Here is a 72,089-nt window from a genome sequence, read left to right on the forward strand (position 1 = left end):
CCCCCTGCTCTCGGATGCTACAGAGGTTTGAGAGCCCTGAGAGGCATAAGGCCTGGGTCTCATCCCTGACTACTGCCAGTGGCCACTGTGACTGGCAGTCTGTCTGTTGGTAAACACCTGTGAGCAAGTTAAGGTTAGATGCTGCACAGGTGGTGTCCACAGGTGAAGAGAAGGATTCCCCAGGGATTAGCTTGGTGGGCCATGAGAGTATGGCCAAAGGAATTAAAATGGGTTCAGATTGGTGTAGAACTGGAATGTGTCCCTGCTGTTGCGGGCCAGGTCCATGTTCTATCACCCAAAGCAGGGAAGCCCATCAAGGTAGTGATTTGTCTACCCTGCGTTTTGGCTGGAAGGGGGTTGTGTTGGACTTGTGTGGAAAAGTAAATTTTGCCATGTTCTGTGTCCCTACGTGTCCTCCATCTTATGTTATGTGTGCATGATTAAATATGCATATGTATCCCCATGTTTGATTAAAGACGCAATTACAGTTGTGTCCATCACTAGTATGCCAGCTTCCAGTTCTCGTGAAAGCTACGAGTATCAGGCCTATGTAAAGTTACGTTGCCACGTTTCTCAGTGTGCACGTTATTTCATTGTAAAGTCCCCGTTTCTAGGCCTCAAAAGGGCCCGGACACCAGATTCAGCTCCTGTCTCCTGAGCCTCGCTGAGGAGCGATACAGCCCCCACCTGTATCCTCGACCCTTCACTTACTTCCTGCCTCACAGTGCCCGGCTCAGCCTGGCTCTGCCTACGAGTCTGCCAAGAGTATGTTATGATCCCAGTTATCAGTCCAGCCCTCCTTCTCTGCATTCCTAAGCTACTGAATCGCATCAATAGTTTCCGTCATTGTCTAGCCTTTACGTCTCCATGTAAGAGAAATACTGCATTTAATGGTCATTTAATATTCTTCATCACGCACTACATGTAGAATAATGCATGCACCATTCTTAGAGTCTGTTAGCCTTTACCCCGATAACTTTTGGATTCTATCAACATGTTCTCTAAACATCAGATACTAGATACTGTTTAGGTACATGTCGCCCTGACTCTCCAGACTTCAGTCTCTGCTCCTAGCACAGAGTTCATAGCCCCCAGCTTCTCCTAGTAACACGTCATTGTCAGTTTGCGCGCACCATTAGGTTAGAGGTTCCGGCTCCTTAGGTAGCCCCCTCCATGTTTCCGCCCCATTTATGACATATTCTGTTACGTTTACATCACATGTCTATGTATACGCCCCTGTTACACCCATTTTCACCCTTATCTTTCGCGACTGCTATTGACCACACCCACTGCTCCGCCTACTGTAATTCATTGTAATGTAACTGTTTTAGTATATATATTTGTGCAATGTTATTAAATGTTATGCCGATTCTGATCCTGCCCCCGGCAGCGCTGCCATCCTGTTCCCGTGCAGGTTGTCCTGTTCCTGTCCTTTATGCTGTATTAAACCTGCAAACTCCTACTACCTCGAATCTTGACTCTTATTTATTGAGCTATCTGTTATTGCTATGTCCAGTAAAACCTAGATCCGGTATTATTTATTTATATACCACATAATGGCGCCCGAACAGGGACTTGCCCTTTCCCCACGCGCCGGTGAAGCCACGCCGGCCCCCTGACCCTCTGCAGCCGTGACGGAACCATACCGTGCACGTGCAGATATTTCTGCTTCAAGTATCCCTCAGGCCCACGGAGGAGACGGAGGTGGCGGTCCAGCATCCAGACGAGGCGGTGGAGGAACGCGGCGAGTCCCGACCAGAGCCCAAGCCGAGAGTCCAAGGTCCGAGGTATCCGGAGGCCCACCCGTAACAGAAGTTCGAAGTTCGTCCGTCCGGCGTCGAAGCAGTCCAGTCCAGTCCGAGGCCTTCCGTTCTTGCTGCCCGGTGAGTACCATTGCTGGGGTAGTATCTAGACAGGGTCAATCTAATTGACTCTGGTCCGTGGGTTGGTGGTACACAGACCCAAAACGAAGTGTCCACTTCGGTGGATGCGGGTCCTGACGTGTCTCTTTATGAGACCGGTAAGTTTCGTACTGTTTCAGCAGTGCATCTAGTTTCTGTTCTAGTCAGTTCTGTTCTCGAGAAAATTCATGTATTCTGTTTTCAGTATTCCAGGTAGTATTCTGTTCGAACTGTTGTTTTAAATATTCTTCATGTATTTCAATGTCGTGGTATGAATGTGAAGTAATTATCGTGTTCATTGTGTATTGTATTGTGTCTAGATTACAGTTCAGTCATGCCCTTATTCTCGAAATTACGTCAGTTAAAAAGCTAGAAAAGGTCTGCTAGAAGCAGCAGTTCCTGTCCCGCCTAGGGACAGTCCAGGTCATTTTATGTATCAGAAGCATGGCATAAGTGCCATATTATATCTAGATTTATGGGTAGAGTATACCAAAGAGTTAGAGGAAAAGTATAGATGGCCCGTATCAGGTACGTGGGATGCCGAGTGCATCATGAGAGTAGAAGAAGCATTATGGAAAAAGAAAGCCAGACAGTCACAGAAAGATGCCATCGAGTTATGGCGCAAAGAATCTCATAAAAGAACCGAAAAAGAAATCAGAAAGTCAGAACTAAGTAGAGAATCCTTGGAACGAGCCCAGGAAAAGGAACTAATCGAGATAGGTGAACGAGTTAAAACAGAACAGTCAGACAGACAGAGGAATGCCCTTATTAAGGGTATGTATCCTCTTCTTGCCAAGGGCTTGCCAAAAGCGACCCCGGAGACATCCAGTAATTTTCCGCCACCATTAGTTCCGACCAAGCTACGTCACAAACCGACCGCAGCTGATATTTTCATCTCGTCCTATTTGGACGACACAGTCCCGGAATATGCAAATCCTGTTCCGCCAGTCCCTGTAAATCAGGCAATTCCTGCTCCCCCAGACACCGGGGCACCTCTTGCAGTACCTGCTACGGTACCCCCGGTCCAGCCTACATTACAATTTCCCGCCGCACTGGTACGAAGAGTATCAGTCGACGATTCCAGTTTAGGGGCCGCAGGAGGAGGTCCTCCTGGTACCCTGCCACCGCACCAACATAGAACGTTGGCCGAGTTACATGAATGTGCGTTACAGCGTACACCCAAATTTAAGTCCGTTGCAGAAATCCGACGAGCTCTCACTGAATGCCGCTATGATCCAGTTGCAGGTGATGATAGTACAGTAATATATTCCATCCGTGTAAGACGGGTGACCGGGTATTTAGACACCCTACCAGATATGAAAGGAGATCTAGACAGAATATATCGTTTCATCCGTACAGGGGATGATCCAGAAAGTATTGGCGAAGCCATGTCTCAAAGGAAAGCTGAGATCCAGCTCATGATATTAAAGTTTCTGATTAATTGTCTAATAAGAGAACAAGATTACCCGACTAAAGATCAGGCCGAAATGAAAATCCTGACAAGGTGGAGTGATAATATAGCCGAGGGTAAACACAAGACTATCAGTAGTATAGAGAGTATGTACAAGAAAATTCGTAAGGAAATACTAAAGTTACACGAACAACGTAAAGCAGCACAAGTAAGCGAGAAAGAAAATGACTCTACTGAAGAGGTAGAGGACGAGAATCCCACTAGAATAGCGTATGTAGGAAAATCTAGATTTCCAGATCGCCATTTGCGCCTAGAACACAAGTCAGTTTTACATCATCCAGCACCAGAACAAGGTTCTCTGGAACAAGTATTTCAAGCTACCGATCACATTCTGAAATCACGAATCGGTTACAGTGAGTTAAGTACTATGCATGAACAAGAACTAGCCCGATCAGCAGTCCGATGGATTATTGATTCTACCACTTTTCCAGACGAAATAGTGGCACAAATGTTTCTGAAACTGCCTCCAGCCGAGCAGCGACTGGTGGGTATGTATATGATCCAGCACCCCATTACTCTGTATGAGGGTCAACATTCTGATCCAGGTCCGTTACACGATGTCCTGAACGAGTTACTCCAGTATAGATGGAAAGGTTTAGGTACCGATTTAATTAGTGTCATTCTAGAACAGCGCCACAAATATAGTATGTTTTTGAACCCGCATTTTGTTCATGTCTCACCTCCAGAAAGTAAACCGTTTTACATAGACAGACAGAATCCGTTACGAGAAGTACACCCAGTTAGGACAACAGATGGTGAAATGCAACGAGTGTTTGTTTACACTCCGATTACAAAGATGGAACTCTTAGAGATGAAAAAATTAATTCCCTGTCATGACAAAGATCCAGCAGGGTTCCACCGAGAATTAAAGGACATGCTCCGTATGGGAGAATACACGCATCCAGATATTATTAAAATGTTAAAGGTCCTGTTGCCCGCAGGGGTATATGAGAAACTCAAGGAAAAAGAATGGGAGGTGGGAGAGAAAAAGATCGATTGGGCAGTTCTCGAAGCTGAAGATAAGATACGAGTACCAGGTACCGGTCTAGGAGAGAAATGTAAAGAATTACCAGAACTGTTAATACAAGTTTTGCCAAGATTATTAGCCACTAAAAAGGAAGACTGGGATGCAATCTCAGCCTGTAAACAGAAACAAGATGAAGACACTAGTGATTTTTATTCTAGATTCGAGAAATGTTTTAGTATAAACAGTGGCCTCAAGACAAGTAGCGAGTCATACCCTCATCTTTTTGTTACTAAATTAGTCGAGAATTCAAGTCCACAAGTTAAGAATCGAGTTTTGAAAGTCGAAAGTACCTGGCAAGCTAATACCCCGTCCCAGATGTTACAGATGCTTCAATACCACCAGAATAGAATCAGAGAAGAGCAAGAACACGAGAGAAAACGTATGAAAGACACGAAAATGAAAGTGCTGGTTGCACAATCTATTCCACAAGACAGTCAGAAGAGGGGTACGAATCAAGCCAGTCATCCTGCAGTTCCCGTTAAAGGGACATGCAATTATTGTAAACAGCCAGGTCATTTTATAAACGAGTGTGCAGTTCTGAAACACAATATAGCTACCGGTAAAACTAAAGAAAGACCACGTCCGCCTAGACAAGAACAAGTTTCACAGACTTCTCAGCCACAGAATGCACAACAGACAGTTCCAGCACCGCAGCCTATTGCTGCAACACAGCATGTTACACAGCAGATGTACCAGTATGCGCAGTCTGAGCATCCAGAGTATCAGCCATATTCATGAAACAGCCTAGAGAGGGAGGTAGGCTTGCCTCTCATCGAGATACCTGTAGATCAAGAGGGTCCCTATGTTCATAGTCAAGTATTAGGGAAAGACAGAAAGTTTTTGATTGATACAGGGGCAAGTAGGACCACCATTAGTCACGCCGAAGTTCCAGGGGCTCCGCTCTCAGGCTCTAGAAATGTTTCCCTTGGATTTTCAGGAAAGCCTATTGTAAACGAGATATCTAAGCCAGTTACTGTAGAAGTAGGTCCATTGTCCCGCACTACTGATCTGTTACTTACGAAGTCATGTCCAGAAAATCTGTTAGGCATTAAGACACTGAAAGAATTAGGTGCAGTCATATGCTGTTCCCCAGAGGGAATACGACTGTTCCTACGTGACTTCAAGGGTCACTATGTATTACGAGATTTTGATCCGAGATTGTCCAATGTTCCGCAGCATCTATGGGCACAAGGTCCAACTGATGTTGGCTATATGCAAATCACACCCCATCGTGTGACTCTCAAGCCAGGTGTAGTGTTACCACGAATCAGACAGTACAGACTGCCACCTGAGGCTGTAACAGGCTTATCCAAAATTATTGACGAGCTCATCGCTCAAGGAGTAGTTGTAGAAACTGACTCCAATGTATGTAATTCTCCGATCATTCCAGTCATGAAACGTACTGATCCAAATTCACCCCCAGTATATCGATTAGTGATTGACCTTCGAGAACTCAACAAATGTATTATTCCCCAGTACCCAGTTGTCCCAGATATCTCTTCCCTATTGACAGCCATTGATTCTGAAGCCTCATTTTTTTCAGTCATAGACCTCAAGAACGCATTTTTTAGTGTCCCCATTCATCCAGACAGCCAGTTCCTTTTCGGATTTTGTTTAAATGGAAGGAGCTATATGTTCACATGCGCTCCTCAAGGTTTCACAGAAAGTCCAAGTATTTACAGTCAAGCACTTAAGAGACAACTAGACAATATTCACATGCCAACTGACACTGCCCTGCTCCAGTATGTCGATGATCTACTGATCACAGCCCGTTCTGAACGTGCTTGCGAGCGAGCATCCCTTACAGTCTTGTATTTCCTTGCCGAGATGGGGCACAAGGTGTCCCCTTCTAAGCTTCAATTCTGTGTCCAGCAAGTGATCTATTTAGGCCACTTACTGTCCAAGAGGGGTAGGCAATTGACACCTGACCGTATCCAGTTAATAGCGAGTCTTCCTCAGCCTAAGACCCAGATGGAGGTACGTGCTTTTATTGGCCTCACTTCTTACTGCAGACAATGGATTCCTCAGTATGCATTTCTAGCTAAACCACTGATACAGTTAACGACACAGGAGGCAGCCGTATCGACTGTCCTCCCTTGGACATCTGAACATACACTTAGTTTTAATGAGTTAAAGAAGGCTCTATGCCAAGCTCCAGTTCTAGCAACACCGAACTACAGTAAGCCTTTTACACTTTTTGTCACTGAACGCGTGCCTCAAGTCAGTTGCAGCCACAGCACTAGCTATCAGACAAAGTGATTCCATAGTATTAGGACATTCCTTGACAGTACAAGTCCCACACTCCGTGGAAGTTCTTTTAAACCGAACACAGACTCAGCACTTGACAATTGCACGTTTAACAGGTTATGGATTGACACTGTTCCAGCCACACATAGAAATCCGACGCTGCAACGTTTTAAATCCTGCTACCCTGTTACCGTCAGTTACTTCAAATCCTGCCACACATGACTGTGTGGAAGTAGTTAACATTATGACTAAGCCAAGACAAGACTTGACAGATATTCCATTACCAGATCCCGACCTGACACTTTATGTGGATGGTTCATGTATGAGAACAAGTACAGGAGAACTAGTAGCCGCGTATGCAGTGACTACTGACACTGAAGTTATTGAAACACATCGTATTGACACCCTGTCTGCTCAAGCAGCAGAGCTAGTTGCTCTGACTCAAGCCTGCATACACGCCAAGAACCTGAAAGTTAATGTTTACACAGATTCACGTTACGCATTTGGAGTCGTACACGACTTTGGAGTGCTCTGGCAGGAGAGAGGTTTCATGACTTCCCATGGAACCAAGATTCAGCATGGTCTCCTTATTCAAGCTCTGTTAGATGCCATACACTTACCGACATCCATTGCTATCATGAAATGCAAAGCACATACGAAAGTTACTGACACTATTTCTCAAGGTAATGATCTAGCAGATCGCACAGCCAAGCTTACAGCACAGACACCAGACGTTCCAGTAAATAAGACACCGACATACACTCCAGATCTGACTACCTGTATGACAGTTAAGGACCCCACTCAAGATGTCATAGATATCCAGTTACATGCCACTCCCGAGGAAATCAAGAAATGGTCCGAACAAGGAGGGGTCCAGACAGATCAGGGATGGGTAACGAAGGGTAAAGCCACATGGTTTCTCCCCGATTCTATGGTTCAAGTCATTATCAATACCGCACATAGTCCAGCACATTTAGGAGAAAAAGCTATGTTAGATAGTATCCAGAACATTTGGTTCAACAAGCATTTACGAGCTGCAGCCAAGCAGAAGGTCCGTACTTGTATGATATGTTGCCAGTTTAATCCAGGTAAAAGTGTCCCGGTGGAACAAGGTGGATTCCAGCCCCCTGACCACCCTTTTGAAGTCCTCCAGATGGATTATATTCAGATGGAGCGATGTCGAGGTTTCAAGTATGTCCTTGTAGTTGTATGCGCTTTGTCCAGGTGGACAGAAGCATATCCAGTACCAGATTACACCGCCGCGACCACTGCCAAGCAGTTGGTTCGTGAATTCTTCCCCCGCTACGGACTCCCTAGAGTCGTATATTCTGATAACGGCCAGCCATTCTCATCTGAGCTCATGAAACATATTTCCCTGTTGTTAGGGTACCAGTGGAAGTTCCATTGTGTACGCCATCCAGAAGCAGCCGGTCTCGTAGAGAGACATAATCAGACCCTGAAAATCCGAATTGCAAAAGTATGTAAAGAGAAAGGTGTGGACTGGCTAGTAGCTCTGCCAGTTGCCTTATTTTATATGCGCATGGTCGCACATTCCAGATCAGGTCTGTCCCCTTATGAGGTCGTATTCGGCCGCCCCCCTAATATGTGGGGTACACCTAGACCTCGAAGTATTACCGATGTTTCAAGTAATATGCTGACAGATTACCTAGCTTCCTTGATGTCTGCCCTCAACTCTTGTCGTTCACAGGTTGCTGCCGCATTTCCAGACAATACCGAGGTGGCACCGCATGAAATCGTTCCCGGATCCATGGTTCTGGTCAGGAACTTTGATCGTTCAAGTCCGCTGGAGCCCCGCTGGAAAGAACCCCGACAGGTCCTCCTGGCCACCCGTACTGACGTCAAGCTGGAAGGCAGGAAGGGCTGGGTCCATTTGTCACATGTGAAAAGATTATTTGGATTGAAACCTGTTTCAAAGAACATTTCCGAGGATCTTAAAGACTGCCAAAGTACTATTCTTAAGGACTGTCCCGCAAAAGACATTGCTACGAACCCTTCCCTGTTAGAGAAAACTCCGCAACAGGAGTATAAGCTTAAACTAAGGTATAGTAAAATAAGTCAGCCAGTTTGATTGTCTAAGTCCTCCCCTAGGTGAAACGGTTAGACCGGTTTCTGACATGTATATAATAGACCCCCACAGAGAGAGAGTTAGTGAGAACTCTAGAAGTTGCACTATTATTTTATGTTTTCTGCTATATTTCAACATTATAATTTCCTGCACCAGTTATGCATTTTATTTGTATTTTTCAGTTTCTCATGTAAATAAGTCTGCTAATGTTACAGTAGAGCACACGTTTAGTGATCTGCCTCCTCATGAACTCTCATATCGTCTTGCTATGCGTAATAACTCCTTTATCCGCATGTTACATTATTCACACCAGACCAGCAATGCCACAAATTGTTGGGTGTGTGGTCGACTCCCCCCTTTCCAGACACCGAAGGGAGTTCTGCCACTCTTTCCTTATCCATTTTCACATAATGGTTCGTGTGGGGCATGGTCCACGTTAACGTCATCCTCAACAGATATGTCTTTTCTGAACAGTACATGTTTCCCAGACAAGCAAGGTCTTCCCCACAGAACAGGGTTAGATCTAGAGAATGAAGTTTATAATCTAGGTAATTATTCTTCGAATTTCATGGTCCTGAATGTTCAGTCTGATTCTACTCCAGACTTACCTGCTATTTCAGTACTACCAGTCAAAGGTGAATTATGTGTCCGAAATAATGGTTCCGTACATGTAGGCCATAGTGATTGTACTACTATTGTCAAGTATAGTGACAGTGGGAAATCTATTTTCAAAGCTTCACGTCATTCTTATTTTGTTTGTGGTCAGACCGCATATGTTCGTCTGCCCCTCGATTGGGAGGGAACATGTTACATTGCCTTCCTACTGCCACCAGTTTTCCTAGCCCCACCTGACTATCATAGGAATTCCCTCCTAGTACATACTAGACACAAGAGAAATTTCCCGATTGTCGATTATACTGAAACTGCTCTAGAACAATACATAGATATCAATAAAGGTGTCTTCCCCTACTTAGGTACTGTCGTGAATAGTAAACTGATACGTAGATTAACCAGAACACTTGAAGCAGTAGTGATTGAGACTACTTCTGCTCTAGGTAACTTAACCGAAGAACAATCCTTTATGAGAATTGTCGTGCTCCAGAATCGTCTCGTCCTTGACGTCATACTGGCCGATAGGGGCGGGGCATGTAGAGTCATCGGATCTAGTTGCTGCATTTTCATTCCTAATAACGCACCGTCTGTTTATTCAGCTATTACCAGACTCCATAAAATTGCCCATATGTTACACCAAGATCCAGGCACCTGGACATGGTCCGGTTGGTTCTGGAATATAATTTCCGCCTGGGGATGGAAAGTATTGTCATTTCTGGGTATTGCAGTAGCGATCATATTCAGTTGCTGCCTCTGTTTACAATGTGGCCCTGCGATTTGCGGCATTTGTGCTACATCATGTGTTCCTAGTCCCAAGTCCCGTCCTAAATCCAGTTCCAAGAAAACTCGAGACGAGCAAATGATACTGTATGAAATGATAGATGGTATCATGAATATTGATGTTTCCTGATGGAAACGTAGTGACAAGGAGGGAATGTGGAAAAGTAAATTTTGCCATGTTCTGTGTCCCTACGTGTCCTCCATCTTATGTTATGTGTGCATGATTAAATATGCATATGTATCCCCATGTTTGATTAAAGACGCAATTACAGTTGTGTCCATCACTAGTATGCCAGCTTCCAGTTCTCGTGAAAGCTACGAGTATCAGGCCTATGTAAAGTTACGTTGCCACGTTTCTCAGTGTGCACGTTATTTCATTGTAAAGTCCCCGTTTCTAGGCCTCAAAAGGGCCCGGACACCAGATTCAGCTCCTGTCTCCTGAGCCTCGCTGAGGAGCGATACAGCCCCCACCTGTATCCTCGACCCTTCACTTACTTCCTGCCTCACAGTGCCCGGCTCTGCCTGGCTCTGCCTACGAGTCTGCCAAGAGTATGTTATGATCCCAGTTATCAGTCCGGGCCCTCCTTCTCTGCATTCCTAAGCTACTGAATCGCATCAATAGTTTCCGTCATTGTCTAGCCTTTACGTCTCCATGTAAGAGAAATACTGCATTTAATGGTCATTTAATATTCTTCATCACGCACTACATGTAGAATAATGCATGCACCATTCTTAGAGTCTGTTAGCCTTTACCCCGATAACTTTTGGATTCTATCAACATGTTCTCTAAACATCAGATACTAGATACTGTTTAGGTACATGTCGCCCTGACTCTCCAGACTTCAGTCTCTGCTCCTAGCACAGAGTTCATAGCCCCCAGCTTCTCCTAGTAACACGTCATTGTCAGTTTGCGCGCACCATTAGGTTAGAGGTTCCGGCTCCTTAGGTAGCCCCCTCCATGTTTCCGCCCCATTTATGACATATTCTGTTACGTTTACATCACATGTCTATGTATACGCCCCTGTTACGCCCATTTTCACCCTTATCTTTCGCGACTGCTATTGACCACACCCACTGCTCCGCCTACTGTAATTCATTGTAATGTAACTGAAATAGTATATATATTTGTGCAATGTTATTAAATGTTATGCCGATTCTGATCCTGCCCCCGGCAGCGCTGCCATCCTGTTCCCGTGCAGGTTGTCCTGTTCCTGTCCTTTATGCTGTATTAAACCTGCAAACTCCTACTACCTCGAATCTTGACTCTTATTTATTGAGCTATCTGTTATTGCTATGTCCAGTAAAACCTAGATCCGGTATTATTTATTTATATACCACACTTGGCCCTTTTTGCAGGGTCATTCCTGAACTTTTTGCCTTCCTCCTATATTTTTTATGACCTGTTGTTGGCTATTTCATGACTCTGGGCACTTTACCACTGCTGACCAGTGCTAAAGTGCATATGCTCTCCCTATTGTAAATGAATATATTAATTGGTGATTCCATGATTGACTATTTGGTTTACTTGTCAGACCCTAGTACAGTGCACTGAGTGTGCCCAGGGCGTGTAATTCCAAATTCTGCTAGTGGGCTTGCAGCACTGGTTTTGCCACCCACAGAAGCGGCCTTGTAAAACGTGCCTAAGGTCTGCCATTGCAGAGACTGCGTGCAGTCTGGTACTGTCATGCTGACTGGGTAAGTGCCCCCACTTGCCAATCCCTAAACCTTCCCTTTTCTTCATATTAGTCATCCCTATGGTAGGCCCAAGGGCCGAGTGTATTGTAAGTATAAGGTAAGACAAGCCCTGATGTGTGTAGCATGTCCTAATAGTGAATTACAGCCATTTTCGTTTTTCACTATTGCAAGGCTACCTGTTCTCCATAGGCCAGAATGGGCTGTTAGATTATTACATGTTTATAATAATAACAGACTCAGAGAACATGGTAGAAATTCGAGTTTAGTATGCCTGGACTCAGAATAATAAAATACATCTTTTAGCGAAGTTTATTTTAATATTCTGTGTTGGCAAATACCACTTTTAGAAAGTAGGTATTTGCTTGCCTAACCTTTCAAGCCTGCAATCTGCGAGGTTGTGTATTCCTTCATCTGGTTTTGTGAGTGACAGGGCTGGGGGATTCCAGGAGACAGGCTGGGGCAGCCTGGTGGTGAATAGAGAGATCTGCATCTAGATGGGTGGGAGGAGTTGCACCTGGGACCTGAATATGTCTGGGCCTTCCCTCTACAATGCCGGCTCCACCCCTGTGGTGCGTCTAATGTCTTTGCCCTGCACACTGAAAGAAGAGAAAGAAGACTGTCAACAAAGTGCTCCAGGACTGTACTTGCCTTCCACAATGCTGGTTCCACCTCCTGTGGGGCGTCTGATGTGCCTGCCCTGCGCTGTGAAAGGAAAGGAGAAGTCTGGTAAACAGAGTGCTTCAGAACTGGCTTGAACTGGGCACAGGCCCCTCTCCCCTCAGAGAACAAAGGATTTTGTGGTTTAAGTATTGGGACCCTGATCCCAAGAAATTAGATCACTTCTGGACTTACAAGACGAAACCTCTGCTGAGGAGAAGTAACCGGAAGAAACTGAGGAGAGACTATTCCCAAGCTGAAGTGCTGGTTGGGGATTGGCCTGCAGTGGTTGCCTGACTGCCAAAGGGAGGAGAAAGAACTTTGTGGACTTTTCTTTCAACTTGTGCAAAGATCTCCAAGGGCTTGGAAGAGAGCTTGCCCCCTGACCGAAGTCCCAGGACCAGTGGCTCCACCAGCCTTTGTGAATTGCTGCTGGAAACAAGCGGCTACAGAGGCAGGGAGCTGTGACCGACTCTCATGACCGGCCCAGTGTCCTGTAGGCACCGCATCAAGCAACGTCCGCCTCAAACAACGCAAGATCTGAGCTCACCGACTCCGTCTTGATGCCGTCACCGAGCCGTTGCATGCACCGCGACTGTTGGACACCGCGACGTGCAACGCCTCGCTACATCGAATCGAACTGGTCTGACCGACGCGGTCACTGGTGCTGACTTCAAGTCCTGTGACCGCACCGGAGTTGGGCACCGCCTCGCATGCTTCGCGATGCACCACCCGACTCGCACCGATGTCCGGACTGATCGACGCCAGCTCCCGAACTCCAGCTCGTTCGCCAAACCGCAAGCTGCAAGCACAGCATTGAAGCACCATCTCGCCCTGTAACGCAAGCCTTGGATCCACCGACTCTGTCAACGGGCCGCTGCATGCACCGCACACCTTGATCTAAGCCTTATTAACAAGAACTCTTGAAAGCTAATAGTACTGTGGATTCTTTTCTCGTTTATTGGTCTTGTGGTAACTCTATATAAAATATACTTATTTATTATATAAAACTTTGTGTGGTGTCCATTTGTAGTGTTGTCACTGGGTTACTGTATGTTGTCACAAATGCTTAACTTACAACGCCTCTGAGATAAAGTCTGACTGCTCGCGCCACGCAACCTAGAGGGTGAGCAGGGATCATTTTAGGAGGGTAATCCCCTTATCCTGACTAGAGGAGAGGGTCCTTATTTGTCACAAGTACCTACCTGTGCCAACTAGAGACCCCCAATTCTAACACTCCCTAGCTGAATCTTTTCAGCACAAAGTTAAAGCCGTCTTTGATACCTTTGTGCTCCAGGAGAAATGCCTGGCGCAGACCCCCACTCAACTGAACAAGATACAATCTGCAGCAGGATTTGTATCTCCAACACTTTCATCCTTCAACGCCTTGACTATCGAACAGATAGCCAAAATAATTGCCAAAATCAAATCAGGAGCACCCTAGAATCCCTGTCCCCCAAAACCTCTGCACTGTCCCCAGTAACCCTAGCAATTCCCCTCACAGCTATTTTTAACTCTATATTCACATCAGGGTGATTTCTAATGGTGTGGAAAAAAGCCCCCATACCACCTTTATTTTTTTTTAAAAACCTGGACGATACAGACAGCTCCAATTATAGACCCATATCAAGACCTCCCTTTCCCTCAAAGGTGACCGAGAAAGCCTTTAACACTGAACTGTCTTCTTTTGTCAGAAAAGGCAATTCTGGACTCTTCCCAATTCGGATTTTGCGTGCACTATAGCACAGAGCTGGCTCTCATTATGGCCAATGAGGAGCTCAGACAGACCTTGGATGGAGGGGGGAGCGCTGCACTGATCCTTTTGGACTTATCAACGGCATTCAATATGGTTAATCATGAGCTGATGATAGATCGTCTAGCTTCCATTGGGATCACGGATAATGCACTCTCCCTGATGGGTTCCTTTCTGTCTGAGCGGTCTCTATTGGTAGCATTGGGTGACTATGACTCACCCTCCTTTTCCCTACCTTGTGGTGTTCCTCAGGGATCTTCCCTGAGTTCAATGTTTTTCAATCTCCATGTCATCCCCCTGCACTGATAAAAAGCTATGACTTTGTGCTAGTATTGTATGCTGACAACACTCAGATAATTGTCTTGGTGAGTAGTTCATCCAGCTCCACAGCCATCAAATTTCATGACTGCATGAGTCATATAGGTAACGGGATGACAGACAATTGTCAAAAGTTAAACTCCTACAGACTGCGGTTCTTTTATCTGGAAACAACCCCTCTATCTGGACAGAAAGTTGGTTGCCTGTCCAACTTGATCCTTTACCTACAACAGCGTGTAAAGCCAAAAACCTAGGAATCATCTTCGATACTAAACTATCATTTGAAGCACAAACTAACTCTATCACCTCTGTCTGTTTCTTTATCCTCAAAATCTTGAGACGATCCTTTGGATCTTCGGAAAACTGTGATATATTTACTTATTTAATATAGACTGGATTACTGCAATGCATTTTTTACCAGTGCCTCTAAATGCAGTATCCTAAAGCTGCAGATTGATCAAAATGCAGCAGCAAATGCACTCCTAGGAATCTCTAAATGCGATTCTGCTTCCAAAGCCCTACCCCATCTGCAGTGGTTGCCGGTAACAGAATGATTCCAATTTAAATCACTCTGCATTGCTTTAAAATCTTTGAACAATCTGGGGCAGCGCAGTTGGGAACAGTCCAGTCCGAACTACAAAAGCCATGTCCTTCCCAGAACGGAAACAAGCATCCGAGGACCGGCCCGGTTTCGAGGTAACACCTCTCATCAGCCCGGCTAGCTTGATTCCAGTGGTGTGGAGTGTCTGGGACTCACGTCTGAGCATCCCCAGTACACTTAGAGCGGTAACTGCAAACACAACAATGATGGACAGAATGTGGATCAATGTCACACATTCACCCCAGTCAAAAGATCTGGGCCCAAATCCATCGTTTTTCCACTCCACACCACCCTGGGTTAGATGCTCAGACGTGAGTCCCAGGCACTCCACACCACTGGAAGCAAGCTAGCCGGGCTGATGAGAGGTGTTACCTCGAAACCGGGCCGGTCCTCGGATGCTTGTTTCCGTTCTGGGAAGGACATGGCTTTTGTAGTTCGGACTGGACTGTTCCCATGGGGCACAGGGTCAGCGCTGATTTGCATATCGCCATTGTCTAACCCAGGGTGGTGTGGAGTGGAAAAACGATGGATTTGGGCCCAGATCTTTTGACTGGGGTGAATGTGTGACATTGATCCACATTCTGTCCATCATTGTTGTGTTTGCAGTAACCGCTCTAAGTGTACTGGGGATGCTCAGACGTGAGTCCCAGGCACTCCACACCACTGGAAGCAAGCTAGCCGGGCTGATGAGAGGTGTTACCTCGAAACCGGGCCGGTCCTCGGATGCTTGTTTCCGTTCTGGGAAGGACATGGCTTTTGTAGTTCGGACTGGACTGTTCCCATGGGGCACAGGGTCAGCGCTGATTTGCATATCGCCATTGTCTAACCCAGGGTGGTGTGGAGTGGAAAAACGATGGATTTGGGCCCAGATCTTTTGACTGGGGTGAATGTGTGACATTGATCCACATTCTGTCCATCATTGTTGTGTTTGCAGTAACCGCTCTAAGTGTACTGGGGATGCTCAGACGTGAGTCCCAGGCACTCCACACCACTGGAAGCAAGCTAGCCGGGCTGATGAGAGGTGTTACCTCGAAACCGGGCCGGTCCTCGGATGCTTGTTTCCGTTCTGGGAAGGACATGGCTTTTGTAGTTCGGACTGGACTGTTCCCATGGGGCACAGGGTCAGCGCTGATTTGCATATCGCCATTGTCTAACCCAGGGTGGTGTGGAGTTGAAAAAAGATGGATTTGGGCCCAGATCTTTTGACTGGGGTGAATGTGTGACATTGATCCACATTCTGTCCATCATTGTTGTGTTTGCAGTAACCGCTCTAAGTGTACTGGGGATGCTCAGACGTGAGTCCCAGGCACTCCACACCACTGGAAGCAAGCTAGCCGGGCTGATGAGAGGTGTTACCTCGAAACCGGGCCGGTCCTCGGATGCTTGTTTCCGTTCTGGGAAGGACATGGCTTTTGTAGTTCGGACTGGACTGTTGCCATGGGGCACAGGGTCAGCGCTGATTTGCATATCGCCATTGTCTAACCCAGGGTGGTGTGGAGTGGAAAAACGATGGATTTGGGCCCAGATCTTTTGACTGGGGTGAATGTGTGACATTGATCCACATTCTGTCCATCATTGTTGTGTTTGCAGTAACCGCTCTAAGTGTACTGGGGATGCTCAGCCGTGAGTCCCAGGCACTCCACACCACTGGAAGCAAGCTAGCCGGGCTGATGAGAGGTGTTACCTCGAAACCGGGCCGGTCCTCGGATGCTTGTTTCCGTTCTGGGAAGGACATGGCTTTTGTAGTTCGGACTGGACTGTTCCCATGGGGCACAGGGTCAGCGCTGATTTGCATATCGCCATTGTCTAACCCAGGGTGGTGTGGAGTGGAAAAACGATGGATTTGGGCCCAGATCTTTTGACTGGGGTGAATGTGTGACATTGATCCACATTCTGTCCATCATTGTTGTGTTTGCAGTAACCGCTCTAAGTGTACTGGGGATGCTCAGACGTGAGTCCCAGGCACTCCACACCACTGGAAGCAAGCTAGCCGGGCTGATGAGAGGTGTTACCTCGAAACCGGGCCGGTCCTCGGATGCTTGTTTCCGTTCTGGGAAGGACATGGCTTTTGTAGTTCGGACTGGACTGTTCCCATGGGGCACAGGGTCAGCGCTGATTTGCATATCGCCATTGTCTAACCCAGGGTGGTGTGGAGTGGAAAAACGATGGATTTGGGCCCAGATCTTTTGACTGGGGTGAATGTGTGACATTGATCCACATTCTGTCCATCATTGTTGTGTTTGCAGTAACCGCTCTAAGTGTACTGGGGATGCTCAGACGTGAGTCCCAGGCACTCCACACCACTGGAAGCAAGCTAGCCGGGCTGATGAGAGGTGTTACCTCGAAACCGGGCCGGTCCTCGGATGCTTGTTTCCGTTCTGGGAAGGACATGGCTTTTTTAGTTCGGACTGGACTGTTCCCATGGGGCACAGGGTCAGCGCTGATTTGCATATCGCCATTGTCTAACCCAGGGTGGTGTGGAGTGGAAAAACGATGGATTTGGGCCCAGATCTTTTGACTGGGGTGAATGTGTGACATTGATCCACATTCTGTCCATCATTGTTGTGTTTGCAGTAACCGCTCTAAGTGTACTGGGGATGCTCAGACGTGAGTCCCAGGCACTCCACACCACTGGAAGCAAGCTAGCCGGGCTGATGAGAGGTGTTACCTCGAAACCGGGCCGGTCCTCGGATGCTTGTTTCCGTTCTGGGAAGGACATGGCTTTTGTAGTTCGGACTGGACTGTTCCCATGGGGCACAGGGTCAGCGCTGATTTGCATATCGCCATTGTCTAACCCAGGGTGGTGTGGAGTGGAAAAACGATGGATTTGGGCCCAGATCTTTTGACTGGGGTGAATGTGTGACATTGATCCACATTCTGTCCATCATTGTTGTGTTTGCAGTAACCGCTATAATGCTCTACAGCGCATGGAAGCTATAGTGCAGCACAATGAGGGAAAACGCTTCAAGTACAAAATTATGAAAAGTATGAGAAACTGGACTAAACTTCTGTAAAACACAAAATTAAAGCATCCTCACATTTTCCGTAGTGATAGGAAATGCAGCTTTGCTCTATTGGAAGGTTTTATTTGTTGCCCTTTTTATTATATGGTTATGCAGACTGTTGATTTGAAAACGTTAGTCTTTATTGCGTAGTTTATGAATGTAAACATCCGTGAGGCCTCGGTAGAGCAATCCCCCGTCTGTGGGTAGTGAGTCCCTCTTCTAAACTGATGACTGGGGGCAAAAAGCAGCCACAAACAGAGGGGTATACGGAGTCCGACAGGTCACAGGCACCACTGAAGGGAACAAATTGCACAAGTTCAAGGCCTGACCTCATCGGGATTCAGGGTCCAACCACAGAAGCTGCATGTACAAATGCGCGCGGCATGCAGGGAGGCAGGTATCAATATGGCACGGGGTTGAACTACAGGTCCTCAGGGGTGAGACTCAGGGACTCGCTCCTTTTGTTTATTGGATTAAATGATCACAGTCTGAGAAACGTTACATTTATATTTCCTAAAATCTCGTCTCCGTTGTTCTTTTCACTTCTGAAAACAAGTGAGGGGATTAAAGGACATTACCTGTGGTGGCAGTGCCAGACACTAAGATTTAATTCTGGCCCAGTTAGAAATAAAGCGAAAAGCATAGAGATGTTGTGAGGGTGTGCATAGTGAATACATCATTTATTTTAAACAACGACTGAGAGCAAATAATTTAAAGCGTCCATAAATTCACAGCAGCGCAGAAGCAGAACCCTGGGAATGGAACGCTTGTGATGTCACAGACCCTGCACGTGATGTCACTGACCCTCGAGGAACCAGAGACATGCAGAGTGGAGGCTTCCACTGCCTCAGAGTGAAAAGGAGACACACACTGCGTGCGAAGAATGTCGAAAGGATGGGATCTCCTTTTCAGGTTCATGGATGGATAATTTTTTTTGTGTGAAATAGATTAATACTTTTCGGATCGCGTTTATGCCTTGCACTGCTGCCTCTGTTCAAATAGGTATACAATGGTATCACCCGCACTGCTGATGTATGAAAGGTCTCCATTGTGATGTGCCATTGGTATAAAAGGCTGGTTACTATGACCAGCGGCATTACACACAAGGACACTGTCGTGTCCAACGACCCAGGAACTCACACAGGACACGGTGTTGATTATCAGGTATTCTCTTATTTCACTGCTCACAGCATTCAAGGATCATGACCTCTTGCCTCGAGGTCTAACAGCAGAATGTCCCTGTCCCCACCCCTTGACCGGATGTGGTGTCCAGTGTTCCCTCGCCTCGGCGCTGCCCCAGGGTACTAGTGCCCTTTTCCTGGGCACGACATCTCCCCCCTTGTTGCAAACAAACATTTTTTTTTTTTAGAGAGAGAGAGAGAGAGAGAGAGAGAGAAAGAGAGAGAGAGAGAGTCGATGATATATGATGGCTCATAGGCCCCTTCATTTACACCTCCTCAGTTAGTCTCTTTGGTTCCATGTGTTTCCTTCTTGATCGCTGCTTTCTGATGTCTGCTTGAGCTTCTTCCTTTTGTGTGTCTTTCTACAGTTCTTGCTTTGACCTTTCGGCTTCTGCCTTGCTGACATGCGAAGGGTGCCCTGTGACGTGACACTGGCCAAACTGCCGACTTTGCCATCCGTTCTTTTGCTTTTGTCATCTTCAACTTGCCTCCGGGGAGCTCATTGCCGTATTTCCTCGCTTGTCCTTGTTTGACCATCGCGGTGCCTCCTTTATTTCTTTTCCATTTTGTCGCATGTCTTCCTTTGTTTTCATGGGCCTTTGTTATTGTGTTTGCTGTTTGATCTCCTGCAGCAGTATCTCCTTGTTCCACTCTTTCTACCCTTCTTGTGTGTGGTAGTCTCATTCTTCTTGATTCCCTCATCACCGTTCCATTGCTGCTTTCTTGTGCCACCACCTGTCTTCGGTGCTTTTTTTGTTGTTGGTGTTGTGTCAACTTTGCTACCAGTTCCATTTCGTTGCCATCTGAATTTGGCTCTCTGTGCGGCCTCCGGTCAGCATGTGCTGGGTCGTCCTCGTCCGTCATAGCAACTCTGATCTCTTTCAATGCTTTGTGGTGCTCTTCGGTCCTTGTGAAACGTTTGCCTTTGTTTGTTAGCTCCCTCAGTGGGGTGCTTGTGGCAGCATCATCTTCTTCCAGTCTTTTAGTTACATTGTTATTTGTCATCAACACGCTCCCTTCCTCTGACGTGCTGTATGTCATGGCCATGAGACCCATCATTTGCGTTGTGATGTTGCTCAACAGGCACGGCGCTGGGACGTCACCCTGCAGCACGTGAATGTCCTCTTTGATCTTTTTATCCTTATATGCTATTTCTTCTGTGAACTTTCCCATGTTAATCACTGGTTTCTTTGACCCCCAAGTGAACACCTTTAATCGGGCGGCCTCAATGCCGGCTTTGTCTTCATTTTTCCATATTCCGATATGCACATAATATTGCGTGTTGTGCCACTGTCCAGGACAAACTTTGTTTTGTGTGATCCTATTCCTATGGTCGCATAATCTGTCTTCTTCATTTTGTTTCTGTCTGCCAGGCATGTTCTTTTTCCATTTTCATTGTCTTCAGTTGATTCTGTGTGAACGCGTTCAGTTGATTCTATGGGGACGTCTGACATGTGATATAGTCGTTCCGTCTTTTCTTCTTCTTCTTCTTCCTCTTCTCCTGATTCTATTGATGAACTTCTCCTTTCCGTTTCGATATGTCTGACTTGTCTGGATGTCGATGCTTGTGGTCTCCCTGTTCTTCCCCTGTCATTCCTGAATTGTGTTCCTTGGCATACGCTGGCGTGGTGATTCCTCCCATTGCATCTTCTGCACGTTTGCCCAAACGCTGGACATGGGCCTCGATGTGGAAATTCCATTCCACACCTGTAGCAAGTTCCTTCAAACTGTTTTCTCACTACCTGTTCATTCCTGTCTTTTTTCCAACCACCCGTGCGATAATTGTTTGTCATGTGATGTGCTTGTTCCACTCCTATGTCCTTTCCCCGCTCCATTTCCCTTGTGTGTGCCGTCGCTCTCGCCTCCGCTCTTGCTAGGGCCAGGATGTTTTCTAGTGATGTTGGTTCTTTTAGTATTCTTGCACGGAACCCCGTGTCACTGCAGCCTTCTATGATTCGCAATCTTATCGCTTGTTCGTTGTCAAATTTGTCAAATTCACAATGTGTTACAAGTTTCCTCAGTCTGGTCGCAAAGTCATCAAGTGTTTCCTCTATTTGTTGAGATGCAATTGTGAAAGTGTATCGTTCGAAATCAACATTTCTTTGCGGGTCAAATTTAGTTGTTAAACATTTCTTTAGTTTCTCATAGTTAGTTGTTTCCTCTGTTGGTAGTGTCGCTAGAAGGTCTTCAATGTCATCGCCTGCAAAATTTAGTAATAGACCCAATTTCTTTGTCTCTGTCACATCAGTCGCTTCCATGTATCTTTCTAGACGTCTGATCCACTTCTCCCACCTGATTCCTACTTGTGGCTCCGACAAGTTAAATGGTAGTGGTCTTCAGTATTGTGCACTTTCCTTTATTTGCACTTGTTCACTATTTTTTTTTATTATTTTCTTCTTTTTCTGCGCGTTGTTGTTTTGTTTGTGTGCTCCTTACGTTTCTATTTTCTTCATTTGTACTTTCTTTGTTTATTGTCACTTTTCTCTTTATATATATAATATTTTTTTTTGCTGTTTATTTGATCCTTCTTCTTCTTTAGTTTGCCCCTTTTGCCTTTATTTCTCTTTTGTTCTCCTTTATTGCTCCTTTTCGATCTATTTCTTCTATATTTCGCTTTTTCCGTCGTGTTTCTGACTTCGCCTGACCTCAAAATGGCCACTGCGTTGTTCTCCGCTCCTATTGGTTCATTTCGCCTGACCTCAAAATGGCCGCCGAGATTCTCGCGAGACTTCTTGTCCAATCCGGGCGCTGCCTGACTTAAAAATGGCCATCCGCCTTTCCTGCCCTGTGATTGGTTCTCGCACCTGATCCTAGGATAGCCGCCGAGACTCTCACGAGAGCTCGCGCCAGTTTCTTTCAATTTCTTTTTTACTTCGCGCTCATTTCACGCCACTTACCGGAGCTCGCAGTCTTCTCTTTTCTGTGATTGGGGTGGGCTCCCGCGTCGTTGCTCTTCGCCTGGGGCACTTTCCTTTTGTTCTTTCCTGCACACGGCGATCCAGGGTGGGCTCTGGTATAAATTGCGATGATCTTCCGAAAGGGCACAGCGTCCAGTCCGTCGAAACTTCGTCGCCAGTTGTCGTGTCCCACGACCCAGGAACTCACACAGGACACGATGTTGATTATCAGGTATTCTTTTATTTCACTGCTCACAGCATGCATGGATCATGACCTCCTGCCTCGAAGTCTAACAGCAGAATGCCCCTGTCCCCACCCCTTGACCGGATGTGGTGTCCGGTGTCCCCTCACCTCGGTGCTGCCCCAGGGTCCTAGTGCCCTTGTCCTGGGCACGACAGACACTTGATAGAGAAAACCACAGTTAGGGACTGGAGATGGGACCAGTGAGAGACCGGACACAGCAGGGGTTGAGCAGGCTCTAAAACGGAAGGGGTGCGGGGCAAGGGAAGCAGGTGAGCGAAGGAGCCAAATGAAATCTAAACGGAAAACGAACTGAACACTGAACTCGAATCCAAATTTAAAACTGACTTGGAACTGACTTAAAATCCCCATTTAACGTAACTCTTAATTTGTTCGTTCCAATTCTTTCAACTCACAGCCTCTCAAATCCAATCCTGCCATTCTCAACTAAACATTTTTCCAACCCAACCATTCAATGCAGTGTCTATCGGCAAACGAGGCCGCTCAGACCAATCCTGGTGCTGCTCTCTTGTGAGAGCAGTGCCTGGATTGGGTGCAGAGCCTGTGCTCTGAGGGCCCATCCCCTTCTGGCAGTCGGCCAATGAGCGGAACAGTGAGGCAGGCATAATCAGGAGTGGACCAGCAGGTAAATCATGTTTTAAATACTTATATTATTTCTCCACCCCTCCCCAACCGGCCTCCCTGTCCATCCGCGGCCGCCCTACAGTTTTAGGTAGACCGTAGATGGCGGCCGCCAATGCATCCCAGCTTTCCAATTCCATTCCTCAGCTTTTATCACAACACCAACTTTTATTACCTTTCTCTCCCATTCCTCTTCTACCACTTCACTCCTTTTATTCAATGTGGATTCCCTTTACTCTCTCCCAACCCCTCCTCCATATTTTCCTCTGTTTTACTTCCAGAACCCTTCAATACCAAACCAGTCCATTCCTCTTTACACCCTGACTAACTTTTCCTAACCTTACATACACTACCCCAGCCATTCTTTACCCATCTCACCCTCCAGTATCATTACCTTCACCACCTCACTCTTCCCTTCACTTCTCTTGCCATTCCTTCCTTTGTGCTCCTTTCCATTCGTTTCCCTGTCTCCTTGCCCTCCTCCCTTTCATACCCTCCCATCTCTTCCCCTCACCTCTCCTTCCCTTTCCCATAACCTGTCCCTTGCTCTTTCCCTATTCCTTTCCCCATCCCCTCTCTTTCCCTTTCTCGTTCCCTATCTTTCCTTCCCTTCTCTCCTTCACTTTTCTAGCTTCCATTTGTCTCGACTTCCCCTTGTCTCTACAGTCCCTTCCCAACTACTTCTTTTTTCTTGCTTTTACATCTTTCCCAAATTCTTCAGCCTGGCCTCCCATCCCTGCTTCGGCTTTTCGCTATTTCAGTCTTTAAGGCTTTAGTTAAGGTTGTCAGTTGACGTCTTCAGTCTATAACAGCATGTCATATAGGCCCCCTTCCTAGCAATTGTTTGTTTCGTTATTCCGAATTCCTGTCGTATCTGCGTTTGGTGGGGCTTGAAGAGATATCTGTCAGTTGTTTTTAAACGATTGCATCTAGAACGACCGCACCCTGGGAACGAAGAATTTCACGGCAACATATCAAAGTTGGGGGAATTTTGCTCAGATGATCTTTAGTAAAGGTGATAAACCGGGTCTTTTTGTTCTGTTGTAACTCCTGTCTTTGAGATCGAAAGGAGCCTTTTACGTCGAATTTCTACTCACTTAGGCATTCTAAGGGCTGACCATGTAGGAACCATCTTTGGTTGCATTTTATACTTTTGTTAAGTACCATGACCTTGGTTTTTACCTGCGATTTGTTAGTGAGAAGCAGTGGCATTTCTCAATAAGGGCTGGAGACGTGCTTTGGTTTTACTGAATAGGATAATGCCATATGAATACAGCAGGTTGGAAATGTGCAAACCCCCTAGTTTTGGTGGGTGTGGCTTTGCAGCATCCAATGCTGGGGTCATGTCAGCTCAGCAAGAAATACGTTAAATAAGTATGGTGCCAGAACGCACCCTTGCTGTCAGGGGCGGCTCTAGGCTCATGGTGGCCCTGGGCAGGGAGAGTAGGTAGGGGGCCCCCGAAGAGGTAGTCCGGGTGGGGAGGAGCCCTCGCAGCTCAGGAAGGTGTTTTAATAAAACGTCCAGAAAAGGCGTTAGATGAGTACCTGGGCATGCTCCTACCCTTCTGAAATTCATCTCAGAACAATACAATTTAGGAGGAGGAGGTTATTGTGACACACGACGTGAGGGACTGGCAAAGGATATTTCCTAAAGAAATTAGGACTCTGATAGGTCACCTATGAAAAAACTGACTGTAGGATATGCAGCCAAATGAAAAACGTGGAAAAAAATTGTAATAAAAAAATGTGACCTGATCTATAAAAATGGAATGGAAAATAAGCCTACTGAAAAGATCCAAAGGTTAGCTTAAAACATAGCAATAGGTTCATTAACCTCTATCTATATAGTCTTTCTGATTTACAGGAGGAGACAACAAATGCAAATATTTTTCAGCTGTCTTAAAAAACAAATTGGCTTTCCACCAGAAACTAAATGCTAATTTTTAAACAGCCCACACTGTTCTTTCAAACCCACATAAAATCCCAAGGCATAATAAAGGAATGCTTAAAATACATGCACACCATTGAGCTCTCAGAGCACCACAGAAGGAAAATATGTCATAGCTGTGAGACCAACCCCAATGGCAGTTGTGGTTTTGGTGCAATAGCTAGGACGCTCTGCACCGAGACCTGCTTAATGTCCTTCTTGTGTTACACTCAGCTGAAGGTCTTGCCAAAAACTATTGCAGAACATTATGAAAAGTTATGTTGCACCCAATAAAGCAAAACATACGTGTTGCAATGAGCTTTAGAAGAATCTCCCACCTAGATAAAGTCAGAAAATCAAGTGAAAACGCACACAGTAAGTGAAAATCAGATAGAGCATGAGTGATGTTACTTGGCCTTAAAAGAAAGTAAGCGGACAACAGTGTACAGTAGACTCCAGGGTTCAGTAAGGTGGATGTTTCAAAAATTGAGAATTTTTACAAATTTGGAACCATTGCATTTGGGCACAATTAAAACATCAGTCCGCTCAAGCAATTCTATCAAGCAAATTTAACCTGTACTTAATAGAATTTCAAGGCCAATGCAGATTAAAAAAATATGTAAAGCAATCTCACACAGTAAGCAAGGGCATACTGAATTAATCAAATATTTCAGTGAGTTCATTTTTTCGCTCTTCTGTCTGCTACTGTAACCCTTCACATGTCAGTCCGTTTTTAGCCCATGATTAATAAATTAACGCAATGGTTTTCCATTATACCAACCCTGAATTTCTTCCTAAGGTGGTCTCTCCATTCCACCTTAGTCAATCTATATACCTATAAGTTTTCTTTCCTCAACCTAACTCAGTTGCAGAACAGACCCTCCACACCTTAGATGTTAAGCGAGCCTTAATGTACTATGTGGATAGGACAAAACTACTTCGAAAGACTCAACAATTGTTACTTTTTCCAAACCGCATAAAGGGAAGGCTTTATCAAAGTCGGGCATAGCCAGATGGATAGTTAAATCTATCCAAACATGTTATGCATAGAGGGCTTTGCCCATTCCTTTTAGAGCCCACTTTACCACGCTACAGGGGGCCTCTATTAACCCTGCGCGTAGTACGCGTAGTCGCGCTACGCGAAGCTACGCGAAGACGTTCTCGCACTACGCGAGCTTCGCGTAGTTTTGCGAGCATGCGTAGTAGCTTGCTGGTCCCGTTTGCGAGCCATTTTTCTTGCTCGGGAGCGCGTTATGCGTGTTCGGGGCGCTGTCTGCGTGTTCGGGGGATTGTAGCGTGCGACCTTACCCATGTGGTGGGTTATGGGCGCGGCCGTCTTGTTTTTTCAACTGTCCCGCCCGCTCGCGTCCCCTATTTCCTCTTCCGGGTCGCGTATAACGTGTTCGCGCGGTGCACAACTTGTTCGGGAACACAACTACTTGTTCACGCTGACAAAGTGCGTGTTCGCGTGAACTTGCGCACAAACTTACCCACGTGGTCGCGATGGGCGCGGCCATCTTGTTTTTCACACTCTATGCTATGGTTCTGGGTCTAGTTTTCTATCCACCTTATATCTGTGCAATCTTTACCTATTTTCACAGTTTTTCTTACTTTTTTTACTTATCATCTATCTCTCTCTGTCCCTAAGTTTATATTTTGCATTTTATTTCTACTTTTTCACCTTTTTTTAAACTTTTCTACTTTTTTATTTTACTCCTACTTCTTCCCCCTAACTTTTTTCCTTTTGTTCTTTCTTTTCCACCTCCACCCCAGAACAATGGCAAAGGGGAGCAGCAGAACCGGCTCGAAGGGCAAGGCGCCTGCGCCCAAGAGCCGGCTGCCTTGCGGCAGAATGCGACCTTCAGGGGTGAAGGCCCGGAATCTTTTCGGGGAGGCGGAGGTGGCCGCCCTTGTTTTTTTTATCCAGCGCCACCTCCCCTTGACCTTGGCAGCAGGCGGCAGGCCAGGCTCTGGTTACCTCCCAGAGGAGCGTCACCGCCGGTGGGTGAAGGTGCGCCGGGCAGTCTTCCGCCGCACGGATATCCGGCGCACCCACCAGCAGCTGGCCCACCGGTGGGCAGACATTCTGGACAGGGGGCAGGACCTGTTGGACCTGCTAGGTGTCGAGGTCGTGGGGCTTGGTGAGTAGCTAGTAATATTAATATATGTATATATAGTAGTATAAGTATTGTGTATAATTCTTGGACGAATAAGTAACACAATTACTTGTGCGCTTAGTTACATTGCAGATCAATTCCGTCTCAAAATCTTCTGTTACCGTATGACACAGGTGCTGCTCGCTCGCCACTTCTCTTACTGGTTTGTAACTGTGCACTAGCTTGGGCTGGTGATTATTGATGTTAGAGTTAACTTTAGAGAACTTAAGTTAGTTAATGCTATTGCTAGAGTCTAGTCCTTTCATTGTCCTTTAGTGAAATAGTGGTGGATGGATAGTATTAGTTCATATTTTCTTAACGGTCTGCATGGCGCGGCGCCTCCTCTGTCACTGAATGCTTAGTTAGTTCTTATTTATCCCACCCCTCCATAGAACCGGTTTGCAGTTTGTTTACTGAATGGTAGGCTTAGCAGCAATAGCATTGTCACGTCAGTCAGTAGCACTTCATATGACGCAAGCAACAAACAATTTCGTGTATGCACAAATTTATGCATGTGTCCTACTCCTCCATCTCATCTATGCATGTTTGCGGGCAAAAATAAAATGGAAATGCCGACTTACTGAACAATTGGCCCGGCAGGATTCTGGAATAGGTGGTGTAGGCCAGGAGGTACTGGCTTTGTTAGTATATTCTGCAATCACAATGTTTATGGAACATTTGATTAGTGTTCTATAAGTAGACGGTCTATGAATCCTGCAAGCCAGTAGTCATTTAGACTTCGAATTAAATTTTATTGCAATTGTTGTTTCCTAAAATGTTTGAGAGGAGTTTTGAATGATGTATTTGTTTCACAGCACTCAATGTTTCTCTTTCTTTATTATTTCTTACATGATCAGCACCACCGAGGGGCACGAAGACGGGGTCCGAGTCGGCGGGACAACCACCAGAGGAGCGCTCCTCTACCGAGGATCCTGCTGCTGGCCCCAGTAAGTCCTCCAGTGCTTATATTATTATGAATTATATTTCCCTAACTTTTTAACGCACCTTATTGTTTCAAACCTATTAAGCCTCCTTCCTAATTAAATGTTAGCTAAACCTTCTTTGGTCTTCAATTTGTTTTCCAAATTTTGGGTATCTAATGCCATCCCTGACTAGTTTAAATCCCTTCAAACTGCCTCTGCCCAATGACTCTTTGTGCTACTACTAGTAGACTGTCTTTAGCTAAGCTTGCCCTGTTGGCCACTCTTTAGTTAAGGTATTCTTTTCTTTGGAATAAAGCTGTGATAGAATAGCTGTAGCCACTGGGTCCACTCCTGTCTTTTGCGTTGTCATCTGTTATCTCTAGTCTTTGTCAATTCCCACCCCAAAAATGCGCAACCAGATGTTTGCCTACTAATTTTTGTTAGGTTATTATACTACTACTACTGTTGCGGTTATTCTCTGCACAGGCACATACAGAACTATGCACAAGAAAATAGGATGTTGGTGATAGGGAGGTTGGACCTTACTTACACCCTAGTCACAGAACTCAGTCAGAAGAACCCACAATTCAACGACAGTCTACCTACCTAAGTGTCTCAGTCATAGTCATTTGTCCCACTCCGTCCCGACCCCCACAAGAAGATAGTTAGATATACCCAATGATTTTCTTACACAACCCAGAACAGAAGAACACCCTTTTGCTCACTCACTCGTTTAATTCCACAACACCCCAGACACTCAAAATATACCACAGTCTATGTGCAAGTTCAAAAACTTTATTTTTTTAACAACAAGCTTTGTATTGTTGTAACATGTAAGTTGTTCCATGAAAAACATTCAGCTCCACCATGCACAATAAAGAAGATTAAATACTATACATTTTTGTACAACTAGTGCACGATAGAGAACTGTGGGAATTGTGGGAGACCCCTCACCGTTGAACGTATACTGGTTACACATGCATCTTTCGAAAGCTCTGCTAATCTCTGATTCGTAGAAGGGAATCTTCTCATCTGCCTAGGAGAAAAATGTTGCACGTTAGACAGTGAATAACTATGCCAGTTTATAGCAGTCATGCCAAAAAAGTGTAACATTATGGATAAGCAAAAGGGATTAACAATACTGTAAGTAAGTAAATCAACCTCTTTAGTTGTATGCATTGCAACACTCATGTGGCCTCAAAGGTCTTTCTTACTGCAACAAGATGCAAGGTAACAACATGGGCAAAACAGTAGACCCGGATCATTCTAAATGGTTACATGGCTCAGGCTAACGTTCCAAAGACTAGAGTATGAGTAGAGATTAGATGACCCTAGGGACCATCTAATAAAGTAAAACTAAACTCTGTCTAATGACTGCTGTACAGTAGTACGCAATTTGGACTAGTCACACTTACAATGCTTTATGTTGTACGTAACTGTATTTTCAATCTTCCTTCCTGGTGAAGTACAACTAGTAAAATAGGGGCAGTTGTGCAGGCATCTCAAAAGGTGTACTTGCTTTTATAGGTGCACAGTCACTACCAACAACCAGTGCCACTGCCGACGGGGCCAGCGGCGATACTAATGCCACCCAGGAGGGGACAGTGGCTGCGGCACCTGCAGTAGCAACAGTGGGGGAGGAAACTTCAGCGGTGGGCGGTGGTAAGTTATATTCATTACTTATTTGCATTACTAGGTGGAAGGGGAACATTTCCCTCACTGTGCTATGAGACTTATTAAGAAAGTATGAATTTGAAATTATACTGGACAATATACAATGGTTGAAGAAGACACCCTTTGCAGCATTACCAGCGTGAGTTGAGTAAACAAGGCCTCTTCTATCAGACTCCAACTCAGCTGTGAAAGTTATGGAGAAGACTAAAAATCAGATCAGATGACCTTGAGGGATGTGTTGAACAAAAAGGGAAAGAAGTGAACTAGGGAGGAAGGAGGAAGGACGAAAGACCATAGAAGGATACTTTGGAAGGTTAATGCACGTGGCTGATATGAATCCGATGCATGGGTTGTTGAAGGATGGGTAGAACTGGAAGGTTAAAGAGAAGATGCATGCCTGGTTGGGCAAAACAATATGGGTGCATGGCCATAAGGCGATAATAAAGAATGATAGACATTTATTTTTATTGGTTGTTTTCCCCCTAAATGTATTGTATTCATCATAGGTGGAGACTGTCACTGGAAGCAGAGTCTTACTTTGAAAATATAAAAGGAGATACAAAAAAGACTGGTGTTCTTCTGTGTACTCAAGTCCACCCATAGTACTAGGGCCAGTATAATGCCAGAAAAAACCTCAACAAAAGTTACAGGCAGGGGAAGCAGGAGGATAGATTAGATAGATACTAAAAGTTGCCACCATTTGTATGTACTGAGCTTGGTAGTGCTACTATGCCACTATGTGTTGAATTAATTTGGAAGAGTTTCAGTTACAATTCTGTTCCTTTTTTTATAGATACTCATACTCCTTCCCACAAACCATCAAGGAAGGAGTTGGCAGCCAGGGCCCGGCAAAGGAAGCTGCAGGCCATTGTTGAGGAGTACCGCTGGCTGGTGGCTGAGGCCGAGGAGGAGGAAGAGGCAGCAGCTGCTGCTTCTACCAATGCCTCAGGCCCCAGCCAGGCCCCACCTGCAGGTGTACGGCACCGTGGTCAGGCATCCGCTCACCGCCGGCATGTAACAACATCTGCCGCCCCCCCACATGGATGCAAATGTAGGTGCCGTGCATTTCGGCAAAAGATTCTCCTCCGGGTGTCAAAGTTGGAGGATAAATTAGAGGAGCGTGTGAAGATATTGGTGGACAAACACCTTAAAGCCCGCCGATTGTGATGGACCCTGTTAATTTGCCCCTTTTTTAATACTTTTGTTGGTGGGTGGGAATTGGGTGTTGGGGCTAACTTATTTTTGTGGGACATTCTTTGGACTTGGACATTGGTTGGGGTTAGGGTGGGGATAGGGGTGGGATAGGAGAGGACCAGGAGGATATTTGTTTATGTACATCAATAAATTGTATTTATTTTCAACGTACACATATGATGTTGTTTTGTGGTGGGGTTACTGTTGTACGTCACAAGGTTTACTCTACATGCAGGGCAGCGGCCAGTGTTTGGTTGAAATAATTATTAATTGACCACATGTAACAACATCATGCCAACAGATAGATGCGGTACCCCTCACTGAGTCATATTTGTCCTATTTGTACTACCAGTCTCTCCTCCATTATACCTCCTAGCAAACTTCTCTTCTTACCTGTGATTGATGATGATTAAGTTTGGCACTGCAAGCAAAGCCTAGTGGTCTGGGAAGAGGAGCTCGTCCTCAAACCCTGGTGGTACTTCCGACAGAAGTAGGTCCTGTAGCTCACTAATTATTTCTTCCGACTCGCTCTCCTCTTCCAGCTTTGATTCACGTACTTTGTAGTCTGGTGGTATCAAGTGCTGATTCATTTTTATCATGGTTAACCTCTCCACGCTTTTGGGCGAGAGACTGGTCCTTTTCACAGTCACAATGGCACCAGCAGCACTGAAAACACGCTCAGAAGAGACGCTTGCAACAGGGCAAGCTAGATACTTTATCGCCAGCCTGCTGAGCAGTGGCCATTGGCTTCTTGTCCTATACCAATACACCAGTGGGCTTTGCTCCATGAACACCTCTGTTGTGTCATCCAGATAGGCCTGGACCAACCGCTCAATGTTCATTGGTGCTCGGGTTTGCTCGTCCTCTTTTTGCTTTGCGACAGCAACGGACTTACCCATCCCTTTCTGTAGAAACCAAGCAGCTATTTTTTTGCTTGTGTCTGATGAATCAGATCCAGTTGGTGCGGTTGTTGTTATTGTTTGTGTGTTGTATTGCTCCTGGGAATTTCCCGCTGCTCCTGGGAATTTCCCGCTGCCTGCTGCTTCTTGGAATTTCCCGCCGCTGCCTCCCTGCGGCCCCGCCCCCATGTGATTCCATTCGCCGCCACCCAGCTGCTCCTCCCTCCCGGCTCCTTACGTATGACGCCCCTAGAGCGACCGCGCAGCGGACGCGCGCAGCGGGAGCGCCAATTGAGCGCCGAAGGTGCGCCAAAGGTAAGCCCGTCTGCGCCCGTCCGCGCCTGGCCCGCGCCCAGCGCCAGGAACCTTGGCCCTCCCCGCCGAGGCAAGACGACCCGACTGACCTACGACGCCGCCACTCTCAACGCACTCAATGCCGGCCGGACCCACGCCTGCTGCCGAGCCACCCCGAGACGCACCCACGGACCCTTCACCTGCTGCACCTGCAAGTTCACCTGCCTCCGAACCTGCCCCGCACCCGCCAAGACAAACACCAGCAGCAACCACCTCAAGTGCATCCTGATCAACACCCGCTCCGTCCACAGACACGCCGTGGAACTCTGGAACCTCCTCGACGCTACATCACCGGACGTCGCCTTCCTCACGGAAACCTGGATGAACGCCTCCTCTGCACCCGACATTGCCATCGCCATCCCGGACGGGTACAAGATCATCAGGAGGGACCGCATCAACCAGACCGGAGGTGGCATCGCCATCGTCCACAGGAACACCATCCACATCACGACCGACGCCAACGACTCCTTCGCCTCAGCCAAACATCTCCACTTCCAGATTCACATCGACCCTAAGACGACCCTCAGAGGCACCCTCGTCTACAGACCCCCGGGACCACGCACACAATTCAGCGAAGACATCACAGACTTCATCAGCACGCACGCCCTCCCCTCCACTGACTACATCCTCCTCGGGGACCTCAACTTCCACCTGGAGAACAACAAGGACCGCAACACCACCGCCCTGCTGGAAAACCTCGCCAACCTCGGACTCAAGCAACTGGTCAACACCCCCACCCACTACGCCGGCCACCCGCTTGATCCCGTCTACTCTTCCAGCAAGTACATCACCTTCAGCCACGCCACCGGACTCCACTGGACCGACCACAGATACGTCCACTTCAGCTTCAAAAGATCCACGACCCACCATCACCCGCAACAGGTACCTCACAGGAATTGGAGCAAGATCACCGCAGACCAGCTCACCACCTCCCTCAGCCAGAGCCCACCCGCCAACACAACGGACCCCAACGAAGCAGCCCGCAACTTCACACAGTGGCTGACCGCCTGCGCCGACGACCTCGCGCCACTAAAGAACCCTCCCAGTAGACCCAGAAGCAAGAAGGCATCCTGGTTCACCGACGACCTCAAGGACTCCAAGAAGACCTGCCGCACCCTCGAGAAAGCCTGGCTCCTCGACCGGACCACGGACAACATGACTGCCCTCAAACACGCTACCCCCAAGCACCACCAGCTCATCCGCACCACCAAGAAGAAATCCCTGAAGGAACGACTGGACAACAACGCCCACGACAGCAAAGAGCTCTTCACTATCGTCAAGGAGTTCTCCAACCCCAGCACCGACACCAACGACATCACTCCGTCACAAGACCTCTGCGACTCCCTCGCCTCGTTCTTCCACCGCAAGATCGCCGACATCCACAACAGCTTCGGCGCCCCACCCACGCACCCAACCGTCGAACCAATGCCCCCCACCGCCACCCTTCGCACCTGGACCACGGTGACCACTGAAGACACAGCCCGCACGATGAACACCATCCACTCCGGATCACCGACCGACCCCTGCCCACACCACGTCTTCAACAAGGCCGACTCCACCATCGCACCCCAACTCCGGAACATCATCAACGCCTCCTTCAACACCGCCACCTTCCCGGAGAGCTGGAAGCACGCCAAGATCAGCGCCCTCCTGAAGAAACCTACAGCGGACCCCACCAATCTCAAAAACTTCCGCCCCATCTCGCTCCTCCCTTTTCCTGCTAAAGTCATCGAGAAGATCGTCAACAGACAGCTGACCGCCTTCCTCGAGATGAACGGATCCCTCGACCCCTCGCAGTCCGGCTTCAGAGCCAACCACAGCACCGAGACCGCCCTCATCGCAGCCACCGACGACATCCGGACCCTGCTCGACAAGGGGGAAACAGTGGTCCTCATCCTCCTGGACCTCTCCGCTGGGTTCGACACGGTCTGCCACCGCACCCTAGTCCAGCGCCTCAGCAACATCGGTATCCAAGAGAAGGCACTGGAGTGGATCATCTCGTTCCTCGCCGCCAGCCGACTGGACTACGGAAAAGCTCTCTACGCCGGAACCACAGCCAAGCTACAGAAAAGACTCCAGCGCATCCAGAACGCCTCCACCCGACTCATCCTGGATGTCCCCCGACGCAGCCACATCTCCAGCCACCTGAGGAACCTGCACTGGCTCCCCGTCGACAAGAGGATCACGTTCCGGCTCCTCACCCACGCACACAAGTCTCTCCACGACCTGGGCCCCAAGTACCTCAACGGCCGCCTGACCTTCTACACGCCCACCCGCCAGCTACGGTCCACCAGCCTCGCCCTCGCAGCCGTACCACACATCCGAAGAGCCACCGCCGGAGGAAGATCCTTCTCTTACCTGGCTGCCAAGACTTGGAACTCCCTCCCCATCCACCTTCGGCTGACCCAGGACCATCTCGCCTTCAGGAAACAACTCAAGACCTGGCTGTTCGAGCAGTAGCATACCCCTCCCCCCAAGCGCCTTGAGACCCTCCCAGGTGAGTAGTGCGCTATACAAATGGCATGATTGATTGATTGATTGGTGACTGCTGGGAAGCAAACACACTGCTCGCATGCTGTGAAGAAGAACTTGACTCTGTAGGATGCTCAGTAGTACTTGCACTGTCCTGGGCTGGCACTGGCAGGCCTCTAATTGAGAGCCGTTTGTTTTCTAAATCAGTGGCTTCCTCGGCTATTACAGTTTTGTACTTGGCAACATCCCCTTCTGAAAAAGGAATTACTGCATTACTGTTCACAAATAATTTGTACCGTGGATCCAAAATTGTGGCAGTAATGTAATGTTGATGCGACACAATCTTATTTTGAATCCTTGTATTCTGAGATAAGCGGCCGGCTAAGGACTTCGCCAAATTACATGCTTCAAGTTTTCCTTCAACACCTTCGTATGTTTCAGACACCTCCTTCAGCTCTTGCTCCAGCATGTACAACAATGGGATAGCTTGGCTCATAGTACAGTCCTCCTTGCTGACTGCACGTGTGAATACCTCAAAAGGAAGTAGCATCTCTGTCAGGCATTTAATGAGGTCCCATTGCGACATGTCAACTGTCATGGCTTTAATAACACCAGTTGGATCCCCTGATCTTCTTGTCATGACATAAGCATTAAGTGGTATGTACTGCTCAAACAGCCGATCAAGCATGTAATAAGTAGAGTTCCAACGTGTTGGTACCTCCTGGATGAGTGCTTTCACTGGCATTCTATGCTCACGTTGAATGACCCGTAGCTGCTTCCGGGCTTTAAAAGAATGATTGAAATGCGTGCAGATTCTTCTGCAAATGGTCAGTAAGCTGCTGACTTTGCTTTCACTTTTCAGAAAGTCTTGAACCACAATGTTAATGCAGTGTGCCAAACACGGGACCCTAAAATAGCCACCATCTTCCAGGGCCTTAACTACATTACTGCCATTGTCGGTGGCAACAAAACCAATATTGAGGCCTCTTGGTCGCAGCCATTCAAAGACCTTGCTGTTGAACTCATCCAAAATGTTTGCAGCAGTATGCGATGTCTCCATAGCAAACATGGCTACAGTAGCATGTTTGCGAGTATCATTAAAAATCTCAGTAGTGTCAATGCCTGTAGATATCTTGTCTCTAACACCTGTAAAAGAGATCCAGTGTGCAGTGATGCACATATAATCAGTGGCTTGGCTACTGGTCCACATGTCTGTTGTCAGGGGGATACTATGCACAGCACTCTGCTGCAAGGCTTTTCCAAGCAATTCCAGCACGTCGTGGTGTAGTGCTGAAACAGCAACTCTAGCAAAATAGTAGCGGCTGGGAACATTCCATTTTGGGCAGAGGGTTGACACTAATTCCAGGAAACCCACCCCTTCAACATTTTAGCAAGCTTAGCATTGTACAAACGTGCTATTGGGTGGTTGCGCTCATACTTTCCCTCCTGCCTAAACATGCTAACAATGGTACGCTGCTTGATATTTCTTTCTGTTGTGCCCGATGCTGTCATTCGCGTCGCAGACTTTGCACCCGTACTCCTTGGTGTCTCCGGGTTACTCTTACTCTGGTGCCACAGAGATGTTGCTGATGCGGAGGATGTGGGATCTACCACTGCAGTGCTGGGGAGTCGGAGAGGGGTACTTAGTGTACCACTACCAGATAGAATGTCTCCCTCTTCTTCCGGTTCGACCTGTGGACCTTCTACTACTTCCCCACCAACAATAATGGTTCCTGCTTTTATGAGACGTAGGTGGTCCTCCCACTTGATTGCGTGGTGTTTTTTCATATGGGTCATTTGGCCTCCGGTACCATAGTTTGTACCAAGCTTACCACGACTAACAGAGGAATGACAAATGGAGCATATAGCAATGTTCTCCTCATTTGCGCTAACTGTAAAGAAGTCCCACACTGGGGAGCTTAACTTTTGTCTCCTGCTAGAGGTGCCACTTCCAATGCCGGATGAACTGGAGGTTGTTGTGTGGTGAATTTCACTATGTGGCTGCGCAGTAGTACCACTATCTACTTCTGCTGAGGTGGAACTTGTGCTGGATGTAGGACGCTGCCGGCTGTGTGCAAATGTAAAAATGGAAGCTGGAGGTAGTTTTGGTGTGGCCTGTGTTGGTGGTATGCGTGCTACATCCCTAGTCGCAGCCATTCTTGATAGGGTTAAAATGTTGGTCTCCATGTCCTCAGGGCCGGGAGTAATGCTTGGGTCTGACTCATCATCACCATCATTATCCGGCTGCTCAACATCGCACTCCATAAGTGGTAGGCTTCCTGGAACCTTCCTTTTCCCTAGCCTGGTCTTCTTGGGATGTCTCTCCCTCTCATGCTGAGATTGTTGTGGCTCCCATTTGATATCAAGATCATCAGAAGGGATGCTTGGCGAAGAACTCAATGGACTAACCCTCCTTTTCCTTGGTGGGGATTTGGAAAACAATAGATCTCCTGCATGAGGTGCTGCCTCGTCTTCTTGCTCAGCATCAGGCTAAATTTCCTGAAGTGCCCCGACTTTGGGAGGAACAACAACTACTATTGCCGGGGGTGGTTCTTGAACAACAACTATTGCAGGCGGTGGTTGTGGTTGTTGTTTTCGTTGAACATCTACTATTGCGGGCGGTGGTTGTGGAACACCTACTATTGCAGGCGGTGGTTGTGGTTGTTCTTTTCGTTGAGCATCTACTATTGCGGGAGGTGGTTGTTGTTGAACAACTACTATTGCTGGTGGTGGCTCAGGTTCCCTACTCATCTGCTTGGCCTGGGTTGATGGCTTGGGCCCACTGATGTGGAGGTGCTGGCCCCAGCTTGGACCCCGGTCACTGCTGCTGCAGGCGTACTTTTTTTTTGCCCAAAAAAGGTTTTCGGGTCAACACCAGACTTAAGTGTCACTTCCTTCTTCTGTTCTTCCTTCTTCTCAGCTAATTTCTTGGTCTTGGAGGACCTGGTACCTGCTTTCTTTGGGCCCATCTTCTTCAGATGTCAGCAGCAGCACTCAGTTGCACAAGTTGCTGAGAATGATGTCTGGTCAGGTTAGTCACACCACACATGACGTAGTACAGAAGGACGTCCGTCTGGCAGTAGAACAGGCGATGAATGATGACACCTCCTCTTCAGCACCTACAAGCAAATAAGGCAGAAGTTAGTTAACAACATCAGTCGAATGTGGATTTTTTTTAGCTTTAATTTTAATTATTACTAGAAGTATTAGTACAACCAGTAAGAGTACGAATAGCAAAGAACTAAAAAGCTAATGTAGTGGAAGTGGAACTTGTTTATCCTTAATTTGTGCATCATTTCGGATGGATGCAGCATCAGTGACCTGCAGCAGATAGCAATGGGGATGTGAACAGTAGTAAGCCAACAGGAACAATGGCAAGACACAGGCCAATTTGTCAAAAACAAAACAGCACACTACTACTACCATCCCAGCTCCACATGGGCACTCTCATCATAGGTACATGGGTAAAGGGCAAAGGCCAGAAAACAATAAAGTCAAGCAGGCCTATATCCCTCCCTATATGGCCAGAAAAAGGAGGATGCCTGCATCACAGCTTAATGCAAAAAAGGAAATCCCCATGGCTACAAGGTTTGAAAGTTACACAACAACACAAATAACAAAGGCATTTAGAGTTTTTTCCACCCAAACAAATAACACCCCAAACACCACATTTGAAAATTCAATGCATTGCCACCCATGCCCTAAATGATGTTAAATTCAACAGACAAAATGGACAACGCTACATCAATCATCCTGCTGACTATCTCTGGGACTCTAGGCCTACTGGCAGAAAAAAATCACACAAGTTTGTAGGCCTGCGGCAAAAAAACTAAACCACGATGGAAGGTCACACAAAATGGCCGCCCCCACATGGCCTGGCCACCCACAAAAACATGAAAAGAAAGAGAAGACAGACAATACATTCCTATGGCAAAAGGACAATGGTTGGCTGCTTGAAAAAATGGCCGCCAAGCCGCCCACATGGTCAGGCCACCCTCAAATAATAACAAAGTACATAGAGGACAGAAACAGTAAGTGGTCCATGCTCCAAAAACTACGAGCAAATGACAACCTGGAGAGTTTCTTTTAGCAAAATGAACAGCATCTACATTTTCGGGAACGTTTTAGGCAACTCGGGAGATATAGCTCGCGAGAATGCAAATTCGGCGTGTTCCGCAGCGCGAACTGTACAAAACGTCTTTATCGCGTGCCCGAGCACGCACTTTGAGCGCGCGAAGAAGACAAAAACTGTATGGTCGCGTTGTAGCACTATGCAATGTTACCAAAACTACGCGAGCTGAATTCTAGGGTTACCTAGTGCGCATATTATCCAACACACACCCAAAACCTGCAATTCAACACCAAAAAAACATTTTGCTAATCAATCCAAAGCCATCCATGACCTATGATGTAACACTTACAACTTAAACACCCAAAATCAGTTGAACAACTTTCATGCACTCACATGATGAGGACTCTAGTAGTACCCTTGGGTCTACAGGCAGAGTAGGCCACAAGCTTGGAGGCCTATGGCAAAAAAACACAGTGGCTCCAAACACAAAATGGCCACCACCACCTGGCCAAGCCACCCACAGAAAGTAAATGAACTCAAGCAGGCCTACACTAACTACATGAACTACTAGGGTTACCTAATTTTAGAAAAAAATTAAATTCCACTACAACAGATTATGCAATTAAATCCAATGCCACAGACACAACAGAAACATGGGTGGACCCTTGGGTACCTCTAGGCGTACTGGATGAAATTTCAAACACATACAACTTGGCCCCTCATGAAAGTACAGGCCTCCCTCAATAATCATTTTTAAGAAAGATTGAGAAGCACAGAAAACTGTAGTTAAAAAAAACCCAAACCAAACAAACATTTACAGTACACCAATTCTCAATTCTCAAACTTACTTGTAAAAGAAAAGTTCAAATCCAAAATTCCTCAATAAATCCAACTAAATGGTATGATGCAGCAGAGATACACAAAGAGTGATCCTTCCAGCTCTAAATCCAAATGAAAGTGAACAACACCACATGGACAAAGCACTGGGAGGAGCCTGGTGGACAGGAACAGGAAGTTGAAGACTCAGGGGCACTTCCTTTCTCTTGAAAAAAAAGTAGAAACAAAAAGAGGACTCCTAGTCCAAACAAATACAGCCAAATCACAATCTGAGGGGTTAAATGAACATTTTTGAGAAGATTTTAACATGCTCGGGAGATATTCTGTGCCAGATTGCAGTTTCTGCGTGTTCGGAAACGCGATCTTACCAACATGGCGCTGCAAGGAGGCTCGCACGTCCCAATGACATGTTCGCGCGTCCGAATGACGTATTCGCGTTCTCAAAGTCGCATGGGATTGTGCGGCCAGATTCCAAACATCGTAGCGACCGGGAGAGAAAAGCAAGAAAGCGAACGCAGAACCACGGTAAGTCATTACCGCGCACGCGAGAATGCTATTGAGCACGCGAGGAAGAAAAACTACTACGCTACGCTGTTGATTGCGAAGTAGTCGACAACTTCGCGCTTGCCACGAAGTGTGAAGTTGCAGAAAATTCGCAAACTCCGCAAACGGAGCGTAGTTCTCTGCCCAGGGTTAGCCTCTATTGCTTTCCTGTGGAACATCCACATAGCTGGCATTTGCAAAGCATCAACTTGGTCTACACAACACACTTTCACTAAACTTTATTGTGTGGATATACTAGCACGCCAAAAAGCCAAAGTTGGTCAGGCAGTACTCCGTACCCATGGTGCAAAGATTGTGCATGGTCACCACATCCCAGACGGGGAGTCACTACTTGAGTACTCCCACCTTGGAAGATCGACTGTTAGTAGACCCTAATCCTGACAAGGCAATCTCCCTCACATCCAGGAAATTAATCAATAACCAAAAATTTGTGAAATAGTGCAGGCATTATGACTTATTGAGTGCCTAAATCCATCAACGGCAGAAGAGGCACTTCCATTTATAAACCAGACCTATTAGCATTTCCAGTGCTTACTTTTTCGTTGGCCAAGGTGAAATGTAGAGACCGTGGTAGGGGTGTAGCTATTTGTAGCTGTGAGGATGCTGTTCACTGTAATGAATGCCGTATTCAGCTTGGGGCTGTCCTATAGCAATCAGGCGGTGCCCGATAGGCTGCTCTGACAGACCTGTGTGAGGGCCTGTTTTATGACCAGGTGGACTTGTTTTAACTGCTGATTTCCCTGATATGATAAACAACCATGCCTGCAGCAAACTTAAATAGATGCAGTATCTCATACCTTGCAAAATAGACATACATTGTGTCTTTACAAGTTCAAAACAGGCCTGATTTTCAATCGTGGGCCGTTTTTATGTATCTGCTTTGCTAATAGTGAGGTACTTTAATTTTGGTACATGGGCCTCTTTTTTGTTCCAGTCCGACCCTGGCTGTATTTCATCAGCTTAACAGGAAAGGGGCATTTTCCTAGCTTTCGTTAGGGTTGTTAGCACACATCTGCGGTCCATGGCCCGCTGTCAGCCTTCTCAAGCACAAGAGACATGGCCTCGAACGGGGCTATTTAAGGAACAGACTCAACATTTGAACCTCGGAGACGGCTCAGACTCCCCCCCATCGCAAGGTTATATCTCACTCAATGTATGTCAGCTAAAGAGCAACAGGGCATCAAAGCAACCCAGAAATGCCAGCGGGCAATGGACAGTCATTGTGAAAACAGCAACTGCATATTTAAAAACCTTCTGTAGAATAGACTTCCGAATTTAGAGTAAGAATATAGCATTTTTTAAGGACTTTGTGCCCCCAACTTTCTTACCTGCCTAGTTCCATCTGTCGTCTATTGCCCTAATGCCCTACACTGTGCCAGCTGGCGCGAGCACGATGCCCTTTACTCGCGCGCACACCCTCCTCCACCCCCTGGATGATTCCCTCCCTCAATCTAAGGCAGAATGGATTGTTTCTGTGTCCGCCTTTCATTTCCTCAGGAAGAAGGAAGTGAGGAACTGAGACCAGGGAGAGGCAGTGAGTCCCGGCGCGAGCACATGAAGGTTTAAGTGGATTTGTGGCCAGGGAGGAAGAAGCGAAAAACAGTAGAGTGAGAGAGTGTGGGTAGGGATAGAGAAGTGGGGGTAGTACCGAGGGAGAGAAGGCCCAGCCAAGGGAGAGAAAAAAGTGCAGACAAATGGCAGGTGGGGGCATAGAGTGAAAATAAGTGGCATTAAGGGGGTTAAAGGGTAGTCTGGGGAGAGAGGCGCATAGACGGTGAAAGCAGAGTGAGAAGAAGCGCGAGAGGGAGACGTGAACCACCTGAAGGGAAAAGACAAAAGACGCATTGTGTTCCTGAGGGTCGCTGGCGGGCAGTGCACAGTGAAGTCGAATGGCTGTGGAGGAGCAGCGGACCTGAGTGGCCGTGGAGGTCGAGCGGTGAGGGAGGGCAAGGGCCGGCCCGCAGCTCGCCCTCTGAGGCCTTCCACCGTCCGTGAGGCCCAGGAGAAGATGGGGCTTGAGCCGAGCCGACCTTGCTGCTGGTGCTGCTGGGCCTCAGGCTGGCGCCGGGCCTGGAAGGGTCTACAGAGAAGTTGGACCCCAACGGGAGGAACGTGTGCCTGGCCGACGGGTATGTACTCCGACCTGGGGACTTGCCTGGGCCTTACCTGGGCTGCCTGGTGCAGTGCAGATTTGACTCCTGACTAGCTGTCTCGGGTCTTGAGTAAGAGTTGTCTCTGCAGTCTGTCCGTGTCCGTCTAGCTCCAGGCGCTGGGAGTTGATGACAGTGATGCCAGGCTTCCTTCTTCCAGTACATTCCGAGGACCACCACCACAGAATGCAGACACAACGCCGACGCGGGAAGCAGTATGAGGTTGAGTCTGCGCAGACTCGAATCCTCGGCTTCCGGCGTCTGCCAGACCCGACACCCTTGGTGAGAAACGCTGCCACTGCCAATCTGGATTGAAAGCTGGAGGCCGCCAAATCCCTCCCAGGGGCCGCCACGCAAATATTGTACCCATCCACGTGGCGGCCCCTGGGGTTTGGCGGCCCTGTGCAGGTGCACAGCTTGCACATGCCTAAGGCCGGCCCTGTTGCTGTTATCTCTGTTGGTGTTCCCGGACAGACAGGTGCCATCTCCTGTCTTGATTCTAATCCAGGTGTTGGAATAGAGCAACTGTATTGCATTTAGGAGACAAGGCAGAATATCCCATTGTGCTTGTTCCTTCAAGGGAGTGTTCCTTGGGACACAGTCAAATGCTGACTTAAATCTATGAAACCTAGAGGTAGTGGCTGTTTCTTTTATTAGCATAGGTCTGATATAGAGAATACCAGGATATTAGATGTTGTTCCCATTCCTTGTATGAAACAAGTATGATTTTCTTTATCCTCCACTCATTTGTTAACCGCTTTAGTAGGAGTTCTACAAAGTACTTGGCTTCGTTGTCAAGAAGGTCAATGACTAGGTAATTTTTAGGTTGCTACCAGTCCCCTTTTTTGAATATCTGATTGATTATCAAACCCCTCCAGGGGTCCAGAATGTTTTCGGTCTGCAGGGCATTTCTAAATTCAGATATCATTTTAGCTGTCCAGATTGTAGGGTTGGTTTTGCACATTGCCTGCTGGATGCCGTTGGACCCTGGGGCACCATCATGTCGGCCCATCTGTATCTCTTTAGCTATTTGTGCATGTGAAAGAGTGAAGAGACCTTCATTGTTAATTCATTTTCTGTTACTTGTTGGGGCACAATGTGAGGATGTAGCCTTGATGTTTGCTTCAACATCTTCCTCATGAGGTGAACCACCAGCAGCTGTGGGTTCAAAATTCACTGTGTGTATCTCTTTAGCTAGCTGTGAGAGAGTAGAAAGTACCTTTGTCATGAGATAAACTGCCAGCAGCTTTGAGTTTAAGATTCACTGTGTTTACCTCATTGGGTTCCGAGGTTGTACAAACGGTCTCCCTTGAGATGGTTCCATTTCTCATGTTGCTTACAGGAATTTGGCTTTCAGCAGTTGTATTGGGGCGCTCAGTTAAATGATCTGCCCAGCTTGTTTCAGAGGTGTTGGACTTGTTGATAGTGCTGTGGGCTCAGTTTCAGCCATTCACCAGCTTCCCGAAGTCCTTCGAATATTAACTGAAAAATAAATGTTTTGACCCAGAAAGCCTACTCCTTCATGGTTCTTTCACCCCAAAGCAGTTTTATATATGACTAGCTGCCCGTCCCGACGTTGTCCGGGTATAAAAAAGATTTACCTGAAGGACGGCAAATTTTACCGAACGCTACCCCACCGCTTTCCAATGCAGCAGGCGTCTTAGAATGCACACGCCCACACACAACAACGCTGAAGGGCACGCACATCTCACGACGTGCACGAACGCTAATCTCATAACAGTGAGATTAGCGTTCGTGCACATCGTGAGATGTGCGTGCTGTTCAGCGTTGTTGTGTGTGGGCGAGTGCATTCTGAGACGTGTGGGCGTGTGCATTCTGAGACGCCTGCGTTTATCCCCGGTTGAGATCGGTAACGCTTATTCCCACAAAGGTTGCTTCGCAACATATATTATTAACGCTGCCTGAATGGCAATGTGCGTGAATGCGGCGCACCTTGTGTCTTCTATACGGACGTGTGAGAAGTGATTATAACTCGTGAATGGAAAGGCGCGCTACTGAATGACGCGGCCATCTTTTTGTTATAAAATTTGTGGCACGCCCCTCTGAGAACGCTGTTGTGGTACGCCCCTCTCACAAAGTATAATGTGTGTATTTTAACACGGCTATGACCACGCCCCCGACACGCCCACGGCCCTCTGAGTGTGTAGTTTGACACGCCCACGCCCCTCTGACAACGGTTACGGCCAGAAAGTAAAAAGTGTGTAGTTTGATACGCCCACGAACACGCCCCCAACACGCCCACGCCAAAGCCCACGCCTACAAGGGACTACTTTACCCCTAAGGTTCTTTGACGTTTCTAATGTATATGGTGGCAACCTGAATAGCCTATGTCCATCTGCTGCAACTCCCCTTTCCAATGCTGTATTGGGTGTTGTGATTGGTGCTTTACTTCTTGAGTTTACCCGTTTCAAAGGTTTCAGCTCTCTCTTTATAATAGTAGTATGGATGGATTTTCTTATATTTCATAGTTTGGCAAGTTTCTCAGAGTTATTTGGATATTTTGCTGATCATTTTTTTTATCCTTCTTGCTGGTAATACTGTTGTGGGTCTATTGATCCTAAGCCGATCGGGGTTTGTGTATTTGTCTAAGAGAACAGTTATGAAGAGTTGTCAGTTGGGGATAGCTTTTCATCATGTGAAGATTCTATGATTCATGCCACTGTGGCTTCTATAGCTCAAATTGTTTCTTCAGTCCACCTTGGTTTCCTATAAGTTGTTGACTCCAGAACACCTGGCATAGGATTTGGCTACTAGTGAAAGACTGGATTAATGGCCAGTTCAATCACCTGTGGAGTGATTTCGTTTTGTTTTGTTTTGTTTTGTTTTGTTTTGTTTCCTTTCCTTTCCTTTCCTTTCCTTTCCTTTCCTTTCCTTTCCTTTCCTTTCCGTTCCATCTTCTGCTGCATTCCCTTCCGAATTAAGCTTGGGGAAGGTGCACACCTTTCAAGACCAATTAGGACGACAAAAGGATTAAAACAGGGCTGCCTGCTAGCGCCGATCTTATTTAATCTTTTTCTAGCGGATCTGCCTGCAGAACTCGACAAATGCCGCAATCACGCTCCCAAGCTTGGTCGTATTACCCTCTCAAATTTGCTATACGCGGACGATCTGGTGCTGATAAGTCGTACCCAAATAGGTCTTCAACATCTCCTGAATGCAACTTACGCCTTTTCAGCAAAGAACGCCCTCCAAATAAATCTTTAAAAGTCAAAGGCCATGACTGTCAATTACAGTAAAAAAAGGACTCCTTGTTGGTACCTGAATGGCGAGAAACTTGACAGGGTAGCCTCATACAAATATCTGGGTGTCCTTTTGGACTCAAACAACAACTCTAGGCCTCAACTTCACTCCATCCGAGGGAAAGCCGCAATGACTTATCTAGCACTAAAATCGTTAAAGGCAAAACTCCCTGACCTTACACTTAAACCATTCCTCGAAATCCTGTGTGCAAAATTACAGCCAACGCTCACAGATGGGAGCGAATCACTCCACGGGAGGGATGCCGCACTGCTGGACACAGTCATAGCTAACTCCTATAGGGCTATTTTTAACCTTCCCTCATACGTTTCCCCCGCCCAGATTCATTTGGAATTCGGCATTGTCAAGCAAACGTAGCAAGCTGGCGTAAGATCCGTAACGCAGAGGCCGACTCCCTAAATGTCAACGTATGGGAAGAGTTACTACGACACCGCTCCTCGCTACCTAGAGCCTACCTCTTTGAATCAATTGAAGTCCTAGGTTTGTCCGCTACATGGGAAACGTCTATGGATCTCCAGTCCTTTAAAAAAACTGGCTAAAAAATCGACATGCATCATTTCAGTGATCGAAGATAAGAAAGACCTAGCAAACAGAGCGCACGGATGGGAAAACCCTGGGGGATTATGGCAAAATACAGCCACAACCATATCTCAATATCGCGATGAAAATTCAAGACAAAGAAAAATTCCTACAACTACGCCTCGGCGAAATCCCGATACTGCCGCACCTGCCACCTTGGGAGAGAACACCGGCCTCGCAACAGTGTCGTCTGTGCAAATCTGGCAAATAGGATATTGTTCACGTGATCTGTATATGCCCTAAACTGAGGGACTTGAGGTGCAACTTACTGCTTCTATCCTTCAAATCATATGCAGTTCGGACCTGCCGCCAGGCAGTCAAACTATGCTTCAACTCTAGCAACACAAAATTCAACTGCCAGGTCGTGAAGTTCTTTGACTTAACAAGAAAAAGACTTGATACCATTTGAAGCTCTTTATTAGCACCCGAGGACAACCTTGATCTGATCATTGTAAACTTTGATCTTTTTAATCTTAACTACTCAGTGGTTTAAATGTTTTTATCTGTGTTTTATATTTTTTTAAAGATTTTAATTAATCGTGCACAAATAAATATTACCTTACCTTACCCTTCCGAACTCCTTAAATTTAATTGCTTTTACAGCCTTTCCTAAATTCTTCTGCCCCTATTCTCTTTATCTCATTTCACCTCACATCTCTCCTCACCCACCCCATACTCTCCCCTTTCTTCTATTCTTTTTCTTTTCCTTTGCCTCTGCATTTAACCTCTTTTCTTTTCCCCTTCCTTCCCTTCTCAATTTCCTTGCTTTTAGTTTCTTTACAATTTCTTCAGCTTCTCCTCTCCTCACTTTGATCCTAACCCATCCCATAATTTATCTTCTGCCTCCTTCTTCTCCTCCTACCTTTCCTTCTCCTTCTCCTTCTTCTTCTCCTTCTCCCTCTACCAGCACTTTTCTTTTTGAAGTCCAGTCTTGGCTCGGTAGGTCCAGCAGCAGGTGCATCCTTTCTTTGTGAGGTCTACAGGTTCAGCAGGTGTTATTTCTTCCGTTCTTTTCGAGGCCAGGTAGTGTTCTGAGACTGGAAGCCAGGGGTGCCACTTTTATGCCAATGTCAAGTTTGTGGGTGGGGAGGGCTCACTAGCTAATAGGGCTATTATTCCCATTTGGCAACCTTACCCACTCTTACGTCATTTCCTCTGGGATTGGCACTAAACAATCCCACCATGCATCTCTCTGCCAAATCCAAGATGTCGGGACCCCTCTTCACTGGGAGAGATCATGAACAGTCCCCTGAGGTGTGTCCAGTATAAGTACCCAACCCTCTTGGAAATCGGCTCTGCTGTGGGTTTTCGCCCTCTGGATGAGATGCCAGCCTGTCTACCTGCACAATGGGCAGGACAAAACTGAAGTCTGATTGACATTTGCCTTTCAGAGACAGTAGCCCCTTTGAAGCTGGGCCATCTGTTGCCTAGCCCCCTGGCCATCTTGCTGCAAGAGGTCAAACCTCCTTCCAAGAATAGTCCTTTTGCTTCCTGTTCCAGATAGGTTATTCACACCTCTTGGCAGGAGGGCATCAAGCTGTCTCAAGAGACAACTGCTGTAGTAACGCCACCAGAACCTTGGGGCAAGAAAGTGGTGACTCTCTACAATCACCTTTGCATTGATAGTTACTTAAAATTCGACTTCAGCAATATGCCAGTTTGAATGTAACAATTATTTGATACCTTGACGTACAATATTCAGTAGTCCCAAATGGAAGTTAGCACTTACTCCATGGGTTAGTGAATCCCCATGTTAGTCAATGGTACTAATGGCCTAATTACAGTGAAAACGACATGTAAAGTTCAAATTCAACATTTCTTTTTTTTTAATATCCAGCACTCTGCCTAATGGGCTTTATAAGACTTACAAATTCTTCAGCTTCTCCTCTCTTCACTTTGATCCTAGCCCATCCCATCCTTTATAATCTGTCTCCTTCTTCTTTCTCCTGCTCCCTTTCCTTCTTCTTCTCCTCCTACCTCCCCCTCTTCTCTTCTCTTCTCTTCTCTTCTCTTCTCTTCTCTTCTCTTCTCTTCTCTTCTCTCCCCTTGGGGTCTTTCTCTATGAATTCAACAATAGGGGTAGCCCTTTTCTTTCTGAAGTCCAGTCTTGGCTTGGTAGGTCCAGCAGCAAGTGAAGCTTACTTCGTCCAGCCTTTCTTTCTGAGGTCTACACTTTCAGCAGGTGTTCTCTTATGTCCTTTTTGAGGCCAGTGGTCTTCTCAAACTGGAAGCCAGGGGTGCCATTGTTATGCCAATGTCAAGTTTGTGGGTGGGAAGGGCTCACTAGCTAATAGGGCTACTATTCCCATGTGGCAACCCTAGCCACTCCTACATCATTTCCTGTGGGATTGGCACTAAACAATCCCACAACACATCTCTCTGCCCAAATCTAAGATGTCAGGACCCTTCTTTACTGGGAGAGACCATGGACACACCCCTGAGGTGTGTCCAGTATAATTAGCCACCCCTCCTGGAAATTAGTTCTGCAGTGGGGTTCCCCCCTCTGGATGAGATGCCAGCCCGTCTACCTGAACAATGGGAAGGTCAAAACTGCAGTCTGATTCACATTTGCCTTTCATAGACAGTAGCCCCTTTGAAGCTGTGCCATCTGTGGCAACAGGTCAAACCTCCTTCCAACAATAGTCCTTTTGCTTCCCATTCCTGATAGATAGGTGATTCACATATCTTGGCAGGAGGGCAACAGGCTGTCTCAGGAGACAACTGCTGTAGAAATGGCTACCAGAACTTTGGGGCGAGAAAGTGGTGACTCTCTACATTCAGCTTTGCATTGATAGTTACTTAAAATTCGACATCAGCAATATGTCGGTTTTAATGTAACAATTATTTGATACCCTGGTGTACCATATTCAGTGGTCCCCAATAGAAGTTAGTACTTCCAGCATGGGTTAGTGAAACCCATGTTACTCAATGGGGCTAACGGCCTTATTACAGTGAAAACATATTAAAAAGAAAAAATTGGACATGGCAAAAGGGTTATTTGCCAGCAAGTTAGGAGAGAACAGGGAAGGAGAGGGGCAGGAAAGGAGAGAGGTAAGGCAGGGCAGAAAAGCAGAGAGGCAGGGAAGGGAAGGGAAGAAGAGGGCTAGGAATTCTGGAGAAAGTAACAAAGGGGATAGGGCATGACTACGTATGCTAGAGAGTAGGGGCAAAGGATTGAAGAAAAAGGAGATTGGAAGAAAAGAGAAGCAGAGGGGCAGGAAATAGAGCGGAAGCAAGAAAGGGAACAGTACTGAATGGAAGGGAATGCATAGGAAAAGAGAAAGATTAATTGCAGAAGGGAATGATTGGGTTGGAGGAGCTGCGAGTTGGAAGAATGGGTTGGAACATTTAAGGCTCAAGGTAAATGGGGATTTCAAATAGTTGTCATATCACTTTCAGTTTGCTTATGAGTTCAGTTTTCAGTTTGCCTTTAAGTTCAGTTTTTATTGGATTCACTCATTTATCGTGTTCCCTTATCCCCACCCCACCCCTTCATTTATGGAGCTTGCTTGGCTCCTGCAGGTTCTGGCCTCTCATTGTACCCAGCTCCATTCACCAGCTAGGATCGTCCCCATTCAGTATCCTTGTATTCTTGCAGCAGCTCCCTGGTTACCAGCCTCTTATACCAAAGACACGTCACAATAGAGATCTTTCAACATATCATCATACCCTCACCACTGTGGGTGAAACCAAGTTTTCTATGTTGACAGCGGCAGCAGGGCAAGGCATGGACACAATAATTTTTTTTGTCCAGATCCTTCTGTAGGTCACTAAAAGTGACACAGCCATGAGCCTGAAAAGGATACCAGGGGAGGCTCCTTCGCTTGGATGAAGGAGCATCGCCCTACTGCTTTCCCATTGAAATAATAACTACCATTTTATGTTTCTGCTTCTCGCTCTGCAAGAAAGCAGAAGGGTTTGGTTGCAGGTGGGTGGGGCTGCTCTCCGAGCAGGGCGACAGAGCGGGGGAAGAGTGGTGTGCCCACTCCTGAGTGTGACAGTAATGTGCACGCTGCCCTTCTCCATGCAAGCTGCAATGGCGCCTACATGGAGAACATGGGCGGGCTATTAGCCCCTGGCTGGGCGGTGTCCCGACCAATCACAATGCTACTCACAGCGTTGTGATTGGCTTAGGGGTGGGACTGGGAGCCTGGGTGCCTGCTGCATGTTCCTGCCAGAGGCAGGAGACCTGGCGAGGAGCTGAGTCGACATGGGACCTGGCCGGCGGGAAGGTAAGTTACATTTTTGATTTTTATTATTGAAGTAAACCCCTGCTCCCTCACCCGCAAGTCAAGCCGGCCACGACTGAAGGAGACTCCATGCCAACCGACATAGGACCACATGTATCGACCTATTTTACATTTGCAATTGGTGTGAATCGCTAAATGTGACAGTTTGCAAATGCAAAATATCCTTTCAAGATTTATGAAAGGCTTTGGCAGTGATTACCTAAATTTGCGACTACAAAAAGGTAATCGCAAGTTGCGATTCTCTAAGCACATGTACCAAGCATTTCCTAAATGCAAACTGTGTATTTAGGAAATAGTATTGCCATTGACTCACTCAGTGGCAAAGGTAACCATGTGTAATTTTTGAAACTGCACAAAAATGGAATGTTTCAAAGCACCTTGTAGCACACACATGTCCCTAAGGCTTGAGTGCGCATTTCTTGTGCACATTTTGTGGGGGGGTTTTCAGGGGGTCCTTCGGCCCCTTGGGACCCTTGCTTTAGCATAACCTAATTTGTGATTACCAATTGGTAATCACAAATCAGATAATGCAAAACTAAACGGATGGAGCAGTATTACCTAAGAGCTATTTTAAATAATGATGGCTTACAAATATGAAGAAGAAACAAAGGTTTATTTAAGTAAAATGAAGTCACTCCAGCCACAACACGTCTGCGCTGATTCGTCCTGGTTACTCAGAATCTCAAGAAACCTCGGGCTCACCATGGAAATGCTTACAAAGCACTCCAACATTAACATTCTATGTTAAAGAGACAATCTTACATGACTGGACCCAACATTACACAACACTACACACCTCCCTCCTTTCCAACAAAAAAAACGAAAAAACTTTTTAAAAAAACAAATACTATACAGGTCATTAGACATGCCCCCGGATGCATCAAGGCCAGATTCTGCAAATTCCAAATTGCGAAAAATACCGAATCACAATTTAGAATTCGCAGAATGGGATGCATGAAGAAAAGCGAATAAAAAAAGCGAATTGCAGTCGGCAGCAATTGCCGATTGCGATTTTTGCGAAATTGCACAAAAATCGCAGAATTGCCCGTTTCCCATGTAGAAATTGCGATCTCGCAATTACCGAAATCGCAAATTGCGATCTCGCTAATTGCGAGATCGCAAAAACGGGAAGTCGCATTTCGAGCACAATGATGACATCACAACCAGGAAGTAGGCAGTTCCCTCACTCATTCAGAACACAGAGCCTGAGAGTGGAAGAAGCACAGCTCAGAGCTCCACAAGACACATCCTGCAGCACCACAACAGGACACACACACCAAAACAGTATGTCCCAGGAAGCAGCAGGAAGCAGTGCACCTGGCAGAAAATGAAAAATAAAACAGGAGTTGGAGTTCCTCATCGAGGGTGTAAGCAGGGACCATGACAGGCTGTTTGGCAAGGAATCCCGGAAGGTGCCTGAAGCCGACAGGAGGCGCATTTGGCAGCGCATCAGTTCTGAGGTGAACTCTGTTGGAGTCACCCAGCGCTCCATTGATGAGCTGAAAAAGAGTTGTACGACCTCAGAGGTCGTGCCAAAGAACCATTGCTAAGAGGCTGGGGGAGCAACATTCCACCGGAGGAGCAGACCCCACAGTTGCGCCCAACTGCTCCACTTGAAGACCTGGTGGAGGACACACTCAACCCTGCAGCCTGCGTGGGGGGTCACCCGGCTGGACACCTCCCGACCCACCCAACAATCTCAAGGTAAGTGCCATGCAACTGCGACCCCGTCCCCTAACAATGCCCATGCCTCCAGAGCTAGCCATTTGATAACCCCAGTAATGCAGGCCCTGCACACCTGAAATGCCATATTGCATTGTGGGACCTGTAGTGTGACAATATTTCCCGGATAGCCACACACAGCCAGACCTGTCAAGTGAAACATATCCCTAAAGCAAGTCAGGGAATGCAAGCCTGCATGCATGTTACAACATCCCATGTGCAAGATACATATCATTAATCATGCACCCATTTACATCACAGGTGCGTCAGGACAACCCAGCACTGACAGCGAGGCCCTCCAGATTGAGGAGAACCCTGAGGACACCGAGGGAGAGGGCCATCCTGCCCCACGACATGGACCATCACAACCACCAGCACCAGTACCACCATCTCCCCATGTGGACAGGGCCACCCGGCAGCCACAGGAGGACAGCAACCACCCATGTGACACCCATGGCAGTGGTACAGGCCACACCACCACCACCCAGGAGGCAGACACGGCGCACAGCCACTGTGCGTTCGCAGTCCAGCGGACCGATGAGGCAGCAGCGCAATGTGTCAACACGCGCTGGCAGGGGGGAACATGTCCGAGATCCTGGGCTAGGCATAGAACGCCGTATGCTTGCTGTCCACCAAAAGCAGGCACGGCACATGGCAGCCATGCAGCTGTAGCTTTATAAGACAGCGCGCAACGTGAGCCAGCTCACGGAAAGCGTGCAGGTGCTGACGGCTGCTGTCAGGGAGAACAGCCAGATCATGGGGTCACAACAGGACATCACCCGCCGCCGCCACTGCCAGCTGCTGACCCGCCTGTCGGCATACACCAGATCCAACCATCTGATTGGTAATGCTGTGGAAAAGTAAATTTTGCCATGTTCTGTGTCCCTACGTGTCCTCCATCTTATGTTATGTGTGCATGATTAATATGCATATGTATCCCCCATGTTCGATTAAAGACGCAATTACAGTTGTGTCCATCTCTAGTATGCCAGTTTCCAGTTCTCGTGAATACTACGAATATTAGGCCTATGTAAAGTTACGTTGCCACGTTTCTCAGTGTGCACGTTATTTCATTGTAAAGTCCCCGTTTTCTAGGCCTCAAATGGGCCCGGACACCAGATTCAGCTTCTGTCTCCTGAACCCTCGCTGAGGAGCGATACAGCCCCCACCTGTATCCTCGACCCTTCACTTACTTCCTGCCTCACAGTGCCCGGCTCAGCCTGGCTCTGCCTCTGAGTCTGCCAAGAGTATGTTATGATTCTAGTTATCAGTCCAGCCCTCCTTCTCTGCATTCCTAAGCTACTGAATCGCATCAATAGTTTCCGTCATCGTCTAGCCTTTACGTCTCCATGTAAGAGAAATACTGTATTTATGGTCATTTAATATTCCTCAACACGCACTACATGTAGAATAATGCATGCATCAGTCTTAGAGTCTGTTAGCCTTTACCCCGATAACTTTTGGATTCTATCAACATGTTCTCTAAACATTAGATACTAGATAGGGTTTAGGTACATGTCGCCCTGACTCTCCAGACTTCAGTCTCTGCTCCTAGCACAGAGTTCATAGCCCCCAGCTTCTCCTAGTAACACGTCATTGTCAGTTTGCGCGCACCATTAGGTTAGAGGTCCCGGCTCCTTAGGTAGCCCCCTCCATGTTTCCGCCCCATTTATGACATACTCTGTTACGTTTACATCACATGTCTATGTATACGCCTCCTGTTACACCTACTTTCACCCTTATCTTTCGCGACTGCTATTGACCACACCCACTGCTCCGCCTATTGTATTCACTGTAATGCAACTGTTTTAGTATATATGCTTGTGTACTGTTATTAAAGTCAGCGCGCTCATCCCAGATCCAGCCCCGGCAGCTGCCGGGCCCTGTCATCCTATTCCTGTGCAGGTTGTCCTGTTCCTGTCCTTTATGCTGTATTAAACCTGCAAACTCCTACTACCTCGAATCTTGACTCTTATTTATTGAGCTATCTGTTATTCATTTATCCATTCAAAAATAGAGGTATTATTTATTTATTTACCACATAATGGCGCCCGAACAGGGACTTGCCCTTTCCCCATGCGCCGGTGAAGCCACGCCGGCCCCCTGACCCTCTGCAGCCGTGACGGAACTCTTCTGCGCACCGGCAGATATTTCTGCTTCAAGTATCCTTCAGGCCCACGGAGGAGACGGAGGTGGCGGTCCAGCATCCAGACGAGGCGGTGGAGGAACGCGGCGAGTCCCGACCAGAGCCCAAGCCGAGAGTCCAAGGTCCGAGGTATCCGGAGGCCCACCCGTAACAGAAGTCCGAAGTTCGTCCGTCCGGCGTCGAAGCAGTCCAGTCCAGTCCGAGGCCTTCCGTTCTTGCTGCCCGGTGAGTACCATTGCTGGGGTAGTATCTAGACAGGGTCAATCTAATTGACTCTGGTCCGTGGGTTGGTGGTACACAGACCCAAAACGAAGTGTCCACTTTGGTGGATGCGGGTCCTAACGTGTCTCTTTATGAGACCGGTGAGTTTCGTACTGTTTTAGCAGTACATCTAGTTTCTGTTCTAGTCAGTTCTGTTTCTCGAGAAAATTCATGTATTCTGTTTTCAGTATTCCAGGTAGTATTCTGTTCGAACTGTTATTTTAAATGTTTTTCATGTATTGTAATGTCGTGGTATGAATGTGGAGTAATTATCGTGTTCATTGTGTATTGTAATTGCGTATTGTGTCTAGGTTACAGTTCAGTCATGCCCTTATTTTCTAAACTACGTCAGTTAAAAACCAGAAAAGGTCTGCTAGAAGCAGCAGTTCCTGTCCCGCCTAGGGACAGTCCAGGTCATTTTATGTATCAGAAGCATGGCATAAGTGCCATATTATATCTAGATTTATGGGTAGAGTACACCAAGGAATTAGAGGAAAAGTATAGATGGCCCGTATCAGGTACGTGGGACGCCGAGTGCATCATGCGAGTAGAAGAAACATTATGGAAAAAGAAAGCCAGACAGTCACAGAAAGATGCCATCGAGTTATGGCGCAAAGAATCTCATAAGAGAACCGAAAAAGAAATCAGAAAGTCAGAATTAAGTAGAGAATCTTTAGAACGAGCCCAAGAAAGGGAATTAATCGAGATAGGTGAACGAGTCAAAACCGAACAGTCAGACAGACAGAGGCATGCCCTTATTAAGGGTATGTATCCTCTTCTTGCCGAGGGCTTGCCAAAAGCGACCCCGGAGGCATCCAGTAATTTTCCGATCAAGCTACGTCACAAACCGACCGCAGCTGATATTTTCATTTCGTCCTATTTGGACGACACAGTCCCAGAATATGCAAATCCTGTTCCGCCAGCTCCTGTAAATAATGTAAATCCTGCTCCTCCAGTCACCGGAGTACCTGTTACGGTACCCCCGGTCCAGCCAACATTACAATTTCCCGCCGCGCCAGCACGAAGAGTATCAGTCGATGATTCTAGTTTAGGGGCCGCAGGAGGAGGTCCTCCTGGTACCCCGCCACCACACCAACGTAGAACGTTGGCCGAGTTACATGAATGTGCGTTACAGGGCACGCCCAAATATAAGTCCGTTGCAGATATCCGACGAGCTCTCACTGAATGCCGCTATGATCCAGTTGCAGGTGATGATAGTACAGTAATATATTCCATCCGTGTAAGACGGGTGACCGGGTATTTGGACACCCTACCGGATATGAAAGGAGATCTAAACAGAATATATCGTTTCGTCCGTACAGGGGATGATCCAGAAAGTATTGGCGAAGCCATGTCTCAAAGGAAAGCTGAGATCCAGCTCATGATATTAAAGTTTCTGATTAATTGTCTAATAAGAGAACAAGATTATCCGACTAAAGATCCGGCCGAAATGAGAATCCTGACAAGGTGGAGTGATAACATAGCCGAGGGTAAGCACAGAACCATCAGTAGCATAGAGAGTATGTACAAGAAAATCCGTAAAGAAATAATAAGGTTACACGAGAAACGCAAAGAAGCACTAGTAAACGAGAAAGAAAATGACTCTTCTACTGAAGAGGTAGACGACGAGAATCCCACTAGAATAGCGTATGTAGGTAGAACTAGACTTTCCGACCGACATTCACGTCTAGACTACAAGAAAACTGTTCCTCATCCAGCACCAGAACAAGGTTCTCTAGAACAAGTATTTCAAGCTACCGATCACATTCTGAAATCACGAATCGGTTACAGTGAGTTAAGTACTATGCATGAACAAGAACTAGCCCGATCAGCAGTCCGATGGATTACTGATTCTACCACTTTTCCAGACGAAATAGTGGCACAAATGTTTCTGAAACTGCCTCCAGCCGAGCAACGACTGGTGGGTATGTATATGATCCAGCACCTCATTACTCTGTATGAGGGTCAACATTCTGATCCAGGTCCGTTACACGATGTCCTGAACGAGTTACTCCAGTATAGATGGAAAGGTCTAGGTACCGATTTAATTAGTGTCATCCTAGAACAGCGTCACAAATATAGAACGTTCTTGAACCCGCATTTTGTTCATGTCTCACCCCCAGAAAGTAAACCCTTTTACATAGATAGACAGAATCCGTTACGAGAAGTACACCCAGTCAGGACAGCAGATGGTGAAATGCAACGAGTGTTTGTTTACACCCCGATTACAAAGATGGAACTCTTAGAGATGAAGAAATTAATTCCCTGTCATGATAAAGATCCAGCAGGGTTCCACCGAGAATTAAAAGACATACTCCGCATGGGAGAATACACGTATACAGATATTACTAAAATGTTAAAGGTCCTGTTGCCCGCAGGGGTATACGAGAAACTCAAGGAAAAAGAATGGGAGGTGGGAGAGAAAAAGATCGATTGGGCAGTTCTAGAAGCTGAAGATAAGATAGGAGTACCAGGTACCGGTCTTGGAGAGAAATGTAAAGAATTACCAGAACTGTTAATACAAGTTTTGCCAAGATTATTAGCCACTAAAAAGGAAGACTGGGATGCAATCTCATTCTGTAAACAGAAACAAGACGAAGACACTAGTGATTTTTATTCTAGATTCGAGAAATGCTTTAGTATTAACAGTGGCCTCAAGACAAGTAGCGAGTCATACCCTCATCTTTTTGTTACTAAATTAGTCGAGAATTCAAGTCCACAAGTTAAGAACCGAGTTTTGAAAGTCGAAAGTACCTGGCAAGCTAATACTCCGTCCCAAATGTTACAGATGCTTCAATATCACCAGAATAGAATCAGAGAAGAGCAAGATCATGAGAGAAAACGTATGAAAGACACGAAAATGAAAGTACTAGTTGCACAATCTGTTCCTCAAGACAGTCAGAAGAGGGGTACGAATCAAGCCAGTCATCCTGCAGTTCCCGTTAAAGGGACCTGCAATTATTGTAAACAGCCAGGTCACTATATAAACGAGTGTGCAGTTCTGAAACATAATATAGCTACTGGTAAGACTAAAGAAAGACCACGTCCGTCTAGACAAGAACAAGTTTCACAGACTTCTCAGCCACAGAATGTACAACAGACAGTTCCAGCACCGCAGCCTATTGCTGCAACACAGTATGTTACACAGCAGATGTACCAGTATGCACAGTCCGAGTATCCAGAGTATCAGCCGTACTCATGAAACAGCCTAGAGAGGGAGGTAGGCTTGCCTCTCATCGAGATACCTGTAGATCAAGAGGGTCCCTATGTTCATAGTCAAGTACTAGGGAAAGACAGAAAGTTTCTGATTGATACAGGGGCAAGTAGGACGACCATCAGTCACGCCGAAGTTCCAGGGGCTCCGCTCTCAGGCTCTAGAAATGTTTCCCTTGGTTTTTCAGGAAAGCCTATTGTAAACGAGATATCTAAGCCAGTTATTCTAGAAGTAGGTCCATTGTCCCGCACTACTGATCTGTTACTTACGAAGTCATGTCCAGAAAATCTGTTAGGTATTAAAACACTGAAAGAATTAGGTGCAGTTATTTGCTGCTCCCCAGAGGGAATACGATTGTTCTTACGTGACTTCAAGGGTCACTATGTATTACGAGATTTTGATCCGAGATTGTCTAATGTTCCGCAGCATCTATGGGCACAAGGTCCAACTGATGTTGGTTATATGCAAATCACACCTCATCGTGTGACTCTCAAACCAGGTGTAGTGTTACCACGAATCAGACAGTACAGATTGCCACCTGAGGCTGTAGCAGCCTTATCCAAAATTATTGACGAGCTCATCGCTCAAGGAGTAGTTGTAGAAACTGACTCCAATGTATGTAATTCTCCGATCATTCCAGTCATGAAACGTACTGATCCAAATGCACCCCCAGTATATTGATTAGTGATTGACCTTCGAGAACTCAACAAATGTATTATTCCCCAGTACCCAGTTGTCCCAGATATCTCTTCCCTATTGACAGCCATTGATTCTGAAGCCTCATTTTTTACAGTCATAGACCTCAAGAACGCATTTTTCAGTGTCCCCATTCATCCAGACAGCCAGTTTCTTTTCGGATTTTGTTTAAATGGAAGGAGCTATATGTTCACACGAGCTCCTCAAGGTTTCACAGAAAGTCCTAGTATTTACAGTCAAGCACTTAAGAGACAACTAGACAATATTCACATGCCAACTGACACTGCCCTGCTCCAGTATGTCGATGATCTACTGATCACAGCCCGTTCTGAACGTGCTTGCGAGCGAGCATCCCTTACAGTCTTGTATTTCCTTGCCGAGATGGGGCACAAGGTGTTCCCTTCGAAGCTTCAATTCTGTGTCCAGCAAGTGATCTATTTAGGTCACTTACTGTCCAAGAGGGGTAGGCAGTTGACACCTGACCGTATCCAGTTAATAGCGAGTCTTCCTCAGCCCAAGACCCAGAAGGAGGTACGTGCTTTTATCGGCCTTACTTCTTATTGCAGACAATGGATTCCTCAGTATGCATTTCTAGCCAAGCCACTGATACAGTTAACGACACAGGAGGCAGCCGTATCGACTGTCCTCCCTTGGACATCTGAACATACACTTAGTTTCAATGAGTTAAAGAAAGCCTTATGCCAAGCTCCAGTTCTAGCTACACCGAACTACAGTAAGCCTTTTACACTTTTCGTCACTGAACGTGACGGTACAGCATTATCTGTTCTCACACAAGATCAAGCAGGACAATACAAGCCCTGTGCTTATTTTTCGAGCACACTAGATCCTGTAGCCCAGGCGCTGCCTGCGTGCCTCAAGTCAGTTGCAGCCACAGCACTAGCTATCAGACAGAGTGATTCTATAGTGTTAGGACATTCCTTGACAGTACAAGTTCCACACTCTGTGGAAGTTCTTTTAAACCGAACACAGACTCAGCACTTGACAATTGCACGTTTAACAGGTTATGAATTGACACTGTTCCAGCCACACATAGAAATCAGACGCTGCAACGTTCTAAATCCTGCTACACTGTTACCATCAGTTACTTCAAATCCTGCCACACACGACTGTGTGGAAGTAGTTAACATTATGACAAAGCCAAGACAAGATCTGACAGACATTCCATTACCAGATCCCGACCTGACACTTTATGTGGATGGTTCATGTATGAGAACAAGTACAGGAGAATTAGTAGCCGCGTATGCAGTGACTACAGACACTGAAGTTATAGAAACACACCGTATTGACACCCTGTCTGCTCAAGCAGCAGAGCTAGTTGCTCTGACTCAAGCCTGCATACACGCTAAAAACCTGAAAGTTAATGTTTACACAGATTCACGTTACGCATTTGGAGTCGTACACGACTTCGGAGTGCTCTGGCAGGAGAGAGGTTTCATGACTTCTCATGGAACCAAGATTCAGCATGGTCTCCTTATTCAAGCTCTGTTAGATGCCATACACTTACCGACATCTATCGCTATTATGAAATGCAAAGCACATACGAAAGTTACTGACATTATTTCCCAAGGTAATGATCTAGCAGATCGCACAGCCAAGCTTACAGCTCAGACACCAGACATTCCAGTTAATAAGACACAGACACATACTTCAGATCTGACTACCTGTATGACAGTTAAGGACCCTACTCAAGATGTCATAGATATCCAGTTACATGCTACTCCCGATGAAATCAAGAAATGGTCCGAACAAGGAGGGGTCCAGACAGATCAGGGATGGGTAACGAAGGGTAAAGCCACATGGTTTCTCCCCGATTCTATGGTTCAAGTCATTATCAATACCGCACATAGTCCAGCACATTTAGGAGAAAAAGCTATGATAGATAGTATCCAGAACATCTGGTTCAACAAGCATTTACGAGCTGCAGCCAAGCAGAAGGTCCGTACCTGTATGATATGTTGCCAGTTTAATCCAGGTAAAAGTGTCCCGGTGGAACAAGGTGGATTCCAGCCCCCTGACCACCCTTTTGAAGTCCTCCAGATGGATTATATTCAGATGGAGCGATGTCGAGGTTTCAAGTATGTCCTTGTAGTTGTATGCGCTTTGTCCAGGTGGACAGAGGCATATCCAGTCCCAGATTACACAGCCACGACCACTGCCAAGCAGTTGGTTCGTGAATTCTTCCCCCGCTACGGACTCCCTAGAGTCGTATATTCTGATAACGGCCAACCATTCTCATCCGAGCTTATGAAACATATTTCCCTGTTGTTAGGGTACCAGTGGAAGTTCCATTGTGTACGCCATCCTGAAGCAGCCGGTCTCGTAGAGAGACATAATCAGACCCTGAAAATTCGAATTGCAAAAGTATGTAAAGAGAAAGGTGTAGACTGGCTAGTAGCTCTGCCAGTCGCTTTGTTTTATATGCGCATGGTCGCACATTCCAGATCAGGTCTGTCCCCGTATGAGGTCGTATTCGGCCGCCCCCCTAACATGTGGGGTACACCTAGACCTCGAAGTATTACCGATGTTTCAAGTAATATGCTGACAGATTACCTAGCTTCCTTGATGTCTGCCCTCAACTCTTGTCGTTCACAGGTTGCTGCCGCATTTCCAGACAATACCGAGGTGGCACCGCATGAAATCGTTCCCGGATGCATGGTTCTTGTGAGGAACTTTGATCGTTCAAATCCGCTGGAGCCTCGCTGGAAAGAACCCAAACAGGTCCTCCTGGCCACCCGTACTGCCGTCAAGCTGGAAGGCAGGAAGGGCTGGGTCCATTTGTCACATGTGAAAAGATTTTTTGGATTGAAGTCTGTTACCAAGAACATTTCCGAGGATTTGAAAGACTGCCAAAGTACTATTCTTAAGGACTGTCCCGCAAAAGACTATGATACGAATCCCTCCCTGTTAGAGAAAACTCCGCAGCAGGAGTATAAGAAGAAATTAAGGTCTAGTAAAATAAGTCAGCCAGTTTGATTGTCTAAGTCCTCCCCTAGGTGAAACGGTTAGACCGGTTTCTGACATGTATATAATAGACCCCCACCGAGAGAGAGTTAGTGAGAACTCTAAAAGTTGCACTATTATTTTATGTTTTCTGCTATATTTTAGCATTATGTTTACCTGCACAGGTTATGCATTTTATTTGTATTTTCCAGTTTCTCATGTAAATAAGTCTGCTAATGCTACAGTAGAGCATACGTTTAGTGATCTACCTCCTCATGAACTTTCATATCGTCTTGCTATGCGTAATAATTCTTTTGTCCGCATGTTACATTATTCACACCAGACCAGCAATGCCACTAGTTGTTGGGTGTGTGGTCGACTCCCCCCTTTCCAGACACCGAAGGGAGTTCTGCCACTCTTTCCTTATCCATTTTCACATAATGGTTCGTGTGGAGCATGGTCCATGTTAACGTCATCCTCAACAGATATGTCTTTTCTTAATAGTACATGTTTCCCAGGCAAGCAAGGTCTTCCCCACAGAACAGGGTTAGATCTAGAGAATGAAGTTTATAACTTAGGTAATTATTCTTCGAATTTCATGGTCCTGAATGTTCAGTCTGATTCTACTCCAGACTTACCTGCTATGTCAGTATTACCAGTCAAAGGTGAATTATGTGTCCGAAATAATGGTTCCGTACATGTAGGACATAGTGATTGTACTACTATTGTCAAGTATAGTGACAGTAGGAAATCTATTTTCAAAGCTTCACGTCATTCCTATTTTGTTTGTGGTCAAACCGCATATGTTCGTCTGCCCCTCGATTGGGAGGGAACCTGTTACATTGCCTTCCTACTGCCACCAGTTTTTCTAGCCCCACCTGACTATCATAGGAATTCCCACCTAGTACATACTAGACACAAGAGAGATCTCCCGATTGTCGATTATACTGAAACTGCTCTAGAGCAATACATAGATATCAATAAAGGTGTCTTCCCCTACTTAGGTACTGTCGTGAATAGTAAACTGATACGTAGATTAACGAGAACCCTTGAAGCAGTAGTGATTGAGACTACTTCTGCTCTAGGTAACTTAACCGAAGAACAATCCTTTATGAGAATTGTCGTGCTCCAGAATCGTCTCGTCCTTGACGTCATACTGGCCGATAGGGGCGGGGCCTGTAGAGTCATCGGATCTAGTTGCTGCATTTTCATTCCTAATAACGCGCCGTCTGTTTATTCAGCTATAACCAGACTCCATAAAATTGCCCATATGTTATACCAAAATCCAGGCACCTGGACATGGTCCGGTTGGTTCTGGAATATAATTTCCGCCTGGGGATGGAAAGTATTGTCTTTTCTAGGTATTGCAGTAGCGATCATATTCAGTTGCTGCCTCTGTTTACAATGTGGCCCAGCGATTTGCGGCATTTGTGCTACCTCTTGTATTCCTAGTCCCAAGTCCTGTTCTAAATCCCGTTCCAAGAAAATTCGAGACGAGCAAATGATACTGTATGAAATGATAGATGGTATCATGAATATTGATGTTTCCTGATGGAAACGTAGTGACAAGGAGGGAATGTGGAAAAGTAAATTTTGCCATGTTCTGTGTCCCTACGTGTCCTCCATCTTATGTTATGTGTGCATGATTAATATGCATATGTATCCCCCATGTTCGATTAAAGACGCAATTACAGTTGTGTCCATCTCTAGTATGCCAGTTTCCAGTTCTCGTGAATACTACGAATATTAGGCCTATGTAAAGTTACGTTGCCACGTTTCTCAGTGTGCACGTTATTTCATTGTAAAGTCCCCGTTTTCTAGGCCTCAAATGGGCCCGGACACCAGATTCAGCTTCTGTCTCCTGAACCCTCGCTGAGGAGCGATACAGCCCCCACCTGTATCCTCGACCCTTCACTTACTTCCTGCCTCACAGTGCCCGGCTCAGCCTGGCTCTGCCTCTGAGTCTGCCAAGAGTATGTTATGATTCTAGTTATCAGTCCAGCCCTCCTTCTCTGCATTCCTAAGCTACTGAATCGCATCAATAGTTTCCGTCATCGTCTAGCCTTTACGTCTCCATGTAAGAGAAATACTGTATTTATGGTCATTTAATATTCCTCAACACGCACTACATGTAGAATAATGCATGCATCAGTCTTAGAGTCTGTTAGCCTTTACCCCGATAACTTTTGGATTCTATCAACATGTTCTCTAAACATTAGATACTAGATAGGGTTTAGGTACATGTCGCCCTGACTCTCCAGACTTCAGTCTCTGCTCCTAGCACAGAGTTCATAGCCCCCAGCTTCTCCTAGTAACACGTCATTGTCAGTTTGCGCGCACCATTAGGTTAGAGGTCCCGGCTCCTTAGGTAGCCCCCTCCATGTTTCCGCCCCATTTATGACATACTCTGTTACGTTTACATCACATGTCTATGTATACGCCTCCTGTTACACCTACTTTCACCCTTATCTTTCGCGACTGCTATTGACCACACCCACTGCTCCGCCTATTGTATTCACTGTAATGCAACTGTTTTAGTATATATGCTTGTGTACTGTTATTAAAGTCAGCGCGCTCATCCCAGATCCAGCCCCGGCAGCTGCCGGGCCCTGTCATCCTATTCCTGTGCAGGTTGTCCTGTTCCTGTCCTTTATGCTGTATTAAACCTGCAAACTCCTACTACCTCGAATCTTGACTCTTATTTATTGAGCTATCTGTTATTCATTTATCCATTCAAAAATAGAGGTATTATTTATTTATTTACCACAATGCGACCTCCCAACTTTCGCGCCGGTCCATGGCGATGCAAATTCAGATGGTACAATGCTGCCAGGACGTCGCCAGGGCCTTGGAACAGGTCACAACAGCTGTCCAGAATCAGCAGGCATCTGGCCACGGCCAAGCAAGGGGGGGGATGATGCCAGTGAGGGCACTTCAAGTCTCAGCAGCCTGTCCGTGCCGGTGGTAACTGTACGCCGTTGCAGCAACAGGCCCAGTGCTGCATCACGGGCCAATACTGGCGAGGAGGACGTGGAAAGGTGTCTGGGTGCGTCTGGCCGAAGGCGCCAGTGACTGTACTCTAGCAGCAGTGCCATGCTGATAAGACAAGCACGCCTGCTTCGCTATCATGGGGCTGTATGAGGAAATACAGTTGTCATGTATTGTGAAAAAATAATTCAAAGAAATATTATTGTGCAAAAAAAATAGGAATTTATTTCAAACGTATATCCGACTCATGTCATTATTTCATTTGGCATGCATGAGTGCAGTGTTGTGTGAGAGGTATGGGTGCACTAGAAATAGTTCATTGTGATTTGGTTGTGGCACCTGTGTCCTTCTGCAGGATTCTCCCCGCGTGCATGATGCACATGTGCAGGTGGGTGGTTGTCCCCCTCCGACTCACTACCAGAGATCTCTACAGGTATCCTCCGCTTGGTAGCAATATTGTGGAGTATGGCACACACGGTCACAATGTGGTAGCAGACCTCAGGCTGGTATTTGAGTGCCCCACCAGTCTTATGTAGGATGCGGAATCGGCTCTTTAACAGCCCAAATGTCCGTTCAATGCAATTTCTAGTGTGAATGTGTGCAGCATTGTAATACCGTTCCTGTGGTGTGACAGGGTTGAGGTATGGGGTGAGGGGGTACTCACGGAGGCCGTAGGCGCTATCACCTGAATGAAAGGAGCAGAGGGTCAGTGCCTGTTATGCTCAGCTACATGGTCTCGACGTACTGTATGTGGGCATGTGTACTTACCTAGGAGGTGTCCTTCGCCATAGTCACCCCTGGCCAAGCGGGTGTGTATTCCACTGTGCCGGAAGATGAAGGAATCATGCGTGCTCCCCGGGTATTGGGCCACTATGTCAGTGATGATTGTATTTGCATTGCAGACCATCTGAATGTTCAGTGAGTGGTAGGACTTGCGGTTCCGGTACATGTACTCTGTCTCAGCGGGTGGGCAGATGTGGATGTGGGTACAGTCAATGCATCCAATTACATGGGGAAATTGCGCAGTGTTGTAGAATTGAAGCTTTGTTTGACTTAAGTCCTGTTGGTTGTTTGGGAAGGTTATGTAATGGTGTATCCAGGTCAGCATGGCGACCAGGAAACTCCGTAGGCACCGGGACAGTGTGCTCTGGGAGATGCCCCCTGCGTATGCAACTATCCCCTGGAAGCTTCCAGATGCCAGGAGGTGCAGGCAGCACAGGACCTGGACATGGGTGGGCACGGCATTAATCCTCCGTGTTGGGTGCTGCATCAGGGGGTCAAGGTCATTGTTGAGCTTCTTAATCATTGCCCCATTCAGCCTGTATTTGGAGTAGATCTCCTCATCAGTCTGGCCCAGAAGTGTTATCCGCAGCCGGAAGATGCGCTCCTGAATCCTGCGTTGGTTCCGGGCTGCACGCTGGAGCCTCAGCTGCCTTGCCACGATGTATAGACCTGGCATAGTGAATGTCCTCATGCTCCTACTGTGTCTCCTTAAGTGTGTTTGTTTTGCCCCGCCCATTTTTACAATTTGATTTTTTTTTTCCAATTGAACTTTATGGTTACCACCTGGTTTGACTTCTCCTTAAATAGCGCCTCGCTAATAGCGATTTTGTGGTTTTTCGCTATTTACGATTTTTGATTAATTGGATTAGCGAATATAGCCAAACCATATACTCTTAAGTGCATTATAATCCTTGCGGTTAATGCTAACTTTGGTTTGACTTTATCAAAACATGTTGTGTAAGGTGTCAAACACTTTGGATTACTACCCCCTCCCGCCAGTCCTGGCGGCGGGGGTAGCATTCCACCCTTCTAGAGGGAGAAGACATGTAGTTATTGGTTTACCCTGTTAAAGTTAAACAGGGCCTCGGCATCACAAAATGGATGCTGCTGCCACAGAGATGAGCCTGACCTCCTGCTTCTGGACAAAACTCTGGCAGGGGAGGCCTGGAAAATAGGTTTCCTGTCCAGGGAGGTGCTGGCACCTCCCCAGACAGGGTTTTGTGTATTGGGCAGGAAGGGCTGCATTCAGTGAATGCTTTCCAGACACTGCCTGGGGCACACTAGGTGCTCCATGCATTTCCCAGTTCAAACCGGTTGCTGGGGCACTCTGCCCCAGCTCTGGTGTGAAACTGGACAAAAGGAAAGGGGTGTAACCACCCCCTTCTCAGGTCCTCCCATAGGAGGGACCTTAAAGGTAGTCCAGCCCCTAAACTTAGTTTAAGTATAGGAACCCAGGCCCTAGGACTTTAGATTACCCTGGATGAAACTCTGAGACATAAATCCTGGACCTTCAACATTCCATTTCGACTGGAAGACAGAAGACATCTCCCTTGTGGTCAAGGCGTGACCACCCTGTTCAAACGGGCACCAACATCAACTTTGCTGGTCTGCATTTTCGAGGCTCCCGCCAGATCCCAAAGAATCTGCGACACAAGACATGGACTTCCAGACATCTCTGACCCAACCTTCGATCATAGCAAAATTGAGACCCGTGGCAGACACGAGAGACGTGGGACTGGAACTCCTGGACAATCCTGCATTTTGCAAGCTGCACTCAGTTCACGAGGTAACTCGAAGTTGTGCTTTGGGGTGCTTAAAGCCATAGACCCGAGAACCATTTGCTTTAAAGCTCAGAGGCCCCCACTCCACGAGTGTCCCGTGGGCCCCACTTTTGCATTTCAGCTTGATGCGTCTTCTTGGTTTCTAGTCTGTTGGCTAGTGAGCCTCTGGAAGACTCCATTTTGAATCAAACTTGCTTTCCTGGTTGCTCCAGGCTTTTATCAGCTTCCCTACAAAGGAGAAGTGCCACAGACTTTGCTGGTCAGCACCAAAATCAATCTTGACATCCTGCATGGGTTGCATTTGCCAAGGCTTGTTGGGTCCAATCTGGATACCGACACCGCAGTCAACTATATCCTTTGAGGGACAGCTTGAATACAGCTCCTGGTTGTCATCAACACCTCCTGGTCCTCGTGGATGAGGAGACAAACTTCACCTTTTCACCTGAAATCACTTGACATTGTCTGGCAGCTTTCCATCGCCATCCTGGTCACTGGCAAGTGACCCAGACTCTGTCCCTTCTGCTTTCAGGTTCTTCAGATCTTCGATCCACCCTTGGTTCCACCCGGACACTTTTCCTCTGGTCGCCTGCAGCACTTCTTTGCAGCTCTCCATTGAAATCGACAACGAAACCCGACTCCAAAAGACACCTATGCACCCGGCTTCCGTGGGACAGGTAACACAAGTACTCTGGTAGTCTTGAGGGTAATGTCCTTCCTAGTGTCTAAGTCTAAAAGGGTTTCATCGGAGTCCATTGGGAAGTATCCTTAAACTGTAAATTTGTAACTTGTTTGTTTCCCATAGAAAGTCAATGGTAACCCGCGTCTGTGTTAAGACACTGCACGCATCTCCCATGGGCCTCCTACTTCCTAATCTTTGGTTGTTTAGAGTAGCCCCAGCGATTCCACAGGCCCCAGGCCTGCTTTCTAATTCTCACACGGTTCTTATACCAGTATTTTAGTATATGGTTTGTTAGGCCCTTAGGGCAAAACATATACTGTGCAACTTATCGTATGCTAATTGAGTAACTTGTATTGTACTTTTACCTCTGACCTCATAAAGAGTGCAGAGGGGTTGTGGTTAGAATAAATACATATATATTTGATATATATCTTGTGTGGTGTCCTTTCATTTGGTACTCAAGGTATTATAATTGGTAAAACAACTTGCTTAATACGCTCCCTGAAGTCATAGCCTAATGACTGCTGGCCCATGCTACCACTAGGATAGCTTTCTATAAAGTTGACTTTACAACCACCATCAATAAGGGTCGATTAAACTGGTGCAAGGTGCCCACTAGAACTAATGGACATCATATGCCAGGCTAACTTCTCACATTGGTGTGCAGCGGATGGGATAAGAGCTTGCATTGTTTTACCAAATAATCTTGGGAATATCTTTTGAAAATCACATCAAGGTATCTGTAGGTACATATGAATCAAGTCTTATAATATATAAGTTTTACTGAACTTAGCAGTTGTAGGTGGTAAGGGCTTACCACACCCTGACTACAACTTCTAGAGAGGTTCTAGTAGGAAAACAAGTAGTGTAGGTAGGTGCACACACCACACCACACTAGCCATGTCTTTGAGAGCAGGAGGTAGTACATCTCTGCCAGATGTCAGCAATCTGCAGACAACTAAGTATGACACCTTCACTTTTCAAGAGCTGAGAAGCTTGTGTGTTGTCAGAAAATTAAGACAAGGACAGTGTCCAACCACCCAGCACCTAATAGATCTTTTAGTGGCTGATGACTTAAAAAAAGCATCAGACCCAGAAGCACATGGTAGCAGGGAGGGGGGACATCCTTCATCAGAAGAGGATCCTAGTGGGGGAGCCCCACTGGTCTCCGAAGATGATGAGGATGCAGACCAGGATGAGGTTGTTGAACCTAACCTGGGGAACACAGGACTACCTGAGGGTGGAGATGGCCTAGGAAGGCCACCCTCTATCCCTCCACGTAGGCCTAATGATGTGAACAGAAGACCCAGATTCCTTTCCAGTGGATCTGAACATTCTGACTCATCAGTAGGGTCCAATGCCTCAGCTCAGAGGAGAATGACTTCCCCTCAGAGAAGAGAGCATAAAGCTAGAATGAGAGAAGCCAAACTTAGGATCAAGGTGTCAAGAAATTGCCCTTGCCAAAGAGACCCTGGCTCTTGAAAGAGAGAAGAAATTGTGTGGGCTAGAGTCCACTGGTGGCAGCAACAACCATAGTGGTAGGGAAAGTTCTCATGACCATAGAAACCTGAACACAATTGTCCCTCCCTATCAGATTGGGGATGACATCCACAAGTGGATAACTGCTTTGGAGAGGGCCTGCAAAGTGCAGCAGGTACCCCAAAGTCAGTGGGCAGCAATTTTGTGGCTCTCCTTTGCAGACAAAGGCAGCGATAAGCTCCTCACTGTTAGAGAAGAGGATGTTGACAACTACAATGTCCTGAAGAGTACTCTGATAGATGGGTTTGGCCTAACCACTGAACAGTACAGGTTGCTGTTCAAAGATACCCAGAGGACACAGACTCAGGACTGGACAGATTTAGTAGATTATACTACTAAGGCTCTGGAAGGCTGGTTACTGGGCAGTAAAGTAAGTGACTATACATGATTGTATAACCTTATAATGAGAAAACAGATTCTTAATTTTTGTCAGAACCAGTTATTGCATCAACACCTGGTTGACTCTGATTTGACCTCTCCACAAGACTTGGGTAAGAGGGCAGACAAATGGGTCAGAACCAGGGTGAAGCAGAAGGAACAGAACCAAGGTGGTGACCAGAAGCAAGACCAAAAGGGTGGGGAGAAAGCAAAAGACCAGAAGTCTCTCAAGGTCCGCAAAAAGCTTCTAATGGTGGGGGTTCCCAACAATCTAAAAAGAAAGAAGGTCCAAAGAAACCTTGGTGCAAGATTTGTAAAGTAAATACTCACTGGACCAGTGATTGTGCCAAGAAGGAGACAGCTCCAGCCACCATTGCCCCTAAGGCAACTGTTCCCCCTAGTTCAGCTGCAAGTGGTGGTTCTCAACAGAAGGGTGTACTAGGGTTAACCCTGGGAACTGAAATGGATTCTGGCCTAGTCAGGATACCAACCCAAGCTGTTTTGATCTGTAATGGGGACATTCCATTTCGACTGAAAGACAGAAGACATCTCCCTTGTGGTCAAGGTGTGACTACCCTGTTCAAACAGGCACCAACAGCAACTTTGCTGGTCTGCATTTTCGAGGCTCCCGCCAGATCCCGAAGAATCTGCGACACAAGATATGGACTTCCAGACATCTCTGACCCAACCTTCGATCATAGCAAAGTTGAGACCCGTGGCAGACACGAGAGACGTGGGACGGGAACTCCTGGACAATCCTGCATTTTGCAAGCTGCACTCACTTCACGAGGTAACTCGAAGTTGTGCTTTGGGGTGCTTAAAGCCATAGACCCAAGAACCATTTGCTTTAAAGCTCAGAGGCCCCCACTCCACGAGTGTCCCGTGGGCCCCACTTTTGCATTTCAGCTTGATGCGTCTTCTTGGTTCCTAGTCTGTTGGCTAGTGAGCCTCTGGAAGACTCCATTTTGAATCAAACTTGCTTTCCTAGTTGCTCCAGGCTTTTATCAGCTTCCCTACAAAGGAGAAGTGCCACAGACTTTGCTGGTCAGCACCAAAATCAATCTTGACATCCTGCATGGGTTGCATTTGCCAAGGCTTGTTGGGTCCAATCTGGATACCGACACCGCAGTCAACTATATCCTTTGAGGGACAGCTTGAATACAGCTCCTGGTTGTCATCAACACCTCCTGGTCCTCGTGGATGAGGAGACAAACTTCACCTTTTCACCTGAAATCACTTGACATTGTCTGGCAGCTTTCCATCGCCATCCTGGTCACTGGCAAGTGACCCAGACTCTGTCCCTTCTGCTTTCAGGTTCTTCAGATCTTCGATCCACCCTTGGTTCCACCCGGACACTTTTCCTCTGGTCGCCTGCAGCACTTCTTTGCAGCTCTCCATTGAAATCGACAACGAAACCCGACTCCAAAAGACACCTATGCACCCGGCTTCCGTGGGACAGGTAACACAAGTACTCTGGTAGTCTTGAGGGTAATGTCCTTCCTAGTGTCTAAGTCTAAAAGGGTTTCATCGGAGTCCATTGGGAAGTATCCTTAAACTGTAAATTTGTAACTTGTTTGTTTCCCATAGAAAGTCAATGGTAACCCGCGTCTGTGTTAAGACACTGCACGCATCTCCCATGGGCCTCCTACTTCCTAATCTTTGGTTGTTTAGAGTAGCCCCAGCGATTCCACAGGCCCCAGGCCTGCTTTCTAATTCTCACACGGTTCTTATACCAGTATTTTAGTATATGGTTTGTTAGGCCCTTAGGGCAAAACATATACTGTGCAACTTATCGTATGCTAATTGAGTAACTTGTATTGTACTTTTACCTCTGACCTCATAAAGAGTGCAGAGGGGTTGTGGTTAGAATAAATACATATATATTTGATATATATCTTGTGTGGTGTCCTTTCATTTGGTACTCAAGGTATTATAATTGGTAAAACAACTTGCTTAATACGCTCCCTGAAGTCATAGCCTAATGACTGCTGGCCCATGCTACCACTAGGATAGCTTTCTATAAAGTTGACTTTACAACCACCATCAATAAGGGTCGATTAAACTGGTGCAAGGTGCCCACTAGAACTAATGGACATCATATGCCAGGCTAACTTCTCACATTGGTGTGCAGCGGATGGGATAAGAGCTTGCATTGTTTTACCAAATAATCTTGGGAATATCTTTTGAAAATCACATCAAGGTATCTGTAGGTACATATGAATCAAGTCTTATAATATATAAGTTTTACTGAACTTAGCAGTTGTAGGTGGTAAGGGCTTACCACACCCTGACTACAACTTCTAGAGAGGTTCTAGTAGGAAAACAAGTAGTGTAGGTAGGTGCACACACCACACCACACTAGCCATGCCTTTGAGAGCAGGAGGTAGTACATCTCTGCCAGATGTCAGCAATCTGCAGACAACTAAGTATGACACCTTCACTTTTCAAGAGCTGAGAAGCTTGTGTGTTGTCAGAAAATTAAGACAAGGACAGTGTC

This window comes from Lissotriton helveticus, chromosome 6 (assembly GCF_964261635.1).
Source record: "Lissotriton helveticus chromosome 6, aLisHel1.1, whole genome shotgun sequence".
NCBI lineage: Eukaryota > Metazoa > Chordata > Amphibia > Caudata > Salamandridae > Lissotriton > Lissotriton helveticus.